The 72089-nt window shown below is 40.0% G+C and overlaps 2 protein-coding genes across 4 annotated transcripts; both read left to right on the top strand.

The window, feature by feature from the left end:
* Positions 1-41852: 41852 nt before the first annotated feature.
* Positions 41853-48311, top strand: LOC146646806 (beta-1,4-galactosyltransferase galt-1-like). Of its 3 annotated transcripts, none has more exons than XM_085391097.1 (5): positions 41853-41954; positions 44788-45423; positions 46412-46742; positions 46826-47001; positions 47098-48311. In XM_085391097.1, the coding sequence occupies exons 2-5, from the start codon at positions 44819-44821 to the stop codon at positions 47327-47329; spliced, it is 1344 nt and encodes a 447-aa protein (XP_085247223.1). In that variant the 5' UTR covers positions 41853-41954; positions 44788-44818; the 3' UTR covers positions 47330-48311. The 3 variants fall into 3 exon arrangements, with proteins under 3 accessions (XP_085247223.1, XP_085247224.1, XP_085247222.1); XM_085391098.1 differs by lacking the exon at positions 41853-41954 and adding an exon at positions 43016-44694; XM_085391096.1 differs by lacking the exon at positions 41853-41954 and having other exon boundaries at positions 43017-45423.
* A 2468-nt stretch (positions 48312-50779) lies between these two features.
* LOC146646805 (uncharacterized) lies at positions 50780-71477 on the top strand. Its single transcript, XM_085391100.1, has 5 exons — positions 50780-50798; positions 68809-69441; positions 70077-70407; positions 70518-70693; positions 71192-71477. Exons 2-5 carry the CDS (start codon positions 68840-68842, stop codon positions 71412-71414), a joined length of 1332 nt encoding a protein of 443 aa, XP_085247226.1. The 5' UTR covers positions 50780-50798; positions 68809-68839; the 3' UTR covers positions 71415-71477.
* Positions 71478-72089: the final 612 nt, after the last annotated feature.

The raw sequence follows: 72089 nt of genomic DNA, 5'->3' as shown, positions 1-72089 counted from the left end.
GAGCTGCCAAACTTGGACCTGAATTTTTAAAGACATTTTATACTACATACTGTAACTGAAGTGGATGTCTAAATGACACACCTTCAGATAAAACTGGATAACAGTTGAGGCTGGTAATTGCTTGAAGGTGAAATGAAGCCAGTTTGAAAAGAAAAATGAGAACTGAGCCGAGGGTCGGCTGCTTGTGTTTGCTGCTTAGCATCATCGCAGATCAAGATGACTGAATGTAAGTGAGCTAGTCAAGGCCAAGACAAAGAAGCAGAGAAGGAGAGACGCAGTGTAGTGAAAGGCAGATCGATGTGCAAACAAGCCAGCCTCGCAACAACCAAGAAAACACGACTGTTATCGCTGGCTAGATGACTTTTCACTATTTTATTGTGCACTCTCATTTTAAGTCAGGGCTGAAAATGCGTCTCTAATAAATAATAAAGTGAGAATTCCTCTAAGCATCTCTATGTTGGTTGGTATGCACTTTTCTTTCCTGGGAATGCTCAAAGAGATTAGTCTTTGTCCTTGTATTTCAGGGAAACTACCAAGTTCTCGCTGCCACTGTTACTGTTACTGATTTTCATTAATTATAACATAAAAGCGGGCATTTATTTGCGCTTAAAGTTTAAGGCTCATCCTGACTGACTGGATAGAAGGATTTCTTCTTTGAAATTGTAAAACTAATGTAAATTCTTAAAGCCGACTGCTTAAGTGCAAAAGGAGTGCAATTTAGTCTTTGTGTAATTTCACCTTTGCTTTCTATTTCTCTTCCTTCTACTCTACATTTCCTCTGCGAGTCTCCGAGGCTATTTTAACATCCATCTCTCTCCCCTTGGCCACAATAGAGAATGATGTGCTATACAGCAGGCAGGCAGACTGAAAGAGAGTTACTCAGACAGATTACCAGACAGATAGATCAGGAGGTGGTTGAATTACCTATGCAGAGAATCACAGCAGTTACAACTTGTGATCACAGAACGAACGAGAGGAAGGGAGACAGAAAGAGTGACAGACGTAGAGCGCGAGAAAGAGCAAAAGCAAAAAAACAGGTGAGGAAGAGCCGAGGAGGAGGAGGTGTAGTTGAAAGTAAGAAGAGAATAGAGCGGTGGAGGGAAATCGATGTTCCCCATGCGATCTATAGAACTCTCAATTATCCTACTGCAGCCTGTCGACAGCAGCTCTTGAGGAGATGAAGAGGGGAGGAAGAGGCGGCGGAGGAAGAGGCGGCGGAGGAAACGTCAGCGAGAGGGGGGAACGGTCGGGAAGGTGCTTCTTATTTCAGCTGCATCTACTCGCAGTGCAGACTGTAATGGCGAACTCTGTGTTGCAATGCAAATTTACCGTCCTGTTTGTCTAGTGGCACTGGCTGCAGAGGACGAATACACAAGACTCAGGAGAGGAGAAACAGATAGAGAGGCAGAGGCGAAATGGAAATGAGACACAGAAAGATGGAAAAAAGAGAGCAGAAAGAAGGGAGTGCAGAGCAGTCAAGGAAAAGACAGAAAGATATAGACAACCGAAGAAATGGAGATGGATTGTTTTTAAAAACAAATAAGAGATGTGGATATTGAAGAAGAAGACTAAAAGCAGGTCTTCAAAAATCCAGTAGGAACCTTCCACTTAGAGCAGCTGACTTCCTCCAAGAAAATCAATGCTGGCTGTAGCCACAGTCCCCCAGGCCGAGGAAAAAAGACCCACTCTGCATGAGCATTTTCACACTTGCCACACATGTTATTTAATCTACCTGTGAGGACACTGAAATGACTCACAGTTCATTTGCTGGAGGTTTACTAATACCCCTGAACCTCAAAGACTCGTGATTTAAACCTAACCCAACCTAAATCCACCTTTAAATCCTAATCATGCTGCCACTTTCGCACACTTGGACATGGTCTCTGTGGTCTGCTTTGAATGGGTTTGTGAAAAATGTGATTTAAAAAAAAATCTGTCACCATTAACTCCTGGGGGAAAAAAGATGCATCATCATACTTTTAGCACCTACACCAACAGGAACTAATGATTCTGACGTATTAAAAAATGACTCACCCAGGGAAAACAAAATGATTGTACTGATAATATGTCCTTTTGAACTCAACATACTCACTAACACCAGCTCACGCATTAAGATTCAGGACAATCGGGGGGGGGGGGGGGGCTCAGTGCAGCTCTTTAAAACAGGGTGATTGCAGTTGAGCTTCAGAGGGAAATTCAATAGACGGAGAGCACCTGGCTCACAAATGCCTGCCAGATTTGGCTGGCTTTTGGGTTGCAATCTTGGGCACAATTTAGATTAAGCATTACAACTCAAGCAAGCCCAGATATAATTTGGATAAATCTGATGTGTCATTTTTCACAAGGAAAGCGCTATGAGGCAGTAAAACAAAACATAAGATGGAGACATCTGGAAGGTTGTTTGTGAACGTACTTTAAAATAGGGCTAATTTCCAATTTAGGACTGAAAATTGGCCTCAGGTAGATAAATCAATGTTAAGGCGCATATTTTGGAAAATAACTCTTCTGTATTTGACCTTTGAGAGTGGTTGCAGCATTGTGTAGGAGCCTCCCCAGCTGAAGCAAGCCAGAGTAAACACTACACACTTCCTTGCCAATTTCATAAGGCCATGTAATGTTAGATATACACTCATCAGCCAGTTCATTGGGTAACTGGTTGTTCGCATATATATCTAATTAGCCAGTCACATACCCAGTGTATTTAGTCATGCAGACATGGACAGGACGGCATGTTTAAGTTCAAACTGAGCATCAGAATGGGCAAGAAAAGGCATTTAAGTGACTTTGAACATGCTGCTCTTGTTAGTGCTTGTTAGATCAGCGGTCCCCAACCCCCGGGCCGAGTCGTTTGGTACTGGGCTGTGAGAGTTGAGTCTCGGGTGTGAAATTTATGGTTTTTAAGGTTTTTATCGTTATTTTTTAAATCATTTTTATTGTTAACTCGGTTTCCCTGGGTCTTTTCCCATGTGTTGTGAATAAATCTTCCTTTTTTCGGTACCGTTACTGGTTTTATTTTGTTGTATTTATCCACGATACCTTAAAGGCCGGTCCGTGAAAATATTGTCGGACATAAACTGGTCCGTGGTGCAAGAAAGGTTGGGGACCGCTGCGCTAGATGGACTGGACTGAGTATTTTGGAAAATGCTGATTTGTTGGAATTTCTACACACAGGAATCTCTACAGTTCACAGAGATTTGTTCAAAATACAGAAAATATCAGTCAGCGACAATTCTCCAGGTGAAAATGTCTTGTTGTTGCAAGAGGTCAGAGCAACTCAATCATCCAGTCGAAACAAATAATGTTAGCAGAAGAGCACCTCTGAATATGCAACGCATTGGACCTTGATGCGTGTTTGCTAAGGCAGCAGAAGACCACACTGGGCGGAGGCACTCCTGTCAGCTAACAGAAAACCTGGGCTACAATTCACCAAAACTGGACAATAGAAGATTGGAAAAACGTTTCCTGGTCTGGTGAGTCTCTGGATCCATCTACAAACAAACAAAAAAGGTTATCTGTTTCTCAAAATGTACCGACCAAATTCCTCCTCACGCAAAACCACTTGTGAGGAGATTAAACGCACACAAACACATATCGTATCTCCTTGCCTAACAAATAATAAATATTCATTCAATTATTACAATAGTTAATAAAGGTTAATAAAGGTTTCCTTGTTTTCCAAATTGTCATCTAAAATCAATTATCTTACAATGATGGAATATTTGATATTCTTATAACGCCGTGAACTTCAGTGTAGTTTCCCCACATCAGGCTAGAGAGTTGGATTTGGAGTAGGACAGGAAAGACGCCTTTGTAAACAGCATATTCAATTTGTCAGGTTTTGTTGCTTAAAAGCATTGTAAAGTAAAATCTCAGATGCAGGCAAATATTACAGATTCCCATGTAGTGTAGTAGCTGAGACGTGTTTGTGAAAGAAAGAAAGAAAACACTGTTTGAAGAGACGGAAAGAGAAGAGATTTTTGACAATAAGAGTTTTTTCTGCTTCTACAACAAGCGTAAACTTCATCTTCATCTGCCAGTGTTTGCATGCACGTCTGTGTCATGCACTCGTACAGTTCAGCCTATGTGTGCATTTATATTGTTTCCAAACAATAGTGAGGCGCTAATTAGGGATATGCCATTTACTGTCTCTAAGCAGTATTGTCTCTAAAGGTGTCTTTGCTTATATGATTGATGTGGCTTTTATTTTGTGTTTGTGTGTTAGATTGAGATAAAGGGATATTGTACTCGGACTCAAGCTGTGGTGAATTGAAAGGGGGGTGTACTGAGTCATTATGGTCAGTAAGACATCCATTGATCAAACTGTCAAGTATCTATGTGTGTGCGTATGCGTGTCTGCGTTGTTTCAAGTGTGCATGCACTCGCCTGATAAGGAAATTGCCCCTTGGCCAATGGAAACACAGAGTCTAATGGCTCAGAAACATCAAGTCAATTAGTGCATATAACAACAGGCAAAGATACAGTCACTCACTTACACATTTCCACTCATCAAACACATTATTCAGCTCCCTTTGTTTGTTGTTGTGTTATTCCTCCTTTTTTCTGTTCTAGTGTATACACCTACATACAGTGTGATCTTAACATGCATTTACCGTGTCTCATCGCTTACAGACGGCAACTAAAAATGAGGTTAAACCTCATGTGAAGAGATCTGATAGGTGGCAATTCTGAAGGGAATACATTTACACATGTGAAGCTTTAGTTACATATGGCTACAGATGTTTGCCAACACATTCATTTATTCAGCCTAAAAATGGCGAGAGCTTCTGAATCCCTTCATCAACACTACGCCCTCAAATCTTAACAACACATGAACGCACCCAGCCAGCTCACGCATCCACATACATGCGTTTTACACCCACAGAGATCTCTCACACAGAGGTATCCGCAATAAAATGGGATTAACTTTGGCTGCAGCTAATCCTGTTTGTTAGTCTCATTTTTTCCCCCGCTGCACTATATTCACAACTAGCTGCGGAGTCTAAACCCAAATCTGTCAATTTCCACTTTCTCAGGGAAAGCAGGAGGGCACTTTACTGGTAATATCCAAGTGAGGCGCTATTCATTATTATATACTTCCATCATTCGAAAAGGAAATTGCGATCTTAGAAAAACTTATTATTATTCCACAAATATTTTTTTTTACTGTTCAGCTATCTTTAAGGTAAAAATTTGAGACAAAAAATTCTGGTTCAGCTCCCAAGGTCAGCTTACGAAAAAGTGCACTCTGGAAAAAAAAGAATGAGAGAGGCAGTTAGCACTCACATGCTCCAGTGGAGCTGCTCAGCAGTTGATGGTAGCAGACAAGGGTTCTACTCCCAGGTGTGAATGTTTGTAAAAGCAGTTACGAGACACCAAATTGAACTTGTGTAAATCCAACTGCCATTCATCACAGTACAGCCAGCACCATCTATTCTTCAAGATGCAAAAAGGCATTAGATAGATAGATAGATAGATAGATAGATAGATAGATAGATAGATAGATAGATAGATAGATAGATAGATAGATAGATAGATAGATAGAGAGACAGACAGACAGACAGACAGACAGACAGACAGACAGACAGACAGACAGACAGACAGACAGACTTTAGTTACATCTGCAAAAGTATTTGACAGGTAAAAAAATAGTATTTTTGCACCAGCAAGGTGATTCCCAAAGAGATATTAGATGAAAATGTGATATATTTCAGCATGGTGTACAGCGTGTCCTTAAAAATTTAAGGAAACCGGACAAGTGAAGGACAAAAGAAGAAGTGGCAGCATCTACAGCAGATGAACAGTATCTAAAAGTCATGTTCTTCAGAAATAAGAAAAAGCCCAGCAACAAACTGACATCGGACTAGAGAGATGCATCTGGTCCCTCAAATGATCCACTTATTACCAGCATCCAAAGAAGAGATTTGAATGTCCTTCAAGAAACTTGGAGAACTATTCCTGAAGTCTATTCAAAGAAATTACAAGGAAGCTTGCCTAAGAGAGTTCAGGCTGTGCTGAAGAATAAAGTTGGTTATATCAACTATTCACTTTCAAGGGCGTTAGAATTGTACAAACTCTGTTTTTGCCTAACCTTCTGTGTATTTCCATGTAGGTTAGCACACGTTTCAATAGATCACTGCATTTATTTTGCATTTTCCTTGCAAACTATAAAGAAATGAGGGGTAGCACTCAATTTTTGCACAATACTATATTTGTTGTAGTTTGCCTGTAGATATGTTATATGTTGAGTTGCACTGGATTCTGTAGAGACAAGATATCCTCCAACTATGTGTGTGAAATGAATAAATCTGTTTGAGAGAGCTGTATATGAGTAGCAACTGGCAGTCTGCGCTGCACTGGAATAACTACGATAGGTTGTTAATACCTACACAGCTGGTAACCAGCCAATCATTGTGAATCATGCTAGAAATCTGAACCGATCTAGAAATAACAAAGGAAACAAAGGTCATAAGCACAAAAGATTAGATCGACACAAAAGACAAAGATGAGACAACAAAGCTAACAGTGCAACACAGTCAGTGAATTTTAATGATTGTGTTTTTCTGCATTTTGCTTGTTGGCTCAGTGTGAACCATCACATTTTTAAAACCTGCATATTTAAAATAAAGGTTAGAATGAATGCATTTGAATTAGCCAGTGGCGTATGCATTTCTTTTGGAAGAATAGCCCTTTAGCATTGAATAAGAAATCTATATAAACGCAGCTTCTGTCCCCTGTTCTGTTTGACCTGATTTATCTAACTTCTGGCTGGCTAAGCCTTGCAGCTTTCTCTATGATCTTGTCTAAATTTACATCTCTCTACATGCCCCTCTAATCGTGACTGAGGAGAAGTTCTCATTGCTCCTGATGAAAGAGTAAGAGGTCGATCAAATGCAAAACAGGCTCTCTTAAGCTTCCTTTGCATCACACATTGCTCTCTCTTTGTGGCCTCCAGCTTAAAACAACACAAGGATGGTCTGAATGCAGCACTCTCATGAAAATCAATGATCAGATTCTGGCATTCCTCCAAAATAAAAAAAGTTTAGGCAATTAGTGCGTATGAGTGATTGTGTTCAGCTGTAATAATGATAGCAAGACAAATCTGTGGGTTGGTGCGTCTGGGATTGAGGGGCGTGTAAGGAAAAACAAATTCACTGGCTGATAGTATAGAAAGATGTTTATCCTTTAACGTCCCAGATACATTAAAGATGTGGTATAAAATATGTTTGTCAGCATAAATCACTGTCAAGTTTGATGCATGCTGCAATAAAATCCAAACACAGTGAGTCTTAACTGGAGTAAGAGATTATAGAGAAGTAGCAGCTATCAGATCCACCAAAACCACAGGTTTCACTTTAGCTTGGTAAGCACAAACTTTAAACCGGCTTCCAAGAAAACATGCCACACTCATTGATATTCTGCATTTAAAGGTACCATGCCGAGTTTTGGAACAGCAGTACTAAAACAGAGCAAGCAGCATGAAGAGCTCTTGTTTTGTTCACATGATACCCACATCATATGAATGAGTGAGCAGCACAATAGCCGCTGCTCTTCTGTGAAAGTCAGTGGCAATAACTTAAAAAAAGCAGTCCTCTACCCACAAATGCAGTAAAAAAAAAAAAAAAAAAATTGCAAGCTAAAATGTAGCTAGAACATAAACAAGGCTGAATTTCTCCAAATAATGTTACTTTAACTTTAGTTTATTGACAAGAAAACTACACACAGCAGCTTCAGTTTCATAATCTTGTTGAAAGTATAATACAACCTTTTTATAAGTCTAATGTTACCAAGTTAGAATCTAGCTCTATTTGAGTAAAGTGATAGTTTAAGTCAAGCTAGTACATCAGTTCCAGTGTCCTATGTAAACTTCTTTAACCTGCCTACAGATGCTGTTGCTCCTGCAAGCCACTTTGTAACCGACTTCTGTTTATTGTGAGGCCTTTCTGCTCATCTGCTTTAGACTTTCCACGCGTATACATAACACGGGGGAAACAACCCAGAACAAAACAGAGCCATATCGTCAAACACAAATAAGCATCCTTTGATTATGGTGATTCTAACTGAAATGAAATGGTTTCAGTATGCATACAGAGAGAAATTCATGCATCTTCATTCAGCCCTATGAAAGCTTATGAAAGCAAGCTGTCAAGCTCTTGTAATGTAAATTGAGTTGCATATAATGATAAACTCAGAAAATGAACATTCATTTTAGGGAATAGCTTTTAGACTGCGTTCCATCATTGTTTTAGTTTTTAGCCTGTAATTTTCTTATTTATTTTAATATTGTACTTAAGCATTTTTCTTTTTTAATGCCATATATTGCTGTTGATATCTTCATATTAACTTTACAACTTCGTATGTTTACACAGATCATCTAATGGTGACAAACTGAAACAGAAACAAAATTACAAACAAAATTTATGGTTGCAATATATATCTACAATATAGTTGTACAAATTTATGCAATGTGCAAAAACAAAAAATCTTTTGGCACCTAAAGTTATCCTAAAGAGAATGAAGCTCGTTTCCAGCAAGTGTCCATCCTTATTTTTCTCATTGATAGCAACAAAATCAGCATTGTGTTTACATTCTGTCTAGGCCCTTAGTCCCTCACAGATGCAGGCTACTGTATATTAAAACCATTACTTAACCTTTAATATTCAAAGAGGAACTGTATTACTTACTTCAACGAGCTCCTAATGACTTAAATGGTTGGATGCTTTGCATGACATGCTACTTTAGGGAGCTCTTGGAATTTGTTTGATTAATACATAATGTGCCATGATAGGCTCTTTGCATAGCATCACTAAAGTTTGCATGGCTGGGAGGGAAACAGTAGCTGTATCTGTATACAGGAATTGGAGAATACCAGTGAAGTCTTTTGTGGCTGGAAAGGGAGCTGTTCAAACTGATAAATTTCCTCAAGTGATCCTACATCGTCAATGGTGCTCAGGGAGTAAGAAAAAGCTCAATGGAAGCTGATAAACAGCCCTCATGAGGCTAGAAGCGTGAGCTCTAATAAGACACTATTAACATAAACAAAATCTCCAAAAGAACTTCTCTTCAAGTTACGTTGTTTATTATAAAGACAATGGGTTTGACAAGGAAAGTAACAGGATAAAGAAAGACCTCACATATGGTTTTGGAAATTTTCTCCATGTTCTCCTTCATTAGCACTTAGCTAATAGCAGCACTAGCTAGCTAGCCAGATTCTTCACTTCCATCCCTTTGCTCTTCATTTTATTGTGTGTCACACAATCTGATTTGCTAGTGGCATCTACAAATTAAAATCTGATTGAAGTGACATTTAATATCAACTTCAAATTTGGTTTGGATCCAGTATGCAAACATTGCTGGGTGCATAAAGAGACGTTAAGTAGATCCTCAGCTTATTAAGAAGTGACCTTCTGGAAAAAGAGGTATTGTGATCAGTGAAACAATCAGCTCTTTCCTGTAACTGCGATCAGGAATATAAAAGGTTATAAAAGGTTGGTTTGAAGGCTGTTAGGCTTAGCACTGAAAAGACTGCTTACTGCTGTAACTGGAGTAGCTGTAGCATTTGCTGTGCTTCATTTCTCTTGCATCAGATATGGTAGAGTTGCTGCTGAGAATGTTCAGAACAGGTTCATTAAAAACAGTGTTTACTTACTCATTGATATAAGGTTGTTATTTTACTCTCTAATTTCACTAGGTGGAATTAAAATTGTAAGTTGCGGTTGAGTTTTCTAATCTCCCTCTGGCCTTGTGATAAGGATAAGAAGACTTATTGTATTTCAGAACTCTCCCATGTGTCTGTTATCCATAAAGCCGAAGGTCCCTCATTTTGCCTCGTGGTTTTGCAGCTGACACTCACTAATTTTTTTTTCTGGTAAAAAAAAAATAGCCTTAGGTTTATGGAGGTAATGAGGATATGCATGTTCTCTCATTTTTTAGTAGGAAGCACCATGCAGAAATAGAAGGTACATGTAATAGCTGGGAAAAGCTTGCTTTAGTAGAAATGGCAGAAAAGTTTAGTGCAGGTTCTCATTATAGTTTTTCTGATTGCTCAGGCAATCTCTTTGAAAATATAAGCAATTTTTGCAAACCTTTATACACTAACCACTAAACTTTGCACATCAACAGTGAAATATTATCCAGCTCTTGGAAAATCAAGCAATTGCTGGAAAAAGTGCTCGAGCTCTTGGGGAAAAAAACAAAGCAAAAAAAGCATTGTTTTTGCATCAATATATCACACACAAACCACAACAAAACATGTGGCTTTTGCTTTTTCTGTGTGCTGCAGCTTTTAATAAAGTTTTGGGATACAAAAAGTAACACGCAGGTATCAAAATGTGTGACATGGACATGTGTGAATGTGTATTTCAAAATGACTCAGTATCACTGCAAACGGGGGACAAAGACATCAAATATTTGTAGAAAAAAAGTATGTCAAAATGTTGTAAAACTCCTTAAAAAGGCACCTAAGAAAACCAAATTATGAAACTATTATTATTACATTTTTATTATTCATTTTGCAACAGCGGCTTACTTTAGATAACCTTTAATAAGATTAATGAACTGCTCAGGAAATTTAAAAGAACACTCTGAAAACACATCAGATGTGAGAAAAAATATCATGCAGATATCTATACTGATATGAACCAGGTAATGTGTTAAGAACAAAAGAATGTCACATCACTGGATAGAAATGAAAATGATCAACCTACAGAGAGCTGAATGCTGACAACCAAAGTGAAAAAATTATGTGGCAGACTAGTCCATTTTGCAGCAACTCAAAGTGCCTGATAACATCAGTGTATGCTCCTAATGAGACGACAGATGGTATCCAGAGAAGGGCATCACTGAGTTTCTGGACAGTCCAATGTGTAACCTGATGGCGTTGGATTGACCAAAACATGACATCCCAGAGGTGTTCTATTGGATTTAGGCGAGACAAGCCTGGGAGGCAGTCAGTGCTATCAATTCCTTCATACTCCAGGAACTGCCTGCATACTCTCGCTACATGAGGACGGGACTTCACAAGGAGGAACCAAGGATTCACCGGACCAGGATAACTAGAAATGGGCCCAAAGATTTCATCTTGTTACCTAAAGGCAGTCAGGGCGCCGTTCACTAGCCTGCAGAGGTTTGTGTCTCAATCCACACAGCATCATTAACCCACCACCCAACCAGTCATGCTGAGCAATGTTACAGGCAACATAACATTCTCCACAGTTTCACGTGACCGTGTCTGTCACATGTGCTCAGAGTGAACCTGCTCTTATCTGTGGAAAGCACAAGACGACAGTGATCTACATACCAATTCTGGTATTCTATAGCAATTGGACTCAAAGGTGCCTGGCTGTGAGCCCAGGGCCCAGTAGAAGGTGTTGGGTGCTGTTTCTAATTCTGTTTCTGATTGTTTGATCAGAGGCATTCATACCTGTGGCCTGCAGGAGGTCATTTTATAGAGCTCTGGTAGGGCTCAGCCTGTTCCTCCTTGCATCCTTGTCCCATCCTGCTGATGAGTTAAGGACCTTCTACAGCCATGTCCAGCTCTCCTAGAGTAACTGCCTGTCTTCCACATATTGACGTGCTATCCTGGAGGAGTAGGACTACCTGTGCAACCTAGGTAGGGTCCAGGTCATCTCATGCTACAAGTAGAAACACTTGCAAAACAAGTGAAAAAAAACAGTCATAAGCATGAGGAGGAAAACATTTCAGTGGCCTCCATCTGTAAAACCATTTATCTTTTGGGGGTTGTCAAATCAAATCAAATCAAATCAAATCACTTTTATTGTCACATCACATGTGCAGGTACATTGGTACAGTACATGTGAGTGAAATTCTTGTGTGTGAGCTTCACAAGCAACAGAGTTGTGCAAAATACAATAACATAAACACGCAAAATATACGAATGGCTAAATCTGAAACTAATAAATATATGTACAATATATAATAGTATATGTGCACCTGTTGTTTATTTTTATGAACACCAAAGCAGCTGAAACTGATTAACAACCCCTCTGTTACTTAACTCACAGGATCCAAATGCCAGAAGTTCAACTGACTTGATGCTATACTCTGATTAAAAAGTGTTTGTTTAATTATTCTGAGCAGTGTATATTTAAATGGCTGGTTGGCTGTGGTTTCTGTGCTGGTTTGAAATCAGTTTTAGATTGAAACTGAAAATCACTCAAGCAAAACTCAACGACTTCTTTTCAGACTCTTCAGGAAGTGAACTTTGTGTACCTACATTTAATATTGATAAAGCTTTCCGCCCATGCTCAGAGTATTCTGACTGAGGTGAAGCACACTATATAATAGGTTCAGACCATGCAGAAATGCTGCTCACACCATGCACTGTATTAGACTGGACTGTTTCAGCCAGTAAGAGCAGAGAGAGGAGATTACAAAAGAAGTACAGAACTTCCTCAAATGTCTTTACTTCAAGGATTCTGCTCCCTAAAGTTTCTCTATAATTTTTTTTTTTAAATCAAAACAATGTGTCACGTTAAAGTAGTTAATAGTGACAAGCCCACAAAGGGCCTTCTGTCTCCCTCCCCACCACCTCAGTTTTTTAGAGTGTCTGAAGTTTGCTTCTTTTATTAGCATTGTTTCCAGCTACAGACAGATGTTTTCAGGATTTAAAAAAAGCTTTTGAAAACCCAAAAGTTACTATACTGGTTCATGTAGCAGCCCACAAGTCAAATATTTTCAGCAGGACTATAGAAGATAAAAAAGCAGAAAGAAGTCTAATTAAATAAAAGCCTTTTGGCTCACTTGATCTATGACCTCATGAAACATTTACTGATGTTGCTAATTTTAAGTTCAGTTAAATACAACAAGATATTCATTTTGTTAAATAATGATGCCACTACAGTTAGTGGCATCATTATTTAACAGGCTTTGGAACATGTGCGGACACGGGAAGCAACATGCAAACACCACACAAAAAGGTCCCAGGTAAGATTTGAACCCAGGAGCTGCAACACTGCGCTGCCCATAGTGGATATATTGTTCTTTTATATACTGGACATGATTAGGACTCAGAGCTTAAAAGAGAACTATTACCACTTATTGTCACCAGTGAAATGTATGTTAAATCCTCACACAAGCCTAGAAATGAGTGTGTATTCCATGACCAGTTGGCAGATAGTTGTTGTCACAATAGGTACAATAGATTGAACACCTCCTTGCGATTGCTCCAGTCACTAGTAGTTAGCCCTAGTTTGCATGGCAGGCATCAACTTGGCTATCAAAGTTAAAGTTGTGCTGGTTAACTCGGTCATGGGGGCCTAGAGATGAGTTAGCAACCATGTGGCAACAATCATTGGCTGGTGAAAAATGTTGATTCCCTTGAAAAAGTGCAATGTAATATGTAAAAGCTGCACCTTTTGAAATGTCCTCCAGCACAAGGACCAGCTTTTACTTGAAGAGCAGTAGTTCTCCAGTTTGGTTTGCATCACACTTTTTCAAGTTTCACTACATCTTGGAGAGTAAAATAACAGACAAGTCATTTATGCGAACTACAGTTAGTTGTGGGAATCTGTTTGCAACCAAAGCAATCACAAGGCACAGCACCCTCTTTCCAATCAATTTCGCCCAGCATCAACCAGCAACCGCTTGCAAAAACCCATACTTGCCAGATGGTTGCTAACTGGTATCTAGGCTACTGTAAATGAGGCCTTAGACAGATATGAATAGGAAATCAAATGTTTCCTAATGTTGTATCTGCTGTTTTGCTGGTACGTTAACGTGTTAACATAAAATAAATAGAGGAAATAGCTCTTGAAAACCAGCTCCTTAACACTGTGAGAGTGACCATGTTTTACATGTTATTATATAATTGCTTTTGAATTTTTTTGCTTGTTATTTTACAGTGCTACGGGCTAAATAATAGCTCTAGGCTAAGGAGTTAGTAGAGTTAGTATATAGTGTTCATGTGAAATCACAAACATAAAGCAAAAAATGCATGGTGATACTTTATAAAAATGAAGTTTTGATGTTATTTATAATGTGTTTTGGGATTCAAGAAATGGAGCACAAAGAGTGGCTACTGACAGCATTACATATATTTAAATATGTCAGACAGGAAGACAGGAGCACGGCACAAAGCAAACATATAGTGCACGAGAGACATACCTGAGCTGGAAATGAATCTGTGTGCACACATCCTACACATTTGTAGACATTACATATATGACTACTTGGCTCCATGTGAGAAAATAATTGTCCTCTAAATCTGAAACCTGTATTATAAGTGTGACAAATATACAAAAAAGGAAATCAGGAAGGAGGCAAAAACTTTTTCACACCGCTGTATACACAGCCTCAAATTAGGTGCATTCATGATATGATGACGTGGCCCCTTAGTGTTGAGCGTCACCATTTCAAAATCTGGTTTTAAGACCTTAATATTTTTAAATCATATTATGCTGATGGTAAACACATTCACAAATAATGTTCTGTGTACTTAAATTCCCACAAGCTAACACACACAAAAAATTGCTAGGTTTTCTAGCATAAGAGTGCTGGTTATAGTCTCTAGGCAAATAATGAAGCTGCCATTTATAGGTTGCTGTGTGCTCTGTACTAGATGGGCAAATACAAGAATGGGGAACAACAGAAGATTTTCATTCTGGTCCTCCCTAATATGGATAATCCAGTCATGAATGTTTCCTTTATAGTCTTGCAATAAAATTCAGCAGGGAAATAATGAGTGACTTCAAAGAATAGAGGGAATGGAGGAATCTAAGACTGGTGTGGATTCCCAGTTTCATGTGCATTTACAGTATACAATGTATTCACTCACAATCCATCACACAGCTCACATCTTACAGTGGAAATCCACTTTTATGGAATAAGAAATATTTTTATATTTCACAACAAAGATGGCTTTTTAAAGTGCCATCTGCCATCCTGAGAGAGCAACTAACTACAATGCAGCCAGGCCCAGACAGACACAGGAACAGACACGTTATTATTGCTACTGGTTAATTGTTGCTTTTTGGTGACATCTGCTGGTAGAAACAATAAATAAAGAATGAAGAAAACTACAGGGTGGGCCATTTATATGGATACACTGTAATAAAATGGGAATGGTTGGTGATATTAAAGTCCTGTTTGTGGCACATTAGTATATGTGAGGGGCAAACTCCTCAAGATGGGTGGTGACCATGGTGGCCATTTAGAAGTCGGCCATCTTGGATACAACTTTTGTTTTTTCAATAGGAAGAGGGCCATGTGACACATCAAACATATTGGTAAAGTCACAAGAAAAACAATGGTGTGCTTGGTTTCAACGTAACTTTATTCTTTCATGAGTTATTTACAAGTTTCTCTTTGTTCACAGCCATTGAGATGTCGAAGAGGTTAACACGTGAGGAGCGGATCAAAATTGTGTTGATATCTGGTGAAGGCAGTAACCGGGTCATTGCAGCAGATTTCAATGCAAGACACCCATCTCCCATGCTACAGTCAGCAAACTGCTTGCTAAGTTTCGTGAAACTGGTTCAGTGTTGGATTTGCCAAAATGTGGATGCAAGAAAACTGTCACTAATGAAGAAACATCAGTGGCTGTCCTAGCTTCATTCAGCAAGAGCCCACAGTGTAGCACTCGCCGCATGTCACTGGAGAGTGGCATTAGTCGAACATCCCTTCGGCGGATATTAGCTACTCACAAATGGCACCCTTACAAACTACAGCTGCTGCAGCATCTCAACGAGGATGACCCAGATCGGCGCACAGAATTAGCAGAATGGGCAAAACAAAAATTGGAACAGGACCCTCAGTTCACGCAGAAGATTTTGTTCAGTGATGAGGCAAACTTTTATGTGATTTTAATCAGCTGTGTTGGATCAAGTACACATCTAAAACCTGCAGGACACCTGAGGCCTGGAGTTCGACACATGTGGTCTATGGTGTGAAGATACGAGATGTGCAGCACTTGAAACTACGGATACTGGATGCCTGTGCTGGCATTTCTCCTGAGATGTTGCTATCAGTGTGTGAAGAGTGGGAGAAGAGGGTTGCATTGACAATCAAACACAATGGGCAGCACATTGAACACATTTTATAAGTGGTCAGAAACTTGTAAATAACTCATGAAAGAATAAAGTTACGTTGAAACCAAGCACACCATTGTTTTTCTTGTGACATTACCAATACGTTTGATGGGTCACATGGCCCTCTTCCTATTGAAAAAACAAAAGTTGTATCCAAGATGGCCGACTTCCAAATGGCCACCATGGTCACCACCCATCTTGAGGAGTTTGCCCCCTCACATATACTAATGTGCCACAAACAGGACTTTAATATCACCAACCATTCCCATTTTATTAAAGTGTATCCATATAAATGGCCCACCCTGTAGAATTACTGCCTTAGTTTAGAATTCAACCAATCAGCTTCAACATTAAAACCAAAGCTGTTAAAGTGTGTATTGATCGTGTTAAATGTGTGAGAAGTCTGAAATTAATCAACCATAAAATGCTTTTTTTATTATAAAGAAATAAGAACAACTTTATTGATCCCAAAGGGAAATTCATGCTGGTTTTATTATTATTATTATTATTAGTAGTAGTAGTAGTAGTAGTAGTAGTAGTATTAGAAACTGTATACATACTTCTGATTGCACTACCTATGTTTAACACCTGCAGATACAAGCTATCCTTGCAGTTTCCTTCTTCTAATATAAATGATATATCCAGTAAAGAACTGCTAAATAGGGCATTTCTGCCTTGTTGGCTTGTGACCTTTTAAGGCAAAAGTTGTTTCTTGGTGGTTTTATAGTTCTGCCAAAGACACGGATCCCCTCCAAACTTCTGATGCTTTTATTTGAATCATTTCTTTGGGCTACAAGGCTAAATTCCTGGTCGGAGAATAAGAATAAGAGGTTATAGAAAAATCTAAAACTTAAAATCGTGTTTAAGCGGGCACGTTATGCAGCAGAGTTTTGTTTTTGTTTTTTTCTTTCTTCTTCCATACCCCATTAATCATCTCATTACCCCACAAATTTGTCATACGACCCTTGGGGAAGACCAGATCTCAGAGCTGTATTTATCTAACTGCACCTGAAACAGTTCCAGCAGCAAAAGGTTACTCTGACACATCTGTGTCAACAGTGTCTAATTGGCAGATGTTTTGACATGTCAAGAACAAGCATGTTAACCTCCTAGGACCTGGCATCCACATATCTGGACATCATATTCTGGGTTGTCTAGACCACAATACTAAATTTTGCTCTACAAGGGCCTGATATATACTTATGAGGACATTATACTGCCACTGTTCTATCGAAATTTAAAACCAATATCCTCATATGTGGATATCAGGCCCTTGTAGAGCAAAACCAGGTAAAAAGATAATTCTTTGTTTTCCCATTCATGAGCCCAAATAGCAAAGGGAAAATAAAATGAATGCCATGAAAGAATTCAGGTCTCGGGAGGTTAATGATCTTTCCATGTAGATCACAAAAGTGGAATGTTTTGAATTTCAGTTACCTGTCTACGTGGACGTGTGTAATAAACATTAATCAGGGAATCTTTTTTACACAATCTGATGTTAATCAAATTGGTTCTCTTTGACTGTCTTGTACTTTAACAAAGCCTCCCGCTAAAGTCTGTTGATCTGTTCACCTTCCCTTGGTTTTCGATACTTGCCTGCCATCTGTTCACAGGTTTAATGCAAACCGAGTTAAGCGCCTGTGTAGTCAAAGCGCATGGAGTTTACTTATGAAAACTAGTTACTTACAGTGGCTTGACGGCTCTCCCACATTTTCATCACAGTCGCTGTGTCAAATATTTCTGTATGTATTAAACGCAGACACATTTTTTTCTCTAAGTCATCGTTATAAAGTAAATGCTCATAGCACAATGAGATTATTTTTCTCAAGACTTTAATTATGAACTCTCTGGAGAAAGTTACGGTTCGATTGCACTGCCAAAACAGGGAATAGCTGAAAAAGTGGACGGTGGATGATTAACTGGAACTCTGCACAAGATGGCAAATGACCAAGCAGCAATGAGACTCGGTCAAATCATAATATTGGCCACATGATAATGCAAACATGTTAGGTAGGGCCTATTTTAAGCCTACTGCTTCTGCAGCTTCAGTTCCAAATGGGAAATTGTGATGATACTGCTAAAGAAACATAAATAGGTACACAGATTGCAATTAATATTTTGACCCCAGTGGTTTATGTCACAGATGTACAATGGAAAAATTTGATTTACGTCTTACTGATCTAGAGGAGATGGGATGTGAAATATTATGTTGGCTGTAAACTGTGAGGGACACTGGAAGGTAAAATCAGTTTTCTACTCAGTCCCATGATAGCTCAAATGTCTTGCTATGAAGGGTGCTTTGATTTAAAACAATAATACTAAAACAAAAAGCTTGTGAATGCCTCTTGAAATAAACATTTGCTGTCAAATATCAACTCGGCTTTCTTTTGTAACAGCAGTTCTAACTACACCAGCTCCTCTGATTCACAAAGGAGCACAACCTTTTTCTAATGAAATGACAGACATGGATTGTTAAACCTGATGTACATACACTAGTAAGAAAAGTTAATGACTTGTGTTAAGTTAAATTTTACACACATTATGACCTTTACATAAGTTATGACTTTCATTTCCAGGCAGACAAGCAGCAGTGGCAGGTTTTCACTTGTTACAAATGCACTGTTTTGTTGTCCAAAGCTTAATGAAAACAGGCAAATAACCATTCCTAGAATTAGATCGGAATGTGCTTTCAGTTACTCTTATATAGTTTCTGTCATTGGAACAAGCTCCCAAATGACCTGAGGTCTATTAGAACTGGGCCTGGATTAAAAAACAAACCTTCTTGATTTTATAAGTTTACATTTAATTATTGTGTGTATTTGTCTGCATGAGTGGCTTATTTCTTTGTAAAGTTTGTTTTGTTTTTATAGCATTAAGACATAAAACACTTACATCGGCTTTTATGTTTTTGTTCTTTAAGGGTAATCAAATGTGCTACATTAATAAAACTGACATTGTTTAGTGATGCAAGAGTGACTGGAAGTGTCATGTATTGTGGAATTGCAGGATGCAGAAACATGAAAGAGTTTAGTAAAACACAAGTTGAGTAAAAAGTTCAATTAGCTTCTTTGACAGCCAGGGGGCACACATGGAGAAGATACTGCTATTTATTTACATGACAGCAGGAGCAGTGGACACGGTGAGATGGCAGGTGAGGTAAACTAAAGTAAAGTAAAACTAAATGCAAAACACAGGCAAATAAGAAACAAAAAAGGACTATACTATAACAAGAGCTAACAGCTCCAAGTGTACCTACTCTATTTAACAACAGCACCAGGCTAAACTGAGCAGGAACTATACAATCAAAGCAAAAAGAAAGGACTCTGTGTAAATAATCTTTACAGCTTTTATAGGAATTAGGAAGATAACTAACAGCCAGGTGCTGATAATCAAATGATCATCACATTGATTCTCAGCAAGTGCGGATACAACTATAAAGGCAGCAGTCTTTTCCAGTTTGCTGGTCTGGAACATTCAGGTGTGTGTTAACAGAAAGCCATAATCTTCCCAGTAGTTAATATTTTATAAAGTCTATCTGTGGGGGACCATTTGTTAACAGTTAAAACTTGGTCAAAGTCAAGGTGTTGCAATTGTCCAGACATCAACCTAATTGAAATACTTTAATGAGTCCTTTAGAGAGATGTGCATAAACAAATGCCTGCAAACAGCAATAAAATTATGCATTGTTCAAACAAAGAGTGGGAGATAAAATCTGCCAACATTAAAAATCAATTCAGTAATGAGCATCAATCTACACTCTAACTAATATAAACAGGTTTTAATATTTTTAATATTAGTAATTACTGCTAATAACAAAAAATGGTAGAAAATTATCCAGCTCTTCTGTTTTGGACTTCAATTTGCAGTCAGGTGGATTTTGTTTATTTAATTTAATTTAAGTTATTTATTTATTATTGTTTTATTCTTCAGCACACTAGCAAAAAATATTTGAAGCTTAAGAATATATACTTGGAAAAATTGCATAAACTATCCAGATCCAAGTGTGTAAGTCTTGTAGAGGTTTACTCAAAAGACTCAGAATTGTTGTTTCTTTTGTGGTTTTCATGCTGGTGAAGTCTTTGGTTCAAATATAGCACAGAGCAAGCGTAGGTTTTAGGCATGTGTTTCTCCTCAGAAATAGCAGAGCGATCTGTTCTGAAGCTGAACACTCTTAGAAATTGATCGGGATTTTGTTTGGGGCCTCGGAGGTTTAGGCAGCCAAACGAATTTTACATCTCAGGTGGAGCTCCATATTTATCCAGCTGCTCTCATGCTAACAAGTCATGTCATGCTGCGTGCAGCTGTTTACCAAAGTCAGAGGAAAGAATCGGATTAGCAGCTGGCCACTGTGCTTTCACAAAAATTTAATATGTTACTTAACAGATATAATGTTCATTTGAATTTTAAAAACTAAGCAAAATATAAACTAAATGTCCATCTGTGATGTTGGAGAGCTCTGTCTGCGGAGCCAAGAGGTGCAGAGGCTCCTGTGTTCTCTGCAGTTTTGCTCTCTCTGTTTTCTTTTTACCCACGTCTTGTATTTGCATCACTTTTGCATCACTGGCTATTTTAATTCCTGTCTTTTTGTCAACTTTGCTTGCCATACTCAGATGTGTTTTCTGGTTGTTACCTTGTGCATTTATACTCCAGTCCTCTCATTTGGTCTTATGGATCCACAGTTTTTCCCACAATAGTCTGATAGAATCCAAACCTAATGGCTTCATATCTAAGTGAGCACTACTTTTCAATAAAGTTGTGAAGGCAACCTAATAACATTTATTTTTGTAAATGCATATATCTTTTTCTGAGCTAATTATTAAGCCCTGCAGCGACATTCGTGTTTGAGCAGAGGCAGTGATTAGTGCAAATCATGGATTAATTATAAGGTCCGGACAAAGTCTGAGTAATCGAAAATTAATTCTATATTAGTGTAGCAGTCACTTTTCAAATACATGCAACACCGATCAGTGAACACTCATTTGTGATGCTGTAAGCTTTTGCACTGATGGAGTCATATTTGGCATCATGTTGGAAATGATGTGAAGATTTGTGATCAAAGAGGATTGTAGTAAACTTACTTTAAGATTATAAAATGTAGTTTACACTGAATACTTAAAACCAGGCTGCACACAGTCCAAATCAGTTTAATTTATGTTCACACAATAAAATACAGTCATTAAATGAAGTCAAGTTGTCTAAATATTTAGCTTGAAGTTTGAACTCAACTCATTTCCACCACAAATCACCAGTCAGCCATACCGGATGTGATCAGTCTTATACGTCTATAACTAAGCTGTCTTTCCATATTTCTTATCTTAATTTGCCGTCAGATTTTGTTCCAGTTTTTTTTCCAGTTGAAGACTTAGAAATAAAAAATGTAGTTAAAGATGAAATATGAAATTTGCTGGATTTCCAGCTCTATTAACTGTTATGGGAAATTCAGTCTGGATAAATGATGACTGAGTGTGTGACTCTTAATAAGATGACTCCTTTTTTATTTGAAAGCATTTCATTGAAATGCTTTCAAATATCAAATACTACAAAATTAAAACAAGGCTTGGCGTTTTATTCGCTGTTTGCCATGGTGAGTTCGTGATCCATGTATTTAACATAATATGAGTTGTTGAACTATTTCTGATCTGTTCTGTAACCAGGTGGGCATTCTTATAATCGCAGGCTCTGTTTGCTGATAACCTGTACCTGGTAATTAAACATCTTCCCTGCATGTTTAATCATGTTTCTTTTTTTGTTCTGCTTTCTGGATGGCCATATTGACCAACTGTTAAAACAATTATTGTTTAGTCTTCCTCTACTCACTTTTTATTTAGCCTCAACATGTTTATTAAAGCTCTTTTTGCTTTACCTGAATGACTCCTGCATTACAGAATGTAAGTTCTTTAAAATATTCATTTAAATGTATACATGTAATGTTTGGGGCATTTTTAACAAATGAACAAGTTTGAGTGCGAATGCTTTGGAGAAGATGGGGAAGTCAACAAAAGATTAAATAGAGTGTGCAATTAGAACTATAATAACTATTTAGCAAAAAGAGGAAAAGGCACACCCATAAAATTCACAGTATTTAAAAACAAACTTTTTTTTTCTTCTTTGGACCTTTGCTGCAGATGTGATTGATTGAGGCAATTTTGGTTGTGAGTTTACTCCTGGGCTCCTGGGCTAGTTCCAGGAGGTGCTGCAGTAAGAAGGCTCGTATTTGCAAAGCTATATGATGATGTATGGACAATCTTGATTCAGTTGTCACAGTTATTTTGGAGGGTGCAGGCACAGCAACAAATCATAGACATTAACTGTTGCTGTATTTATGTTTTTCAGAGCGGTAGGAGGCTCTCTCTCTCTCTTTTTTTCATATTCTATTTGTGTGCATGGCATTTTTTTCATTCGTTAGTAGCTGTATGTTTGACCATGGATGGTCATTACTGCAATGTCATAATTTATTTTATTTTATTTAATGTACAATTACAGGTAAATGCACATATTGCTCACTGAGCAGTTGACCTCGAGATAAGAAATCTATCATTTACCTTTATAGACCTTTTGTACATTTTTGCACAGTAGTGCAATGGTTAGCAATTGCTTCACTTGCAAGCTGCTGGGAGGCTTGGCCATGTTTGATGTGGACGTTTGCATGCTTTCCCTTGTTGTTATATGTTTTTCTGCTGCAGTCCAAAGATATGCATGTTAGGTCATCAGTCTGCACGCCTACAGAATCACCCAACTTGGGTGTGTCCCCTCCCACATCTCAGATAAAAGGTTCATAATAGACACCGCATGGAGCAGAGCAAATACACTTCAATGTCCACATTGGATTGAATGATTGCTGCTTTGTTACTAAGCTCTTTGCCTCCTTTTCCATTTGTCCTACTGCTTCCTTTAATCTGCCTCCAACTGCCGAGTGTCATTACTGATATGTTTAAACAGTGCCATGTTAAATTTCCTTTATTGTTCAGAGCAGCCTGTCCTGCTCTTACTGCCAGCATACTAGATTTCGCTGCCAGGCCACAACTCAAGCATGATTTTTGCTTCTTCTGCCCAGAAAATACAATTAATTTGTAAATGTATACTGTTAGCTAAAAACTGCTAAACATGAATATTGAATAAACAATGAGAGGAGACTACTTTTCACTAAAATGTCATCCTTTATTTAACACCGAACCATTACTCATTTGCATTAGTTATTTTTAAGTTAACATAGCTACAAATGTCAGTGAGATTTTAAGCAGTTGTCTGCAAACTTTAACAAAGTCAATATGTTTTTATCTTGTCTTTCTTTCCCTTTTCTTTTCTTGGCTTGTCTCTGTTCTCTTGTTCACTATAGGAACTGATGGGTCCCTCTAACCTAGAGGTTTTTATAACCTCAGTTCTGTTTAGCTGTTTCTTGAGATTATCCAGGGTATGAAGGTCCTACATTAAGATTGACTCTAGAATAAAAAAGTCGGCACTCTCAGAAGAACCACGTTGTTGATCTATTGATAACTGAGATGAAACGGCAATATAAGTAACAGATAACACTTGTGAGACAAAAACAAACTGCCTCTGCTTTTCCTTACAAGAAGTTGAGAAAGTCCAGCCTTCCAGTCATCTCAGCCAGATCTCAGAGCCTACAGTGTCCCTCTGCTTTGATGTTTCTTTGTATTAACAAAGAGAAACTTGACTTGAGATGTTCTGAGTGTTTGTGTTCTTAATCCAATAAGATAAGATAACTCTTTATTGTCATTGCACAACCATACATAGTACAATAGTACAATGAAATTGGAATACTGAGTTATGATTATGATTACCTTCTAGTTCCTCATTGTTTAGTATTTGCAGTGTTTCCTAATTTAGTTATTTGTGTTTCTAGTTCTTAGTCTCTTGTCTTAGTTCCCTCTCATGTCTTTTTCATTTTAGTCTTGTCTCTGTATGTGCTTCTTAGCATCTCCTATGTAGTCTGTCATGTCTCTGTTTGTTTACCTTTTTTCCATGTCCATCTATGTTAATGCTTCCTGTTTTATTTTGGTAAGCTTGTGTTTCTGGTCCGCTATTGTGACTTTTGCTTCCTATGTTGTGATTCTGTCCTGTTTTATTCTGCCCTGCTGTCTTCACTTCCCCTAATCGCCCTGCATGTATATATTGTCTTAGTTTACCCACGTCCTTTGTCAGAGTATATGCCATGTTCCTTTTCTTGTTCTCCATTCTTAGTGATCCTTAGTCCTATTGTGTTTCCTCGTTTTTAAGTTCTAGTCTAGTATTCAGTTCTCCTTTTTAAACGTTACCTGTTTATTTATTTAATAAACAGACCACTTTTTGTTAAATGTATTTCGCCTCTAAACATCTGCATTTGCATCCAGCTTACAACTGATAATCTGCAACCCCACACACACATAAGGGGATGTTGATGAGAAGCAGGTCAGAATTCAGTAATCTACAAACAAGAAAATGATTTATTATGAGCAGTAGAATTTTCCCCGGGGATGTGCATTGTCGTGTTTGTTGTTTGCATATATCTCCTTTTAAATGCGACCTTTTAGCTTCAACCCTGATATCAATCATTGGTTTTTGCTTTGATAACTGTTCTCCTTCCAGATGCAAATGCCGATGCATCTTGTAATTCATTCAAGAGAGCGGCATATTTTAAATTCTTGAAAGCAGCTGTAATAATAAAAATGTGTCAGAGCTCACTGTTTAGCTCTGCAGCCCACAGCCCACTTTAATGTTTTTTTTAGTTTTCACCTCGTAAAAGCCGAAGTGGGAAGCAAGCACAGTTGTTCAATAACTTGTTAATACCACAGCTGTTATGTAAAATGTTACTGATTTTAAGAAAGCTTGAAAAAGTTGCCTTAAATGGAGCTCAGTTCAGTACAAGCAACAATTTCTATGAGAGTTTTCTTGTAAATGGACAAAACCAATAGCTCTGCCTAATATTCAGTCTCAATTATCACGTGACTTTGTTAATCATGACACTTATGGGCGAGCTTATGAATTACTTATGAATTACACTACACTACAGTACTACCCAGTACTGCTAGTACTGCAGTACTAGCGATGTGTACCTTATAAAGATATACTGCACTTTATAAGGCATACATACTTGTACTGAGCTGGATTTCCTCTTTGCCTTCAGAACCGTCTTAATTCGTCATGTCGTAGATTCAACAAAGTGCTGGAACCATTCCTCAGAGATTTTGGTCCATACAGACATGACAGCATCACACAGGATCACATATCCATGAAGCAAATCTCCCATTCATTTACACGCAGCAGGGAAGGGAATGGGAGATTTTGCTCTATTGGATTGAAATCTAGTGACTGTGGAGGCCATTTAAGTACAATAAACCCACTGTCATGTTAAAGAAAACACTTTGAGATGATTGGAGATTTGTGACATGGGGCATTATTGAGCTGGAAGTAACCATCATAACATGGATGAACTGGTAATAAAGGAATGGACATGGACAGGAATAATACTCAGGCAGACTGATAGAACATAGGATGGATCCATGCCGTTACGTTGATTACATTCCCTTCTGATCGCATCATCTGAGCGTCACAATATAAACAGACACTCATCAGACCAGACCAGGAATGATTATTCCAATCTTCTCTTGTCCAGTTTTGCTGAGCCTGTATGACAGGAGCTGCACTCAGTGTGATTATACTGCTGTACTGAAGCCCATCTGTTTCAAGGTTTGAAGTGTTGTGTTGTGAATTCAGAGATTTTCTTTTGCCTATCTTAGTTGTAGAAGGTAATTATTTGAGTAACTGTTGCCTTCCTATCAGCACAAAACAGTCTGGCTATTCTTCTCCTCCCTCTACCATCAACAGGACATTTTCACCTATCCACCTTCCACTCACTGGATAAATTAGTTTCTTCAGAAAGTTCTCTATAAACCCTAGCTGTGTGGGGAAATCCCAGTAGATCAGAATTTTATGAAGTGCTGAGAGCTCCCGGTCACAACCATGTCACATTCAAAGGCACTTAATTCACCTTTTTTCCTCATTCTGAATCTTGATTTAAGTGTCAGCATGTCTTCTTGAATTTCTAAATGCATCAAATTGCTGCCAAGTAAGTAAAGATCTTTTTTTATAGTACTTTTGACAGACATAAAAGTCACAAAGCTCTGGGAAATACTATATCAAAAGAGAAACATATTAAAACAGAACAAAAATAACTGATTAAACAGAAAAGTTTGTAACTATTTTTTCAAAGGAGTCCACAGGGTCAGCTAAATCAAGCTGGATTAAATATCTGCAATATCAAGCAGTCGAACAGTTGTACCTAACAAACTGGCCAGTGAGGCTTACATGTGATTCCTAGAGTTATAAAAGTAGAATGGCAGAAGGCCTGATAGCAGGGCATTGTGCTATCAGGCATCTCTGAACCATACCTTAGTTATGTTGCAACAGGCTTCTTTTTCACTCTCATACTCACTACAGAGGAGTTTAGATGAACTCCAACCTGCTGCTGACCTTCTACCGCTCATCCATTGAGAGCCTGCTAACCTACTGCATCACGGTATGGTACAGCAGATGCACCAAGGCGGATAGAGTGAGGCTTCAGAGTGTGGTCAAGACAGCACAAAAGATCATCGGCTGCCCTCTCCCCTCCCTGATGGACATTTATTCCTCCCGCTGCCTCAGCAGAGCAGCAAACATTATCGAGGACAGCTCCCACCCTGGTTTCAACATGTTCAGCTACAGGTTCATCAACACAAAAACCCACAGACTCAAAAACAGTTTCTTCCCCAAAGCCATAACCACCCTGAACTCACACATGCACCGATAACACAGCCCCCCCCCCCCCCTTCTTTTTTTTCTTTTCCTTTTCTTCCCACTTCCTCTATGGACCACCACTGTGCAATACCAATTCTATGTGCAATAACCCAACTGTATATATACAACACTATTTATTACATATTACTTTTTTTTAAACCGGCTTGTATATTTGTACATTTTATATATATATATATATATATATATATATATATATATATATATATATATATATATATATCTTTTCCCTCCGTTAATACTATCCATATGTATATAGCGCTGCAGAACTGTGCCCCCCCCCCCAGCATGTTTGCACTGAGTAGGAGATGCTCTGTATCTCATTGTACAACTGTATAGTGACAATAAAGGCATTCTATTCTATTCTATTCTATTCTATTTATTGCAGAGTCCACCCACTTCGTGTCGCCAGGATTTTTTTCATCTGTAGTCACTTGAATCTTCCTTTTATGGTCTCTTGTCACCACTCTGTTGTGAAACACTAACTCATTGTAGCATGTTAAACGAATGCGTTTACTCATTACTAATGAGTAAACTCTGTCCTGCCCTGCTACTCATTAGTAATGAGTAAACTCTGGCTCACTTTCCATAGTTTGCCTTTTGTCTGTCTGCTCTTTCTTCTCTTGCCCCTCACCCCCAGCTGGTCACAGCGGATGGCTGCCCTCCACTGAGCCTGTGTCGGCCTGAGCATTTCCTTATCATTGTTGCCAAGTTCTTGCTCATAGGGGGGCGTGTGAATGTTGGGATTTCTTTAAAATGCCACAAGGCAGCTATTATTGTGAATTGGTGATATATCCTTCTGAAACCCAGCCTGTTAATTTATATCATCTTTAACATCTTTAAATATTAGCTACCCTAATACCCTCTTTTAGCTCCAAAGAGGCAGGACATCACAAAAACATTTAACCTGAAAGATGCTTGTTTCCTCAGTTCTTAAGAGGATGATTTGAATTGCCTGCATGGTACACAGATCTGTCATCCACTGTACAATGAAGCGATGTGTTTTTCATTTTTCATACAATACTGCTGAGTATGTTGTAAAACATACAGCATGCATCTGATTTTGTAGGACAGATGTACCTGTGTAATAATTAACCTCAGCCTGACGTCTGTGAAGGTTCTCAGTCATCCAGGTCATCGTAGTCAAAGGAGCTTGCAAAGAAAAGCATCTGGACTTCTTTAAGTTGCTTGAAGACGTTTCACCTCTCATCCGAGAAGCTTCTTCAGTTCTAAGGTCAAATGGTGGAGAGTCCCAGATTTAAACCTAGTGGGAGTAACCCCCCACAGAGGGACAAAAGGACCCCCTGATGATCCTCTAATCGCCTGAGCCAAGGTGTGAAACTGGGTGTGGGTCCCAATCAGCCAGAGTTTCGGGTGAGTTCATTGTGAAACCTGGCCCCACCTTATCATGCGAATTCCTGAGGTCAGATGGCCCAGGATGTGAGTGGGCGTTAAGGCGTCTGGGAAGGGATCTCAAAACTGGATTATAGATGGCAGAGAGTTGGTGTCGTAAACCACCAGCTCTGTTCAAAGATGGTCGCTCACAGTGGACATAGATGGCTTCTTTCACTCCTCTTTCAAACCATCTGTCCTCTCTGTCCAAAATGTGAACATTGGCATCCTCGAAAAAGTGTCCTTTATCCTTAAGATGCAGATGGACTGCTGAGTCTTGTCCTGTGGAGGTGGCTCTTCTGTGTTGTGCCATGCGCTTGTGAAGTGGCTGTTTGGTCTCTCCAATGTACAGGTCTGAGCATTCCTCGCTGCACTCCATTTCAGACCCAGCAACACGCTCAGACAAAAACTGGTTCACCCGAAAGACAAAACGCCAAAACACAAACTTAACAATGTGGTGTATGCTGTACAGTGCAGCGAGGAATGCTCAGACCTCTACATTGGAGAGACCAAACAGCCACTTCACAAGCGCATGGCACAACACAGAAGAGCCACCTCCACAGGACAAGACTCAGCAGTCCATCTGCATCTTAAGGATAAAGGACACTCTTTCGAGGATGCCAAAGTTCACATTTGGGACAGAGAGGACAGATGGTTTGAAAGAGGAGTGAAAGAAGCCATCTATGTCCACTGTGAGCGACCATCTTTGAACAGAGGCGGGGGTTTACGACACCAACTCTCTGCCATCTATAATCCAGTTTTGAGATCCCTTCCCAGACGCCTTAACGCCCACTCACATCCTGGGCCATCTGATCTCAGGAATTCGCATGATAAGGTGGGGCCAGGATTCATAATGAACTCACCCGAAACTCTGGCTGATTGGGACCCACACCCAGTTTCACACCTTGGCTCAGGCGATTAGAGGATCATCAGGGGGTCCTTTTGTCCCCCTGTGGGGGGTTACTCCCACTAGGTTTAAATCTGGGACTCTCCACCATTTGACCTTAGAACTGAAGAAGCTTCTCGGATGAGAGGTGAAACGTCTTCAAGCAACTTAAAGAAGTCCAGACGCTTTTCTTTGCAAGCTCCTTTGACAACCTCAGCCTGACTGTTACTAAAGTGGAGCTTCTGGTGTTAAAGGCCTTTCTTTATTATTCACGGATTCAAAGGTTAAAGTCTAACTTCTTGTATTATCTGCTTCATTTAAGGGTTGGAGGAGACACCCCTTTAGTTTGCTACCCAAGCAGTTTTCAGGGTCAAATCTTTTTCAGGGGCACCTGGCAGACACTCATGACAGCTGTCCATGAACTCATTGCAACTTAAATGAGTAAATGTAACTAATCGTTTAAATTGTTGACATACATAAACAAAATTGAAAAGAGTATCACTGTTTTTATGCTATGTACATCTTCTACAGCCCTACATTTATGATAACAGATGAGAACACAAGTCCATTAACTTCAAGACATGAGCTCTGAACTATGAAAAATAAAGACAGCCAGTCTTGCAATGTATGAACTATACCACTCAAGAATACCAAGGTAGAAAATTATCTCTGCCTCTGTCAGCAGGTAAATGTAGCCCAGCACCACGTTGATTACTAAAACAAGCAGCATTTCACTCTCTGGCTGTATCCCAATTCAGGGTCTGCAGCCTTAAAGTACACATTTCAAGGCCGATTACGTCACAGCGGCGCGCCGAAGGCTGTCCCAATTCAAAGGCTGCTCCTTCATTTCTGTCAAACAAAGCTATGACACGTTTCCAGTGGTTAGTATCATGGTTGCTAGGCAACCTGGGCAGCGCAACGGAGGCTTTTTTTTTTTAAACTTTATTGACAAACAACAGTATCAGCGCAACGGAGGCTAGACCGTCCCATTACACAAGCCTCGCACTTCCGGCCTTAGCGGTCTTTGAGTACGCGGCCCTTGAGGATCGTTGGGGCTGCGTACTTTAAGGCTGCAGACCCTGAATTGGGAGACAGCCTCTGTCTCTCTCAGCTCGCCTGTCTCCATTAGCGATGGTAAATGCGATTCTTTTTACTGAATCGAGCTTTAATGAGTCACTCACCAAAGTGAATCGGGTTTCTTCAGTCATTTGAGTCACTGAGTCAGGTGACCAGAGAGTGCAAAAATGTACATTTTCACTCAAACTTAATTTGTTTCTCTTTTAATGTAAATCCTACTGCTGAGATGAATGATTGTAAAAGAAAACAACTATTTTATAGAGCAAAAAAGATCCCAAAAGTTCTAAAGGGAACATTTATTTATTTTTATTTTATTAGTATTTTCCTTAAATGTGTCAAATATATTTTCTCATCTAAATGTCCACTGAGCTGTGAGCCAGGGGGCGGTAATGCACCTTAACATTGGTTGCCAACCAAGAAGAAGAAGAAGCTGTGAGCCAGGAGGGAGTGAGTGATTCGTACTTGCTATGATTCAGCAAAAACCCAAATCCTGAATACAAAAAACAAAATCAAAAACTAGACACTAGAAACAAGGAACAGAAACTGAGAAACTAGGAAAAGCCACAGCAGTGCACACGGGGGATACACAGCAACAGGGGAGTTGTACGACACGACAACAAACAGGGGAAGACTGAGGACTAAAGTACACAGGAAGGTTAACAAGAGGATGGGGAACAGGTGGAAACACAGCTGGGACTAATCAGACATAATGAGACAAAGCAAAACTCAAACCACTGAACACAGGACACGAGACTATCAAAGTAAGACAGGAAACACAAGAGACATCCACAAAGACACAGACCTGACACTGAAACATGACTGACTGGGGAGGCACAGGGAACAAGGAACACAATTACAATAGTTAATACATATTGACCTTCACTAATAATCTACCAAGGCAAATTAGTGCCAGACCTCACCATAGTTAACCCTCCTGCCATCCTTTAAAAAACTCACACCCATCACCCTAGGGACCATTCTCAGCCACGCCATAAAAAGACCATATATCCATATTTTATTCCACTTTAAATTAGCCAACCTTGTAAAACTACTTCTCCCTGAAATATTCATGTAAAGTTTTAATTATATTTTCGTTGTTTTAACCCTTCAAATCCCAGTGTTATTACATGAGCGCCCTGTGTTATAAGCCCCAAAAACCAAAAAACGAAACTAAATATTTCCACAAAAAACCAGTTGAAGTAATATGTGATTGTCATTATAAGTAGGCCTTTAGATGGACCAAAGATTGGCACCAACATACATTTTGACCTGCCATTATTTTTTTTGCATTTTTTTTGCAATTTAAAAATTAAAACTTCAAGGCCCTGAGTCTTCATTGACATCCAAGAAAAGAAGAAAAAATAAAATCATATGATGATAATTTGGGGTTGAAAAATAGCGTTTATAATGGAAGTCAATGGGCAGAAAATGGTCCCCAGGGTGATGGGTGTGGGGATTTCTGCTGCTCAGCCATTTTAGGCTGATTTAAGGAATTCACACTGGAATATTAACATTGACAGGTAAAAACTATCCTGTGGCAAGTTTGGTTATATTCCACTGAACACAGTGGAAATGGCAGCCATTTAACACATAGCAGTGGCACAAAAAGGTCCCAAGAAGGCAGGAGGGTTAAGCTATTATCCATGTGACTGGCTGAAATTATGTCAAGAATGTGGAGATCCTTTGAACCTTCATGTGGGGTCTCACTGGAGAAATAAAGTCCCCCAACTTAACTCTTAATAGTTTGAAAAAGGATATATTTTGAGCTGGATAATTTATGAATGGGTGGGCTTTTAATTTGGTCTGATCTTTGTTTAAAAAAAAAAAAAGAAGAGGAACATTTTTACTGGTGTTTCTTGTTTACAAAAGTGGAAACCTGAAACTACACAGCAAAAACACGTTTTTGGTAACGTATCATGCACATTTTGTAGTTTATTTGAAATGAATGAATATACCTCATCATTGACAAGGAAAGGTGATTAGACAAAGAGAATTTTTGAGAAGACAAAACCCCCACTCGGCAGTACCAAGTGTCTTATGACAGCTTACACAGAGCAACGAATGAGGCATTTGGATATGCATGTTTCTGGCATATTTAGAAGGCTCCATCGAGTCCCTCCGCCACCTTTACTGCTGTGCAGGTTATTTAAATAAAACAATTCCAGGTACAATTTTACACTACAGATAACTCTGGCTTTCCCTTTGTTACGATGGATGTCAGACAAACAAAGAGTGCATTTGACCATGCATAACTTCCAATGAAAAACAAAAAGGAACAATGGACAAATAGTCAGTTGTTCTCCTTATAGTGTTAGTAAATATGCTTGTAAATAGTAATATACCTAGTCACTAGTCAATGTTCCTTTAATGCAACTACCCTTATAACTATCTACTAGTGTAGGGCCTTGGAGAGAGTGAGACTACCCTTTTGTGCTCATGCAAATCTAAGAGTGCCAGGACTCGTGGATGACTGGCTGCTGGGAGTCCTGTGCCAGTCTTCTTTTATGCAGATCACAGTGTGCCAGACCTCGCGGACGATTGGCTGCCTGGAGATCCCATGACCACTCCATGACCAATTGACTGGCTGATTGTCTGCACCTGGGAGTATAAAAAGGCTGAAGATCCTTCACACTATGGGGAATTGCTGCTCTGAAGTGAACATGCAGTGTCCTCCTCGTCTGCTTTGCATGTGAAGCTTGTTTGTTAAAGCTGTTTGCTGTGTTGCTCTTTGTTTAAACCTGGTATACAGCTGAACTTAGTTTCATTAGAGTTTTGTGATGCTGGCTGGCTGTTACTCTTGCCTGTTCTTTTCATTGTGTATTAATTGTTTTCCCGGTGGTCTGTTGAACAGCCCTGTCGGTTTTCAGTTTAATGTTTGTAATAAAACCCCTTAGTTACTCAGATTTCGTGAGAGGGCTTGTGTATGTTTCTCCCCTCCTGTCGCCTAGCAGAGGGGGTCGTAACACTAGTCACACAAACATACTGCAACAGTAAGACTCAGTGATTAGACACAGGGGTTACAGGTGGGTCCCCAACAGTCAGCAAAACAAGTCATAAAAAACAATAAAGGTTGTTTTCTTAACAAGAGCATCCGAGGACACACACCCTAACGTCCACATAGAAAGGTGCACACCCCTAACTGTACCCCTATAGTTTCCACCTTTTTCTTTATCTCTGCATGTCAGAGGTCAACTGAAACAAAGTCCACTTATATAAAATCACCCCATCAGACACACGGTATTTTCCTCGTCATTTCACAACTGCCGCAAGGTATATCGTTTTAACTTTTTTTGTCGGACCCCAGACACAGTGGTGTGAGGTAGTTAGCACAAAATTTGGCCATGTAGAAAGCATCGTTTGTTTGGAACGCATCATCACTGTTCATAAGAGTTGAACCCTGGCTCTGGACATTTTCATGACAAGTGACAGCGCAGACATTTGCTAACACTGTGATGTGAAGCATCGTTAAAGTGTCACTTCAGTAATGTTGACTCATGTTTTTTAATAGATGACTTTAAAACACTAAACTCTAATTTCAGTGGTTTATTTTAAGTTTACATAATATAACATGTGATAAGACGATGAGTTTTACTTCTCACGGGCCGTGTTATGTGTATCTATTTATCATGTATGCTACTTTGCTCTGTGGACTGTAAAATGTTTCATTGTGTTCATGAAATAAACCAGACTTTCACTGTCTGCATCTTTTACTGTTTTTCTGTTTGTGTTCACTCCAAATTGACAAAACCTACAGATATCCAGAGTTGACTCACTAACAATGTGGAGCAGTCTCAATGTATTTAGCTGCTTTTTCCCTGAACACAACCAACTGAGAGAAATGTCTACAGTCCTCACTTTGGTCGTTGCGAATGTTGAAGGAGATTTGTTCCATAGACACATTATACTAGTGTTTCCTACACTTAATCCAACACCACTATGTTCTATTTAAATCCAGGTTCCTTTTATAGTTTGCAGTGAAATTTGTTAAACCATTGCTTAATGGGACAGAAGTACAAGTCACTCTTTACTAACACATTTGTAGATACGTTTATTGCTGAACAACACAGCTAGCAGTCTCACACACTCTTTAGATTTTTTAAGTTTTGTGCGTAATGGTTTAGTCTCTTAAACCTTACCCTTTTCTCCTCAGTATCACAACAGTATGACTCCCAAAGTACGGCTCAGTAAAAAACCAATGATTCTAAAGCCGTAACACAAAATACAGTTGGAAGATGAATGATTGCGATTTTATGATGCATAGTAAAACTACCCCCTCTTCTTCTTCTCTGAGTTGCTGTTGCTCTTGTGTGTGTGTGTATGCCTTAGAAGTCATATAATACATTAGCAATACCTGAAGGGCAAGCTTTACTTACACAGCCTCACACACAGTAGGTTTTTAAAGTTTTTGGGTACAATGGTTTAGCCACAGATGTAACTTCCACTTTTGATAAAGATCACTCCATCTGCATATTTCTTAAGAAATGAAGCATCTTTATTAAGCTCTTATAAATGTTTACACAATAATAGACACCGTGTGCTCTGTGACATTATAGTCTTCTACTTCTGCTTCCATTGGTTTGCATTTTAAACTCCCAACCTTTCAGGTTGTTATGAACGACTTATATTTCTACCATTTTGTGATATAAAAGTGAACCATGTGGCTTTTTTATTTTCTGTGTGATGGAATGACTTAAGACACGAGTTATTTAAACAATTCTAAATGACAGTGTGATGGCCATGGTACTTTATGTAGGCCAAATATGTTAAGGATAATGTTTATCAATGTAAAATTGCAAAGAACCTTTGAATAGATTTAAAACATCTTGTAAACAGTTACCTCAGAACCTGTACTGTCAGACCTATGTATGTAAGGTAAAACTTTCCACAGTACTTCCCCTTAAGTAAGTAACTAAACACATAAAGTCACCCTTACCAATATTCAACTGCTCCTTGAAAAAAGTAGCACAAACAGACAACTGACTCAGCAATGATAAGAAGAAAATTAAAAGTTTTGGTTTTTGTGGCTCGAAAAATTAAAGAAAGTGTGTTTAATAATTCAACAAGACCCGCACCTTCAACACATGTACATTCAGATTTTGGATCAGACTTACATTGCTGTTGTTCAATAGTTTTTAGCCTCTCTCAAAATTTATTTTATGACCTTTACGTTTCCAGCCGATAAGGACAATTACTGCATTTCAAATGCACATCCAAAGGCTTTAAACATCCGCTTTGTCTGTAGCGACAGCATCAAACTACAGAGCGTTGTTTTTACTAAAATTCAACATTTTCAGATTAAAATTTGGTTGCTTTTTTTTTTTCCACTGTAACACCCCCCTCAATTTTTGTGATATTCTTAGAGATTTCATTTTTTATATTTATGCTTTTGGTGTGAGGGTATCTAATATACAACGTTGTCACTGTGTTTTTGTACTACCAGCTGTGAGGGCTCTGCTTTTGCTTTGAGCAGTCTGTATGTATGTGCTCTGCTATAGAAGTCAGCAGTCTAACCAGGTTATGGGCAGAAATCTGTGCCATCAGAAACTGAATTTGATATGCTTAAATTTGAATTTGAATTGCTCAGATTGAATCTGAATTGCAACTTGAATAAATGCTTTTAAAAACTGCATATGAATTAGCCTAATTTGAAATTCAATTTATTGGTTTGAAAATGATCATGAGTAAATTGAAATTGAATTTTATATTTTGAAAATGAATTCATTTGCTTTGAAACTGTATTCAGTTTTTTGGGACTTACATCCGGTTACGGTTCAAGAGTAATGAGCGCAGATTAATAGAACTACGTTTTACTAGCGGACCGAAAGTGTTACTGATGGGAATCTACAGCATCTTGAGTTGAATTAAGACTTCAGAAGTCATTCGTCATGTCGAATGACCAGCGGATAAAATTTTCATTTTTTTCCACATCTGTTTTTTGGAAAGTTCAGCTTTTTCACCTCTTTTCAGCACAAATTTGAGCTTCTTCATCTCTTTTTAGCAGAATTTTCAGTTTCTTCACCTCTTTTCAGCAGCTATTTCTACTTCTTCGGCTGTTTTCAGCAGATTCCACTACACAGCATTCATACTGCATTTTCACGGCCTAAAGCTTTATATTGTGGTCTGTGACAAATTGGTTATGCTTGAACTCATTTAATACTTGTCCCCTGATAATTTATTCCTTGTTATTTTACAGTTGACCATAATGCTTTAATTTAGACATTGCTGGTGTAACCTTGCTTAACATACTATCCCAGGTTTCTTTGTGGTACCATTAGTTACATCCATGCATATGTTTTAAAGCAAAAATACTACTAATAGTCAGGTCATTTGAATTTTCTTCTGTTCACAGGTAAATTTCTAATAAATTATGTTTCTTTGTACTTACTTCCTGTTTATACAGGGTCATGAGGTCATGGATTGCATCATTGGGTACAACCAAATGAAGGGTTTTTCATTTTGTACAGTATTGTTTATTTTCTTTAAAGTAACCTTTTGAGTTGTATTGTATGCAGTGTTTTACTTTTCAAACCATTTATCTGAGTATGAGTTTGTCATTTGGATCCATAATCTTAATCCTGTTTTTTGTTTAAAATCGTATTGTTTGGTCTAACCTATTTTTCAATGGTAGACACCAAAGAGGTGTGTGAAGTCCTGTATAAAGCAAGTGAGATTTTGCCTACCAGGTTTGTTTGGGTTTTTTTGGGGGTTTTTTTATAACTTTTTATTTTGTACTTTTTCCAATTTTATAGTACATGCAAACAAAAACACGAAAAAAAGAACACAAAAGAAACAAACCAAAAAAAAGAAGAAAGGACACCCAATCTGTGGAAGAGGGGAAAAGGGAAGAAAAAAAAAAGAAAAAAAACAACAACAAGGAGAGGTCCCTGCCCTATGGGGCTGAGTGAGTCTTATAGGCTATCCATTTTGTCCACTGTTTTCGGTGTTTATCAGATTTCAGTCTCAAAGTGTAGGTCATTTTCTCCATTATATATACAGTGGGGCAAAAAAGTATTTAGTCAGCCACCGATTGTGCAAGTTCCCCCACTTAAAATGATGACAGAGGTCAGTAATTTGCACCAGAGGTACACTTCAACTGTGAGAGACAGAATGTGAAAAAAAAATCCATGAATCCACATGGTAGGATTTGTAAAGAATTTATTCGTAAATCAGGGTGGAAAATAAGTATTTGGTCACCTCAAACAAGGAAAATCTCTGGCTCTCACAGACCTGTAACATCTTCTGTAAGACGCTTTTCTGTCCCCCACTCGTTACCTGTATGAATGGCACCTGTTTGAACTCATCATCTGTATAAAAGACACCTGTCCACAGCCTCAAACAGTCAGACTCCAAACTCCGCCATGGCCAAGACCAAAGAGCTTTCGAAGGACACCAGGAAAAGTATTGTAGACCTGCACCAGACTGGGAAGAGTGAATCTACAATAGGCAAGCAGCTTGGTGTGAAAAAATCAACTGTGGGAGCAATCATCAGAAAATGGAAGACATACAAGACCACTGATAATCTCCCTCGATCTGGGGCTCCACGCAAGATCTCATCCCGTGGGGTCAAAATGATCATGAGAACGGTGAGCAAAGATCCCAGAACCACACGGGGGGACCTGGTGAATGACCTGCAGAGAGCTGGGACCAAAGTAACAAAGGTCACCATCAGTAACACACTACAACGGCAGGGAATCAAATCCCGCAGTGCCAGACGTGTTCCCCTGCTGAAGCCAGTGCATGTCCAGGCCCGTCTGAAGTTTGCCAGAGAGCACATGGATGATACAGCAGAGGATTGGGAGAATGTCATGTGGTCAGATGAAACCAAAGTAGAACTTTTTGGTATAAACTCAACTCGTCGTGTTTGGAGGTAGAAGAATACTGAGTTGCATCCCAAGAACACCATACCTACTGTGAAGCATGGGGGTGGAAACATCATGCTATGGGGCTGTTTTTCTGCCAAGGGGACAGGACGACTGACCCGTGTTAAGGACAGAATGAATGAGGCCATGTATCGTGAGATTTTGAGCCAAAACCTCCTTCCATCAGTGAGAACTTTGAAGATGAAACGAGGCTGGGTCTTCCAACATGACAATGATCCAAAACACACCACCCGGGCAACAAAGGAGTGGCTCCGTAAGAAGCATTTGAAAGTCCTGGAGTGGCCTAGCCAGTCTCCAGACCTCAACCCCATAGAAAATCTGTGGCGGGAGTTGAAAGTCCGTGTTGCTCGGCGACAGCCCCAAAACATCACTGCTCTCGAGAAGATCTGCATGGAGGAATGGGCCAAAATACCAGCTACTGTGTGTGCAAACCTGGTAAAGACCTATAGTAAACGTTTGACCTCTGTTATTGCCAACAAAGGTTATGTTACAAAGTATTGAGTTGTATTTTTGTTATTGACCAAATACTTATTTTCCACCCTGATTTACGAATAAATTCTTTACAAATCCTACCATGTGGATTCATGGATTTTTTTTTTCACATTCTGTCTCTCACAGTTGAAGTGTACCTCTGGTGCAAATTACTGACCTCTGTCATCATTTTAGGTGGGGGAACTTGCACAATCGGTGGCTGACTAAATACTTTTTTGCCCCACTGTATGTCCTCGATTACATCAGTCCATTCTTCCAATTTTAAAGGGTCACTTTTCAGCCAGTTTTTTGTTATTACCTTTTTGCTTGACAACAACATAATTTTAAACAATTAATGGTCCTCCTTTCTTACATTTTCCCATATTCCAAAATACATTACTTGTGCCTCACACAGCACGTCATACCCCAGCACTTTCGTCATTGTTACCGCAATGCTTTCCCAGTAAGGTTTGATATTTTTACACTTCCAAAACACATGAGAATGACTGGCGTCCCAGTCTCCACATAATCTCCAGCATTGTTGGGGTGTTTTCAGCTGCTTGCTTTTGATATAAGGAGTAATAAAGAACCTAATCACATTTTTCCAGCCATATTCTCTCCATTGTCTAGAGCTAGTGGAATTATGCTGTGTGAGACATACGGATCGCCAGTCATCCTCTGACAACTCAAGATGTAATTCCGATTCCCACTTTTGTTTGATATATAATGTTTCATTCCTATTCAAATTTTGCAGGCCATTATATAATTTCGATAAAATTCTTGATGGAGGATTTTTATATGCACCTGTTATTATTTCTATTATATGGCTTCCTTCTCTCAAGAACGTCTTCCTAATTTCTGTATTGTAAAAATGTCTTAATTGAAAATACCTAAATAAATCTGATTTATCCAGTCCAAATTGTCTCTGTAGATTCTCGAAGGATTTGAATGTTGTCCCATCTATTAATGTACACATTGCTGTAATTCCTTTATTGACCCATCTTAAAAATGTACTATCCCATTGTCCACTTTGGAATTTTCGAGAATATGCAGGCCAAATCAGCAATTTACAGGCTTCTATAATTCTATATTTCTTCACTATAATCCACCAGAGTTTAATAGTGAATTCAGTAATGAGATTTGTGTTCGTAGACTGGATAGTTTCTTCTCCCAATCTTGCTTGTGGATGACATGATAAGCAATAATTTATCTCCATATGCTTCCATTTTGAGGTGTAATCCGGTGAACACCAGTAAACAATATATCTCAGCTGAGCTGCATAGAAATATTCCTTGAAATTCGGGAGGGCAAGTCCTCCTTTTTCTTTTCTTAATTGGAGTATTTTAAATCTTATTCTTGGCTTTGTCCCTTTCCAAATAAATCTACTAACTAATTTATCCCATCTACCAAATTGTTCATCTGGTATATGGATTGGCAATGAAGTGAATAGATACAGTAGTCGAGGAAGCACATTCATTTTTATTACCTCTATTCTTGAGCTAAGCGGAGCCCATTTAATCAAATCTTTTTGGATTGTATTACTAATCTTTACATAATTTGCCTCGTATAGTGTACTTATTTCACTAGTTAGATAGGTTTGTTTTTAAAATGCCATAATGGAGATGCCAGAAATAAAGGACAGTTAAAAAAAACTTGACTATGCTGTTGCTGTCTATTTATCACCTTCTTTGCCACTTGGTCTACAGCACCTCACATGGTCCAAACTCCAACATGATACTACTTCATGATCTCTTGCAGTTGCAGTGCCAAGAAGAAAAGAAAAGAACTTGAATTACATATAAATTGAATATGTGATTCCAGATTTCCCTGGCACACATTAACACCTGAATGTAACACAGCTGTGTTATCCCATGTTAATAGTTTATTTCAGCCCTGCCGTGTCATTAAATTATGTAAATTTATTTATGATGATAAAAAGCAATAACAACAGTCACCAAAAACCACAATTCCACAGTAGTGATCAATCCTGATCCCAGGTGCCAGTGATTCTTCTTCCAGAGACTGCTGTCCACTTTAGCTCACCTGCTATTCACAGTTGCTCACCACACTCCCCACACCTCTTATTCACAGACTCCTACACACGAGAAAGAGCAAGTAAGTTCATCGCAGGCAAACAAGATATATGACAATCACCAAAGTCTGAGTCATTCAACAACCAAATGCCAGCAGGTGTATGGAACTGAAAAAGTTTTGTGGGAAATTCCACTGTACTGCAGATACACACGCACACATGTAAAACACACAAACAAGGAAAAACAGGACTGAGGCAGAGAGGATGAAGTGGAGAGAAAGGCAGAAACAGGGAGGTCAGCAAGGTGAGGATGGGGATCATGACATGTCTTTAGTCTCTTCTATGAGTTTTGATTTATTTTCCTTTTGTTCCTTATACTTTTTTTTAAGCTATAAGAAGACAGCATGTATGCGACACAGACTACATGAAACACAGAGACTAAATACACATGAGGGATGATCAGGGGAAGTGGCCACACATGGGAGCACAGCTGACACACATGAACCTAACGACAGGACAGGAGAGGTGAAACTAAATACACTGACATTGAATGCAGACTTTCAAAGTAAAACAGGAAACATGGAGATTAGACATGACATGAACTAAACATAACCACGCAGACATGACGCATGAACCAGGGAGACTTAGTACAGGGGGAGATGACATAAACAACTAAGGAACAAGACTAAAGAGCAATCTAGAAATTAACTAGGTGAGCTAAACTAGGGCACAAATGAATACAAAAGATACATATAAGAACTCAAACACTGGGTCACAGACCTAGCCCATGACAGCGTCGGTCAATCTGAATAAGCATCCAATTAAGTTATTGTACCTCCTGTTACAAAACCACAGTTACAGTTGAAAAATAGGAATATTATGCACATGATTATGTGATTTGAGTGGATTTTTGTTTTTTTAAACATTCAGTTATATAAGACGATCTTTGCCTGACTTCTGCTGATCTGTTCAAAACAGTTCAAAATCTTACCACAGATATGTAAAATGTCATTTTTGTAATGCACTGCACTATGAGAACACAGTTACAATGGACTGACACAATTTAAATGCACTAGAATCCACTCAAATATATTATAAACGTCATCAAAATCTACCCAGAAGTGTGGAGTAAAATATAAAATATTCGTGTAAAATGAAAGTAGTTACTGCCTGAAAAGATATCGCGAAGGAAACGAGTGCGACGTGATACACAGAACACCACAAGCCATTATTTCTGTTTTTTTTTTTTCCGTCTACGCGTTGCGGGCGAGGTAGTAAAATCAGTTACTAGGCGCAGTAGGAAATAAACGGAGATGCATCTGTCGTCTCTCGAACAACAGCAGGAGGAACGCCCTGACTACACCGCTTCCTCAAGTTAATTAACGGTAAATATAATATTTCAATGGAGTATTAAAACTAATACAAACGTTCTTATAATGCGTGTCCGATTTCTGTTAGAGCTAAGTTTCTACTCATTGCCTTAATTCGATGCTTTAAACTGGATCTATTTCCGAGTCGATACCACTTAAATCTCTATTCGACTCTTCTTTACTGTTTAACACTTTATTTTTCACTGCACAGTCTTTGCCCTTACTCCCAGCAAATGGGCGATAAACCAATCGGTGCCTATGCCATTCCCAATATGCGCTGGCTGACGTCGGGGCAGCATGAGTACGAGCATTTTTTTTTTTTGTCGATGCCCGTGATGCCGCCCCCCACCACGATGCCGCCCCGGGCAACCGCAGGTGTCGCTCGTATCTAAAACCGCTACTGGTCCTGAGGGTCGCTGTTGATCATCTTAGTCATAATGTGGGGAAAAGAAGAAAAGGCATTGCTCTTGTGGCATCATAACCTGGGCCTGGGGATAAGGATGCAACTGTTTTTGGTTCTTTGTCAGACTGGTTTGAATGTTTTGCCCTCAGGATTAATCATTTTTTGTCTGAGGATAAACTGTAAGGACAAAACTCAGTGACCATTGCTGTTTCGCTAGCTGGGCCCACGTCCTCATTTTATATTTGACAGTGTTTTTATCGATAAAGGCAAAAGGCTTAAACATGAATTGAGCTGCGGTTTGGGGAAGGCCTCAGAGTGGACTGGTGGCAACTCTTGGGCCATGTACTAATAAGAAGTGAAAGAATTAAACAAGGGAAGGGAGTGTGGTCCACAAAAAGTTCAGTTATGTTTATTTGAACTGAGTTAACTATGGAGTTGAGTTTCTTATTTATTTTTGTCAATATTGTTTGGTCACAAAAATGGTAAATAAATCGCTCACTACACTGGACAGGATCTGTCTCCTGCCCTTCTTTAGCCACTTAGGTCAAGTTCTACCACAGGGTCCCTTGATTTTGTAAAGGAGCGTCTAGTATGGGTTGTCTACAGAAAACTGAAGGGGGATTCAAAATGGAAGTTAAAGTGAATCTTATTGATATTTGGTGCTGCAAAAGAACTCAATAAGTCAAACAATATCAGGTCATATTCCATTTTCTTAAACTAACTTGTTTAATAGGATTTACGTTTTTTCTTTCTTTCTTCAAGGACACTCTTTAGCTCTATAATGTTGTGGTTTACATGTTTTGTAAAAAAGTTAACTTTTGTGTAAAAATCTGCCAAATCAATTATATGGTGAACTTGCAAATAAAGAAATGGGTATCTTGATGCATGCTCAATCATCCAGGTAAGTATATCCCAAAAGGTTGATTCTGTTGATCTGGACGTAGTGCTTTCAGTGGGAGAATCGTCACTCATCCAAGTGACTTCTTTAGTCTCAGCTGACTGCAGGTTTCCCCAACCTTATAAACAGTACATTTGCACAATGACTGAAACTAGTCCACTGAATGAACAATAAGCTGTGAGGTCAGTTCCTTGATCATTAATATGCAAATTGTCATGACCATTGATCAACTAGCACTAATCAAAGCCCATTGATTAATGACCATTCAGTGGGCTGTGCTGGTCAAATGAGTGCCAGTGATACATTGGGCAATAATTTTTACCATCTGGTTTAGTGTTATTTAACCATCTGTGGTAAAATTGTTGTACTACACTGGTATGCCGTTGGTGAGAATGCTCTCAATAGTACAGTGGTTGACATTGACTAGTATCCTGGGACACAGGTGAGCTTTCTAAAGGCCTTTTTTAATGGGAGAACAATCAGGCAGAATTCAGTTATTACATAAAATGAGCCTGGAGTTTGGGTCTTACATCTATCAAGAATATTTCAGTAAAGACACCTGTAGAGGTTAAGCCTACGCTTGAAGCCACTGAGGTGTTTGTTATCACTTCCTGTTCCTGCTCAAACACAGTGGTGTTTCTGAGTAGCTTATTTGCTTAGCAAATTAAAAACTTTTAAATACATTCTTTTTTCATAGTACAATCTTCTCGTGCTTCATCCGAAGCACACTTTCTGTTATGCTGCAATAGGCTTCCGGGGATTCCCATAATGCATTGAGTTTTTCCTTTCCAGTCACCTTTCTCACTCACTATGTGTTAATAGACCTCTCTGCATTGAATCATATCTGTTATTAATCTCTGTCTCTCTTCCACAGCATGTCTTTATCCTGTTTTCCTTCTCTCACCCCAACCCGTCGCAGCAGATGGCCCCGCCCCTCCCTGAGCCTGGTTCTGCCAGAGGTTTCTTCCTGTTAAAAGGGAGTTTTTCCTTCCCACTGTCGCCAAAGTGCTTGATCATAGGGGGTCATATGATTGTTGGGCTTTTCTCTGCATCTACTGTACAATATAAAGCGCCTTGAGGCGACTTTTGTTGTGATTTGGCGCTATATAAATAAAATAGAATTGAATTGAATTAACGGGGGTGACGCGATTTCACTGGTATGCATGAATTAATTAAACAGTCCAATAACTCCAGCAATACTTATCTAGTCCTTTTGGTCTTTATTCCAACATCATTTTAACATAACAGCGCAGTGGTCATAAACTGTGTGCCTTCTTACGATTAACAACACACCTGATGCTGATTATGTGCGTCTACCTTAAATACCTTTACATGAACCAACCATACGAAAACAAAAAAATGTGACCTTTAGCGGCAACATAAGGTATTAACCCAAAAATGGCTCCTACAACATCAAAGTGGCTACTTAAATGAAATATAAAGTTTGAAAACAGGTTTGTTGATGTTCCACAAACATCGCAGCAAGAAAATTTCTAAGGAATTTTTACATTTCTCTTTGTAATTGTGATTCTACACCTTCTCCTCAGGTTGGAAATTAGCTTCATCTGCGCTGGCTGGATGGATGCAGCAAAATCTCTCAAAAAGAAGCTGGCTCTCCCCTTGATTGTTGCATTAATCTTCATTCTTCTATTCAATGTGAATATGCCAAACAACAACAACAAATCCATCCCAAAACCATCTGGGCCTGCGGGTGTTTGCTCCTTGGGAGTATCTGAGCAGACCATCACCCCGCTCAAAAATACCAAGCACTTACTGGTGTCAGCATACGTGGACCAGAGAGTGAAGGATTTGGATATACGCATCATTGGCATATTTAAGAGAGACTCCATACAGCCCCTTCACTGCGTTTTTTGCTGCACAAATGTTTTAAGTAAAACCACTCCAGCAACAATTTTACAACATTCTGATCACTTTGGTTTTCCCTTCGCCACTACGGACGTCATGTGTCAGATTCCTCAGAACTGCAAAGCTACACGTGTCACTCTCTTGACTACACCAGACAAAGAAAGTGCATCTGACTCTACCTGGCTTCCTATAAGAAACCAAAAGAGCGACAGGCAAAAGGAAGAAAACATGAAGTTTGACTTCACAGTCTGCATCTCTAATCTGTTTGGCGACTACAACAATGTGCTTCAGTTTGCAGAGACTCTGGAAATGTACAGGTGAGTACAGTAACAGCACTACAAGCTACAGAGTGAAACTTATGCAGCAAAACCTCTGTGTAACGGTTGCTGTTAATTGTAAAGCTCCTGGATTTCTTCAGTGGTGTTTCTACTTCTGTATTCAAGAGCGGAGGATAACGTTGGCTTGACTTCAGAGTCTTTGACATTCTCACCAAAGTGAATATTTCCAGTATTAGAAGTTTTGAAATGTAGCAGGTGCTGATAGATATTTAAATGTGCATCTGCACATGTAAGTGTGGAGCATAGACTGTATAAAAACGATGGAGTTTTCCCCACCCATGTTTTTTTTTTCTTTTTCTTTTTGTGCTGCCAGCATTAATCTCGTTAAAATGACGTTAACGCCATACCCACATTAATGGGGCAAATCTCCATTAGCCAGTTAACGTGGCTCACCCCGTGCGTGGGGCTGCATGGTGTCAACGTGTTAGCGTGGTTAGCTTGTTAACACGTTAGCGCTGTCCAGGCTCTCCTGACTAATGGAGATTTGCCCCATTAATGTGGGTATGGCGTTAACGTCATTTTAACGAGATTAACGCTGACAGCACAACTTTCTTTATTTTTGTTTTCGGGTTTTTTTGTTTGTCTTTTTTATCCAAATGTGGCCACATTTGACTGAGGCCACACAAAACATCCTAACCCCTAAATCTACCAGTATCTAAACCATCCATAAAGGAGGGTTTAGATACTGTATCATGTATCAGGATATAGACTTCCTTATAATGTTGTGTAAATGTTTTCCTTTCGAAGCTGGCCCCTAAACCTAACTGGCTTTTCTGTGGCTTTAAAGTCAAATGTTGTCTCAAACAAAAAATCTCTGCATTTCCAGTTATTTGTTATATGTATACTTCTTAACTCCTCTGTGTAATATGAATGCATTTTTGTAAGCTAAATGCAATAAATAACAAAGGCATGAGCAAACTAATGAAATATATAAATGTAAGCCTTTAAACCTGTTACTTTGCCCCAGGTTGCTGGGTGTGAACAGAGTGGTGATCTATAACACCAGCTGTGGTCCAGAGCTCGACCGCCTGTTGCAGAATTATAGCCAGGAGGGCTTTGTGGAAATGGTTCCTTGGCCCATTGACAAGCATCTGAATCCATCTCGTGGCTGGCTTCACTCAGAGCACGGAGGAGACGTGCACTACTTTGGCCAGCTGACCACACTTAATGAGTGCATTTACAGATCAATGGAGCGTTCCCGCTACGTCCTGTTGAATGACATTGATGAGATTATAATGCCATACCAGCACAAAGATCTGATGTCTTTGATGAACACGCTCCAAAATCAGAATCCAAATGTAACATTTTTTTCTAAGCATTTCTAAAAAAAAATTTCAAATGTCCTTCCTGCACCTGTCAAACCTAAACTGTTCTTCTACAGACAGGAGTATTTCTCATTGAGAACCATACCTATCCCAAGAAGACTTTTAATCAAAGTAAATGGGGACCCCTGCCTCAATGGAATGGGGTGCCAGGCTTTGATATTATGGTGCATATCTACAGAGAGGAGCCTAACAGAAATATTTACCATCCACACAAGTTAATAGTTCAGCCAAGGTGGGTTATAATGGGAAAAATGGTTGAGTGTTCGGCACTAGCATTCATTTAACCCTGAGGCATTGTGTGATTGTCCATGTATTTATGCACCTACAGAGCAGTGCAGCAGACCTCAGTGCATGATGTGCTTATGATGTCTGCAACAAAGTTCAAGGTTCCACCAGACGTCTGTCGGATCATTCACTCGCCAATCAGGACTCCGACCGATCCACCACTTGATCGGCTTCATGTGGACACTCGACTGTGGGACTTTAAAGACAAACTGCTCCCCAATGTGATCAAGGTGCTGCGGAGAGCAGAACTGCTGAGATCAGAGACGCAAAACTGATAGATGATGGACAGAAACGCAAATACTGAAGTTTTAGGAGAAAAAAGCTGGTCAACAAAACACAGGCTGACCTACAGGGGTGGCATGTGCCAGCCTGAAATAATGTCTTTCCATCCCAAGTCCACTCTATTTTTGCTTATCACAATGCTGCATATTAAAATTAGCCATCATTAACACTCTGAGTCTGGCTACAAGTAACATTAAATATCAATATAATTATAAAGCAAACGGTTTTATTTCTTGTTGTCAGTAGCAATCAATGCTTATGATTGTGCCAGAGCACACAATCATAAGCATTTTCAACACATTGGCTATTTTCCGATTTCAACACAGGTGGTTGATTGCTCCACTCTAGAACTGGAATGAAGGCGAGTGTTATTAACCCTCTGGGTTGACAGACAGCCACACCTTCAAATCACATGACCAATTTAAGCTGACATAGCTACAAGCTGCAGTCACGCATCTTCTAGCATCAGGGTCTCTATTTCGGCTTGTGTTGAAAGTCCAGACTTTAAACTATATGCCAGTTTTTACATTTTATTGATAAGCCACTAACACCGGAGTTATGATAAGTGAAAAGAAACGGTAACAACGGCATTTGGACAGCGCAAATAAGGGAAAAAAATGCCACCCTTTCCTATTGGTGGAATAGTGTACCATGTCCACCGATAAAAATGATATGACAACACGTGGGATTTGGTGATTTAGGAACAGGGAAAATTTGGGGAAGTGGCGGTGGCTAAAGAGAGAGCGATTTCGACTAGTTTTAGTTTTTAGTTTTAGTTTTTAGTATTCGTGGTGGTTGCAATTTTAGGTAAATGGTTGTATTAACTTAATTGTTTCCAAAGTTTGTACACAGGTTTTTAAAATTTACAATTTATATTTGCATTTCAGGTTATGAAAATAATTCACTAAACGTGTTTGTGGTTTTTACAGTAAACTTTTTCCGTACTCGGTTTTTATCAGGGTTTTGTGTGTGTGTGTGATTTCAGATTTCAGATATTTTATAGATATATGTTTTATATCTATTTTAACCACATATAATGCATATTACAGGATGTAAGAACTGGATATGTGTAGGGTGGCCACCCTAAGAAAATTTCTCTTGTCCACCCCACAACAAAATAGTCATTATGATGTGAGAGCAGTGAGAAACATGAAACATGAGACAGGCCAGGTGCACCACCTTTGAACATGTACACTTTCAATAATTTACATAAGTTGTGATAGAAGAGGCCCTGGGGTGCCATAAGAAGCTAACTTCCTGAAAGACAGGTTACAAACATGCTTGGATTGTTTAATTAAGAACTTCTGTTGTCAAACTCATGGTAAACTTCCTCGTTATACTAGTCGCAGATTGGTTTCTTACGACATTCTTTTCATTCTTATATCACTGTTCTTTGCTTCATGCACTGTACTGAATTATCAGGATAAATAAGATTTTGTCGCCTCAATGCAAAAAGTTGAATAACATTTTGTAATCATTTCCTTGTTAGTCGGCAGAGAGTGATAGTGGGAAACTCAAAAATAGAGCAAACGCATCTAGTGAATTTTGTGGCCACAGTAGTGTGTGTGAGATTGCTGAGAGATAGAGATGCCTTCCAGAGAAAAACAAGCTTGCTTGTCAAGCATCAGAAACTACAAAGACATGATGAAAATAAATGCATGCAGAGGATAAGCACACACCAGGGAGCACAAGAAAAAAAATGGGAACAAGAACATCACGACAGGCACAAGCTTGACTAATGCAGTAAAGTAATGCATGCGATAAAAAGGACGTTGAATGCCACTTTCTGACTGGTTTCACAGCCGCAGACTTTCAAATTGCATTCTTCTTGTACAAACTGGGTTAAATGCTAACATCATGACATCTTGTAGTCAGTTAAAAAACAGTTGTTGGGGTTTTTTTGTTTTTTAAAGGTTGCCTTAGATTGTGACATACAGATATAAATCTTACACACACACACACACACACACACACACACACACACACACACACACACACACACACACACACAACTTGCTTAGTCCTGATTAGCTGCTGCTGATTTTAGCATTTAGCTCCAAGCACTGCTGGGTTTGTAAGTACAGCCCCACAGAGGAGCTGGCATGGTTATTGTCTGTTGAGCTGTGGCTAAGTGTGGTTTAAAATAATGCAAGTAGAACTAACCATGAACTTAGTGACTTCAGATTTTTTTGTGGTCATGCTCATTCGCTGAAATGACCCGTTTTTATCTTAAAATGTGGCTGTAATAAAGAGTTATCCCTTATGATGAAAGAACAGCCAATGATGGGGGGAATTGCTGTTTTTTTGATTGGTTGTCACAGATTTTGAGATATGGATACAAAACTTAGATAAAAGAAACCACTTGATGCAAAAGAAAATTATGAACCCAACACTGACATGTTACCTCTTACACTCATGTGACAACTGTAGCAGTTTACAAAAAGAGATGACTGGTGCTTTTCAGTGTAGCTGGAAGAAGTACAAAAAAACGAAGTCCAGGAAATCTTGCTAAATATTCTGAGTAAGTACAAACGCAGAAAACACCTGAGACACCGTGGGCTCTCTCCGGTTTCTAGAGCTTCCTGCCACAGTCCAAAGACATTAGCCTACCACAGCGATGCAGGCCTCGCCCTACGACAGCGGGTATAGGCTCCAGCACACCTGCAACCCTGATAAGGATAAGCGGAAGAAAATGGATGGATGGTACTGTTTACATTTCCTCTGCTATGTGTTAGTCACTTTGATAACAAATTAACCCAAGGGGGGGGGTTTAGCCTTATGAAGGAGTATCAAAGCAACATTAAGAAAAAAAATGATCGACGATCTAGAGATTAAAGTCGTAATTCTATTCTGAGAAAAACGGTCGAAATGAGCATTCTGAGTTTGTGGAATCGTACCTCAGAGTCAGTTTTAGCAAAAAGGACAGGAAAGTCTTTCTCTTTCAGCCCATAAACACAGTGTGGTAATGGTGCAGAATGCTCTATCTGGCCAGAGAAAAACACACAAATGTGGAAGAGTGGATTTGCACAAAAGGAAATAGCCTGTAACTGACAGATTTCGACTTTATTCTCAAAATGATCAGCAATATGTTTTCTTAATGTGCCCCTAATACTACGTCGCAGTTAGCTGTGTGTAGTTGGCATTGCGCGATAAAGCTTAGACCACGATCAGAAGCGAGTGCGTCTATAGTGCACAACGCAAAACAAACAAACAAATAAAACAAAACAAAAAAAGCCCAGTTCTCCAAAACGTTTTGTGCGATTTTACAAATTCGTTTTTTCCTATTGACTCGTTTCTTCCCCCCGGATAATTCTGACGTATGACAATGACTTGGTCACGCCCGGATAGAGCAGGAGAGAAGAAGACTCCGAGTGCACTTGCAGACCTACGAATTCAAAGTTTAACTCTTTCTCGACTGGTGGGCACAACCGGGGGAACATACTGACCACAGTTCAGCCTCGAGTGAGTTACCTGCTGAATGGTGAATAGTGGCTTTAAGTTGATGTTTAAGTTAATACAAATATTCTAATTCGACCACTCCGAGTATTTATCTTCTACTCCGATTTCGATGTAACTTAAATAGCGTTTTCTTGTGCTTAAGGAATAAAGTATGTCAGTAAGAATTAAGCCATTTTTATGCTCAATGCCTGCCCCTGTCAGGTGGTGGTGCATGCTAAAAATGAGGGTGCAATTTGTGGTGTGTGCTGTCATTTTGAAAGCGATTTTTGCAACCTGGAGCATTGCGCAATGGCTGCCCCAGTTGGGTTGATGACATGAGTATGATTGCATCACTTATCACCATTTTAATCATATTCTAGTACAGAAGCCCTGAGCTATATAGCTATACAGAAGGAGATTTTGCAGCAATCTTTTTTAAAAAGTGACTTTCTGGAATAACTTTGCAAAAAAAAAAACTTGCCAAAGTCTTATCTTCTGGTTTTGACTTCTTCTCTTCCTATATCAGTGCTGCCATGATACTTTCTTGGGATAAAGGCGGATTTACGTTGACAAAGTGGTAAATTGCACCCTGTTGCAAAATATCCCAGATGAGCAAAGGGCTAAAGACTTGAAGGATCTAAATCTTGACAGAGAGAAACTGTGAATAGAGCTTTGGATTTAAAGTGGTGTTTTGAAACTGTTTCATTTAACCTAAAAAATAGATGTGCCAAAAAAAACCTGTACTAGACATGGAATGTGATCAATATTTATTCTTTTTTTTGGGGGGGGGGGGGGTTGCACCAGTTCTGCTGCCTGACAAAATTAAAGAAAGAGCTTTGCAAAACAAAATTTGGATGGGATGAAGTAATACTAGAAAGCATGTTTAAAGTAAAGTAAAATTTTATTTATATATCACCTTTCAAGATAAAATCACAAAGTGCTTTACAAAGGCAGAAAACGGACATTAAAATCTAAAACAAAACAAAATCAACCAAAATCAAGTTTAAACAGATACATTTTTAACTGCTTTTTAAAAGACATGACTGAGTCCACAGATCTCAAACTCAAAGGGAGCGAGTTCCATAGTCTGGGAGCCACTGATACAAACGCTCTGTCACCTTTTGTTTTTAACCTTGTATGCTGGACAGCCAGCAACCCCTGGTCACAGGACCTCAGGGACCTGCTGGGGTGATAAGGAAGAAGAAGATCACATATGTAAGTTGGAGCTACACCGTGCAGGGCCCTATAAGTCATGGTTATGATCTTAAAATGGACACTGAACTTGACAGGGAGCCAATGCAGATGAATCAGCAGGGCAGTGGCATGGGAGTATTTGTGGTGCTTTATCAGAAGCCTAGCAGCAGCATTTTGAACACCCTGCAGTCGTTCCAGGGAGGCATTACTTAAGCAATTAACAAGGAATTACAATAGTCTAAGCGAGAGGAAACAAAAACATGAATAATCATTTCCAATTCGGAACGTGACACAAAGGGACTCAGCTTAGCGATATTTCTTAAATGGCAAAAACAAGAGCGAACCAAGGATTTAACGTGTGTGTCCAGCGTCAGAGCTGGATCAAATGTAACACCAAGGTTCCTAATAGAGGATTTAATATAAGAAGCAAGAGGGCCTAGATTTTTAACCATGAGGGGAACAAATTTCTCAGTAGCAAAGACAATGACTTCCGTTTTATCAGCATTTAGTTGAAGGTAATTACCAGCCATCCAATCTCTAACGGAAAGCAGGACTGCAAGATTTGGAGCTTAGAAACATCAGGTGGCTTAAAAGAGATATATAGCTGAATATCATCTGCATAACAATGATATGAAATATCAGAGAAAGAGCTAAGAAGTTGCAGAAGAGGGAGTAAATACAACAAAAACAATAACGGTCCCAAGACAGAGCCCTGAGGCACCCCATAGGCAAGAGAGCTGATGGAGGATCTGAACTTAGAGGTAGCCACAGAGAAAGATCGATTTATCCAGGGCGAGGGTTTTGTAACAGGGGCTAGTCTAGTTTTAAAAGGGCAAATATTATCGATAATAGAAAGACAATAATTATTAAAAAGATTTGTTAATAAATCAACATCATTTGAAGCAGGTAGAACCTAATTAAAAACGTCAGAAAAAGTAGCAGCAGTAGAAGAATCTAAGACGCGTGAGCTAAAAGCACGACTCTCAGGAGGAGGAGGCAAATAAAAAGACAAATTAAATATAATACAATGATGGTCCGAAATAAAAATATCCTCAGAACTAATACAGTCAATGGTTAAGCCAATAGTAAAAACAAGGTCCGGGGTGTGCGCTTTGGTGTGGATGGGGCCAGATACATGCTGTGTGAAGTGAAAAGAGTCCATGATGCTAAGAAAACCTCTGGCAAAGAGGTCAGAGTCATCATCAATGTGCATATTAAAATCGCCAATTATTAGCAATCTGGACAACTTCAAGATGGAAGATAAAAAGTTACTGAATTCCTTTAAAAATTGACCGTTAGGTCCATGTGGATGATAGACTACACCACAGTAACACGGATCTTTATTTCCAATTTTAACCAGCTGTAGTTCAAACGTTGACATTTTTTCAACCATCAATGAGCGACAGTGAAACCAGTTTCGATACACCACAGCCAGTCCTCCGCCACGACCAGAGGTCCGCGGCCGACTGACAAAGGAGTAGGGGAGACCAGGGACAGTTGTAACGTGGGTCAGTTGTAACACTTCCAATTTCTCCAATCAGGGCTAAGTTTCAAATGATGTGATTCATCCTGTGCATGCCCAATTCAGTTCTGCTATCACATGTAAAAAATCAGCACATTTTGTCAAACACAGACAATTTACACGAAAAAAAAAAGTAATTTGTATGCCAAAAAGTAAGCTTTTCTACTTTATTTCAATTTCTAATAGCATTATCTGCTTTGCAGTTAAACTCATCAAACTTAAATTATGTTATTTGTATGCCTATGGGGATATATTCTGTGTAGGTCTTTAGTGCTAATGTTTTAGCCGTTGGCTGTAATGTTAGCTAGTTCATGGCTATAGGAGTCTGGGTCAGTTGTAACAGCAACAGTCTGGGTTAGTTGTAACAATAATGCAGATGTTACAACTTACCACACTATTACTTTAACTTATATTAAACAACTTGGGGCAACAACATCAGCAGAGAGAGGTTCACTGGTCGCTTTTGTATATGAGGTTAATGACATTGGCAACACAATTCCTCCACTGTTTGTGTTCCCACACATACATTATGCAGACCACTGTGTCAGAGATGGACCAGTAGGAAGTATTGGTAGTGGAAATCAGGATGGGTGCAAGAAACAGATTTCCTCATCTTTCTGAAGCACTTTGCAAACCACACCAAGGTAAGCCATGAAAAAAAGTAATGGAATTGCGATGCTGGTGCACAACTAAATTTTTTCAGCTTCATTGTTATGTTCAAAAGTTGGTGCAAGAGTTGTAGGTAGGTTATAATGCCCACTGAGCCAATGAGGCCAAACTCAAGGAAGACCAACCAAAATTAATGAAATATTCAGTTGCAGAAAATTCCATAATTTGTCTTTTTTGGGGGGTTGGAATATGTTCAAAAGCTAAATTTCTGCATTCTGTTACACACACACGTAGCTAAATAAATGGCTCTAAGTACATTCATGTGTTGAATAAAAAAGATTACATGTTAATGTTTTGTCAGTACCCTTATTTCATTGTGTTCCATTTCACCCCAGACTATGGGGTTAATTGTAACATTTCACTCTTTGTGTTTGAGACCATACCATCCAATGGGTAATTGTGCTGCAGAGACAATAGCTGCACTATTTAATAGCAGAGACATGTAAATACTTTGCATTACATTTTGAATCCACTGTGGAGGTAAACACAGACGACACGAGAGCTCTCGATAAACACTGCTCGTTTATTACTCATCACCACAGAACTGAACACTTTCCCTCCAAAACACAGCAACAACACTTCCTGAGAACTGGGTGTGAGTGGAGCCCTCCAGTGGTCCACCACACATGCCCCCCCTGAACACCCAGTAGGGTCATCCCCTAGTCCAGAACCCTTGCTTTAATTAAACGTCCAGAACGGCTGAACCGGGGAGGTGGAGAGCTGGCGGAGGGGAAACGAGCCTGAGGGCCAGGCTGGCACGGGCGGTCAGGAAAAACTGAAGATAACCCAGGCCCTGCCAGGTGGGGGGCACTCCCAGAGGAAGAAGCAGGGTTGTCCAGTCCAGTGGAAGGCGGGCGGCCATGGCGGGGGGCCTGAGCCGGCACCACCTGGTCATCCAGAAGCACATGTGCTGGTTTAAGTCTGTCAATAGAAACAGCCTCCTGCCGACCCCCAAAATCCAAAAGGAAATGCTTCCGGCCCGGTTGAATAACCCGAAAGGGGCCGTCATACAGTGGACGCAGCGGAGGCCTATGAGCGTCATGCCTGACAAAAACAAACTGTGAAGAGTCCAACGACCTCGGAACAAAGGTGTCAGGCACACAATGCACTGGGCCAGGAAGAGAAAACAAGTCTCTTGGGGGACGGAGAGACAGCACAGAGGGAGCGAAGCACGGGGGTGGGCTCTCAGGCAAGAATTCCCCGGGGACCCGGAGGGGCTGACCAAGGACAAGTTCAGCCGGGGAAACCCCAAGGTCTTCTTTAACCGCGCAGCACAACCCCAGTAAAACCCATGGAAGGCGGTCAACCCAGTTGCCATCTGTGAGAGAAGCACGGAACGCGGCCTTAAGCGACCGGTGAAAACGTTCGCACATCCCGTTGGCCTGCGGGTGGTACGCAGTGGTGCGGTGGACCTTGACCCCCAGGCCGTCAGCCATGGCAGACCAAAGCTCGGAAACGAACTGGGGGCCCCTGTCTGAGGTAATGTCGGCGGGGGGACCGAAACGCGAAACCCACATTGACAAAAATGCCCTGGCCACTGCTGCTGCTGTAGTGGACGCCAGAGGCACTGCCTCAGGCCAGCGGGTTGTGCGGTCCACTACAGTCAAAAGGTGCGTGAAACCTTGTGACTGCGGCAGAGGACCGACCAGATCCACATGCACATGATCAAAACGCCTCCCTGGAACGCGGAAGGATTCGAGGGGCGCCTGTGTGTGCCTATGGATCTTAGCGTGTTGGCATGGGATGCACGCGGCTGCCCAGTCTTTCACCGATTTACCAAGGCCCAGCCAAACGAACCTAGAGCTGACCAGCTTGACCGAGGCCCAGACGCCTGGAGAGAGGGCGTGTACGGAGTCGAAAACGCGACGACGCCACGAAAGGGGAACTACAGGGCGTGGACGGCTGGTGGAAACATCGCAAAGCCGGCTAGGCCCGGTGTTCCACACGGGACTGTCCTCCAGTACAAGGCCCGTTTGCGCAGACCGAAGGGCAAGGACGTCCGGGTCGGCCTGTTGGTCATAGCCTCAAAGTCTATGCCAACATAAACAGGAGAAACCAGCACGCGGGATAGACAGTCAGCCACGCAGTTGGACTTACCAGCCACGTGCTGAATGTCCATTGTGAACTCGGAAATGGCTGCCAACTGGCGCTGCTGGCGCCCGCTCCACAGATCAGAGACCTTGGACATCGCGAATGTCAAAGGTTTATGATCGACGTACGCGGTGAAGCTCCGACCCTCGAGAAAAAAACGAAAATGCCATGTGGTGAGGTGTAGGGCCAGCAACTCCCTGTCAAAAACGCCATATTTGCGCTCACGGTCTCTAAGCGTGCGACTAAAAAAAGCGAGCGGTTGCCAGACACCGGAGACCCGCTGTTCTAACACTGCGCCCACTGCCACATCCGACGCGTCGGAGGTCAACGCAATCTCCGCCGACGGAAACGGGTGGGCCAGCAGGGCGGCGTTTGCCAGCGCGGTCTTGGCCCCAGAAAATGCCTGGATGCGTTCAGGGAGCCAATCAATCGGGTCCTTAGCTGTTTTACCCTTCAAGGCAGCATAGAGAGGCTGCAGCAGGTGCGCAGCTCTGGGGAGAAAGCGGTTGTAGAAATTGACCATCCCCAAGAACTCCTGCAGCGCTTTAACGGACGCAGGATACGGAAAAGCCGAAACGGCCCGGACCTTGTCTGGCAACGGAACCACACCGTCAGCAGAAATGCGGTGGCCCAAGAAATCCAGAACCGGCAAGCCGAACTGGCACTTGGAGGGGTTGATGATCAGGCCGTGTGCCGCCAAGCGCTGGAAAACCTGATGCAGATGGGACGCATGCTGACTCTCAGAGCAGCTGGCCACCAATATATCGTCAAGGTACACGAAGACGAAAGACAGCCCGCGCAAAACAGAGTCCATCAACCGCTGAAAAGTCTGGACGGCGCCTTTCAGGCCGAACGGCATGCGCAAAAATTCAAACAGGCCGAAAGGGGTAATAACGGCAGTTTTGGGGACGTCTTCGGCGCGCACGGGAACCTGGTGATACCCCCGCACCAAGTCAATTTTAGAAAAAATCGAGGTCCCGGCGAGGTGGGCGGCAAAATCCCGGATGTGGGGAATGGGGTAACGGTCATTCTCCGTGACATTATTCAAACGGCGAAAATCCCCACACGGCCGCCACCGACCGTCTGACTTGGGCACCATGTGTAGCGGAGAAGCCCAGGCACTATTCGAGCGCTGCACTATGCCGAGGCGCTCCATTGCGGCAAACTCTTCCCGAGCGACGGAGTTTCGCGGGGTCGAGGCGGCGCGCGCGTGCAAACACCGGGGGACCGACCGTCGAAATATAATGTTCAACCCCGTGCTTCGTTGCCTTGTTCGAGAAATTAGGAACAGTCAGTGAAGGGAACTCCAAGAGCAAACGCTGAAAAACATTCCCTGAAGTCACTAAATTAGCCCGATTCAGGGGCTCGATGGCGCGAGTGAAACAGGGCATTGAAGAAAAAGACAGTGGATCGATTAAGCGTCTGTTAGCGACATCGACCAGCAGTCCGTGGACACAAAGAAAATCAGCGCCAATTTACAGACAAAAAAAAACTATCCCCGGTCTCCCCTACCTGCCCGGGCAAGGTTTGATAAGGGAAGAATAGTCACCATCACGCTGCCAGGTTTCAGTTAAAAATAATAAGTCCAGTTTTTTGGAAAGAATAAGATCGTTCAATAAGAACGTTTTATTTGTCATAGATCGGGCATTGAGAAGCGCCATGCTCAAAGAGGAATAAGTCAAACCATTACATAACAGTCAGTGCTGGCAAGTGAGTAATTTTATCTCTGTAGGGACATCTGCTGGTCGAAAACCGGGTCGTCGACCAATGAAATCAATTCTAATGACAGCGGTTACGTAACTTTCATTATCACTACAGCTGTCAGTTCCAATGGCGTGTCCAGCGGGGGGTGCAGGCCACCCCCCCAACCAGACTGGCCACCCCAGGTGCCACCCCGAAGCTAAAACAATAAAATTTAATGAAATATCAAATGTACGATTATGGTTTCACAGTGAAGCTCAGATATCCGAGGGTAAGTGAATGCAGCACCGGCTTCTGCACTATGCGCATCATGTTAGCAAAGGTAGGAGAGCCAAGCACGAAAGACGGCACCGCAGAAAACATTTTTTCGGCGAAAGATTAACAAGTTAACATAGCTGGACTAGCCGTTGGACATTTGCACGGTGGGCTGATGACTTATTTATGAGAGGTGGTGGATTGGCCAGATGCTGGCCGATGTGTAAAAATAACTCAGTTGTTTGGTGGTGGCTATGGCGGAGCTTCCACAGAGGCAACAGGTGGATGAGGGAAGGTGAGGCAGGAGGAGAGACCCGAGGCGGCCGCCGGTCCGAGTGTCAGGTGAACTGAACTTCAGGTAAGAAGTTATGACCTGCAGTCTATCTGGGTCAGATATAAACCAAGTTTAGGTGCAGTTTATTTTCGTTGTGCTGACTTTTTACAGTCAGTTACAATACCTCATACTGCGTGAGCTAGTATGACGAGTTTCTATACAGCTGTTCGGTTGATATGATGTTACTGATAGTGAACTTTATTTTATTCATAAGGTTAGTTAGTAGAGTTGCCAACAGCTCCTTAAAAAATGGAATGGTCCCTCATTCAGAGAAAATATTATGCATTTTGTATTGAGCTGAGAAGAGACGCAGTTTGTCCCGTACTTCAGCTAGGATGGAAAAAGACACAAAGCTGGAGTTATTCTGTCTTTACAGCTGCCTCTTCTATTGCTACTTCAATCATGAAACTAATCAATGATCAGCTGATCGTCTCTCTTGTTTGTTTATCGCCCACTTTGCGCCAGAAACAGGAAACCAGCGGATGTCGCGCTAAACAACAGCAGCACGTTTAAGCTTGATCAGCTGTTGTTAGAATTTATTTAATATTAATTTCTACTATCAGCTGATGTTTGCTGGAGCCACAGCTGTAAAGCTGCTGGTCATGATGTCGGTTTGGATATGTGGTGAGAGGGAAACATGAAGATGAAACCAGGAGATGTCCTTACTGAATCATCAGAGCTGTGATGGAGAAACAGGTTTACCTTTTAGGTGACATGAATGAGTTGAAGGGAAGTTATGGACTGTTTCTGAGAGACAAATAACACCAGGATCCTTTTCTAAAGCACTTAGAGTCCCCCGAGAGCAGCTTCTACCTTTCTACCTTTAAAACTCGCCTTCCAGCCAAATGGCTGGTAGGCTTTTAGCTAGGCTTTAGCTTCAGCCAAGTGGAAGCTAAATTGTCTAGTCATTCATATGTAAATTAGGTTGTTATCTGGGAATTCTGGAGGGGAGTGGGGGTGTGTGAATGAGGGGGTGGGGGAGCTGCTAAAAGCTGTGAACTTCCTTTTGTGTTCGTCTTGATGCATTCTCAATCATCCAGGGAAATAAATCTCCAAAAGTCACCAACTTGGAGTGTTTCAGTTTGCCATCTTAGGGAGAAATCAACACACATGGGTGTATTTCCTTTGTTGCTGAGATTTATTGATAAAAACAGTACAAAATACCAACCATTTGTACACATATTTACAAATAATAATAAAAAGTGAGTGAGTACATTTCAACATTTTCAGCAATCACTCACAATCCTGGCACTGCCATGGTATCTGTATCTGGAAATGGGGAAAATCACACTGCCAAGGAGGAAATACAAGGAGAACAAACAAGGTAAGGAATGGTTTTGAGAACAGGCAACGACGAAAGTCGAGTAAAAAAAACAAAAAACATGCGGATAGTATTTGAGGAGCAAGATTTAGGAAGCTCATAAACATTTACAGTATTACTACTATTTCATTTAGATTGCTACTTTCTTTAGATATTTATGTTCACTTTTTTCTTTTTAATTGGGTTCTTTTTCTTTCTAATAAAGGCGTATAGGGCCACGTGAGGAAAAACATTGTAACGTTGAAATTTGAAGTCGTAATTCTATTTCCAGAAAAACGGTTTTAGTACCAAGTAAGGAAATAATTTCTCTTTCAGCACACAAACGAACCACCTCTCCGATCTGATTTATTTTTGCGCGTTTTTCTGTTTGCAAACCGTTTTATTCGATTTTTTTTCCCCGAATGATTTCCGCTAGTATTCTGACGTATGACAATGACTTGGTCACTTCCAGACAGCAAAATCAAGTAGAAAAAGAGCAGCAGAGGAGAAGGCTCCGAGTGCACTTGCAGACGCACGGATTCAAACTCTATTTCTCGACTGGTGGGCATGAACGGGGAACATACTATGGCCACACTTCAGCCTCGAGTGAGTTACCTGCGGAATGGTAGTGGCTTTAAGCTGATGTTTGAATTAATACAAATATTCTAATTCGAACATCAGCTCAATGTTTATCTTCTATTCGGGGAGATTTATATAGCGTTTTCTTGTGTCCTAGCGTTTATACCATACACACATTTGTAACTTCATTGTATTTGCATTATAATTTCGCCGAGCTATTTTGCACCACAGAATACCGTTCTTATTTTATTGTATTTATTTTTTCTCGGGACATTATGTAGTTCACCTATGAATTGCAAGAAACATATTATGGCAGTAACATGAAGTCTGCATTCACTGCTGAAGTTCAGCAGTTTGTGAGACAATATGCTGACGGTACTTAGTTCAGTTTAAAAACTTTACCAGCCCTGGCCTCATAGTTTTTGCTTTTATTACACCATAATGGCCCCTCTGTCAATTCTTACTTATGTTTTTTATTGCTCCACCCTTCAACTTTCCTGCTCCTTTGGTGTCGCACCCGACTGCTGTACTTTTCCTCTCCTCTTGTTTCATCTCTCCTGGTTATAAGAAGAATGCCGTCATGTCTCGATCAAGCTTCATCGAAATGTATAATGTGTAATTTGATGTGATTATTAGGTATTTAAGACATGCACCAACTTAATTAATGTATAAAATTAGCATCTATTATTTAACTTCTTTATGGAATGCTCTGAGTACACAGACATGCATGTCTTTGAATAGTGCAACAAATATGAACAGGGAAGGTACACAAAGTACACTCAGTGAAAGGGAAAATTTATTCAGTTTTGAAAAACAAAATGACATCAGTGGCACAGTGCACACATCATTTTCTATTGAATCATGGCCTTGTAAAAAATACGTCAGTGTTTTAAAGGTTGCTATAGTAATGCACACTATTTACACATGGTGCAAATCCACAAAAATGTGGCAAAGATCATGTTCACTAAGAAAACCTACTGAAGCTCACATCAGAAATTACTATGAGGTGTGATTTATTTCTTTTTATCCCCCTATGCTGAGCCATGTACTATTGTATACTGAAAAAATAAAATAGTAAATTAGTTTATGATATTGTAAGTTTAAAACTCTACAGTAATACACCAAAGGTTCAGTATAACTGGCCTTTTTTGGAAACTCACCAGGTTGGAAAAGAAAATGAAGAGACTCTATGCCATGTTTTCTTTCTCTTTTTTTTAATAACTTTCCAACTTTCCAAAACTATTGTTTATATTTCCCACAATATTTGTGTGACCAGCAGGATGTAGTCAAAGGATTGCTCATATGCAGGTTTTCACTATGATGCTTGCTCTGCAAAACTATGTAAACTGTTCAGGTTTCAGGCTCATAAAAGGGGGTAAAAACACAGCAACACTTTAAAAGGTATAAAATGGTCATAGAGCAATGCAGGCTGGAAGGAAAAGATAAAGAAATGAGGAGTGGCTCACAGTACAGTATATCTTTAATGGGAACTCTGCTCTTGTTAGGTTTATGTATTACATCTGTGGATGTCCTGCTATGACAGTTCAAAATTTCTGCCATGATAAAGGTTTATACCATTATATATAACTTTATACCTGTGCTGAGCATGGAAAGGTATCCCATTCACCTCTACTCTGGTCATCTTGGTCTCCAGAAGGCTGAAAACTTCTTGATCCTCTAGGGATCTAGTTACCTGGTTCTCACGGCGGTAAGTTGCCATAACTTTTCCACATTTCTCTTAAGATCTAACGCCACAGGGCTAATGAAGAGGAAACATTGTTGAAATGCATGATGAGTTTGCATAAGCTGAGTTGGCCCTTGTGACACCTGAGTGTCCTAATATGGTTGTCATTGTGCAGAAAGAGCTAGATCAGCTTTAGTTCCATTGCTTGTATGTGTGCTGATTAAAATACTAATGTACCTTGTGCAGACAGAATTCAGCCACGACGTTAAAATTTTCCATTATAGCTTTAGAAACCATTAAATGTTCCATTAAAGTGCAAGATTTCACACCTTTTAAATGATCATTTGAGATATGACCTATTGCAAGTTCCTGTTTTTATAGTTTAGCAAAACGCTCACTTCTGCTGTTTCAGCATGATACACATTAGTTTATGAAAAGTCACACTCTGTATGAGGGCGACTGGAGAGATCGATATCATGCTTAAAATTGTCACGTGGTTAACTAAATTATGTGTAACTTCTGTTGTCAATAAAACAGTTGCTTGGACAGGCGAGTGCAAGCACTGCCCTCCTTGAAACCCTTGCGAGTGAAACGTGCACTGGTGTCTGTGTGGTTGCTTACAGTAACAGTTTCTGCTTACCAGCAGGATTGACTTGAACCCAACAACACCCATCCTAGGCGAGTCTTAGTGGCAGCTAGACCCCCGGGGTTCCAGGACAAACTGGTGCTGTAGATAAGGTCAGTGTGATCAGCAACAATGAGCACTAATGGATGTGCTTGTTCAAATGATTACAATGGAAGATCTTTGAGGTACTTATGTTTTGTCAGAATGAATGCAGGAAAGGTCAGTCAGGTCAAGGCATTTAGCAGTGAGTGCTGCACTAATATCAAAGGTCATTTGAGGAGGCTGCAGGTGACCAATAATGATATAGGAGAGCCACTGATGGTTTGTAGACCTTGGTGGTTTTCGTCAAGTTCTTATCTGTGCCTTAGATACTAAGTGGCATGGCAGGGTTAGATAGGAGAATGGTATGCTACAACTCATCATCAAGTGCTGCATAAATTTTGAGTCTGACTTGTCTGTAATCTGTATAGGATTTCTGTTGCTGAGCTCAGCAGGCTGGAATAATCCCAAAAGTGGTGCATTGACTGAAGTAGTGATCATCTTTGTTTTAATAGGGACGAAGGACCTTAAATGATTCTGTATTGGGATAAGGAAGGATTTGCGCTGACAAAGTGGTAAATCCCACCCTGCCGCAAAATATCCCACATCATAACAGTCCCTATATTGAAGGACCAAAGGTTTTGCAGAAGCCGGAAAGTGATTCCCCTCCAGTCTAATGGAAAGCTCCATAGAACCAGTTGACCCTGAAGTCAAAAGTGAGTCCACAGTAAATTTTACTAAAGTAAAAGACTTGCCAGATGCTACATGTTGATTGATGACATACTTTTCAGGCTCCCGTTGAGTCTGAGAGGAGGCTGTTGCTTAGTTCCTTAAACTGAAAACAATCCTTCGTGAAGTAGGATGTAAGAGAAGAAGGCTGGAACCCTACTTAAATAATCAACTCTGTATAAATCCTACAAAAGAAAAGGAGGTAAAGAAAACTTGTATGTGTGACCTTTCTTGGCTCTTGACAGAGGCGGTTGCTTATTTTCCTTTCCCCTCTCCCTCCCTTGTCTTTCCTGCTTGGCTTCTCATGTCTTTTGGATTGTTTTTTTGTTTGTTTGTTTGGTTTTTTTATGATTTTATGGCTTGCCGACGTGATAGATGATGGCAGGGCTGTGAGTACTCAGACTGGTGGCATTTCATATGGTCAGAAAGATTTTGAGATCAGTTCTTCAGCAACAACAGTTCAACAACAATGGATTAAATACAGTTCTGTGTGAAGTTGAAGCAATTGTAATTGATCAACCCATAACAAAGCTGCCTGATGATCCAAAAGACCTAGAGTCATTTACTCCAAATCACATCCTCCTGATACGTGAATACCTGCCTTTGTTACACAAGAGACAAAAAGACAACCAAAAGAGGAAAAATCTAAAACCAGGGTATATAGTTATTTTAATGGGTTCTTCTGTCCCCCGAGATTCTTGGCCCCTTAGACGTGTTCGTGAAACCATTCATGATAAAAATGGACTTTAAAGACAAAGACCAACATTCTTGAAATCCCTGTAACTAAACTTTGTCTTTTACATTAGACTGTAGTTTAAAAGTGTATTTAAGTGCTTTTATTTTATTTTATTTTTTGTGTGTGTGTCTAAAATGGAAGTACTTTATTTTTAATTTGGCTCCTTATTTGCTTTATAATTAGAATTGTCATGTCTGACAGCCATTGCACTTAGGGCCTGGTGTGTAGGAGCCATTTTTGTGTTTTGCTTATTACCTTATGTGTGCCTCTAGGTGTCACTTTTTGTATTTGTAAATGATTGTATGGAAGGTAGAACATTTAATTAGGGTCAGGTGTTGCTGGTTGGAAGGACCAAACAGTTTGTGACTGCGGTGATTTATGTTGGATCTTACGATCAATTGTGAAATATCAAATGCAATCAATGGTGATTGCTTAGACTGCTTAAACTGACAAGGTAAATACAGCTGGAGTTATTGACTGGACTTTCTTGTCAAGTTCACCAGTCATACACCTCAGTGGCTTCAAGCGTAGGCTTAGCTTGTACACCTGTTATATGGTTGACTGTATATATATTTGACTATCACATTAAGGGGTTTTGGGGTGAAAAAGTTAATGTTCATCCTCAATCTTCGTTCTGCAAATTTGTTTGTATTATCTTAACCATAGCTCTGTAGCTAGCCATTCTATGCCAGCTAGCCCAACTTCATAAACCATACAAACACTGGTGCTGTTTAATTTAGTGTTTTTAGAAATCCGTCAGTCAGAAGGATGATCTGATATCGTAGTGTTGGTGTTGTTCCCAGATCATCATGAAAATGTTGTTCCAGGTTATTCTTTTGCGCGCCAAGCCATTCATGTATTTATGAAATTCCAATGTTGCAAGGACAATATCAGTTCTGCTTACCATTTATTAAAGGGTCAGGGTCAGGGTCCGTTGATCGGTGGACAGAGGCGGTTTCTTGCAGCTTAAGTATAGTTTTTTGTTTTACGGCGGTTTTTCTCGAAGTCGCAAAAGTATGACGTCACAACATTGATTGGTCACTTGCAATGTTGATCCTGGAACAACATTTAGTGATGATGATCTGGGAACAACACCAACACGACGATATCAGATCGTGCCAGTCGGATCATGGAATTTCATCTTTAGATGGAAACTGGCAAACTAACTTCCTGCTAACTTCAAACTCTCTTTCATGCATGCCTGGATGTTAATGTTACTGTAACAGCTGGGAGGCAGCCTCACTGATCATTTTATTGAAGATGAAATCATTTGGGCCACTTTTAACTCAGTGATACCACAGTGTTTGTTTTGGCTATGGAAATCAAAGAAGAGTGGACCCAGGAATGGATAATGATGTTGTTTTTATGCTTGCTGTGCAACCTGTGTCATGGGTGTCGCTCGCTGATTTTGATATCACATCATGAGGCATTCGTCACAATATTTGCGGCCGATTGTGTGGCTCTCGATTTCTCGTAACGTGGCGGGTTGTGTCACAGCTGGGTTGAAGACACAAATGTTTGAGTGTGTTCGTTTTTAATGATATTCCAGTACAGAAACTCGGATACAGTTATACAGAGGACAATGTTGCAGCTGTTTAAAAATTGGAGACTTTGTTAAAAACACTTTGGAAAAACTATTTGCTTCTGGTTTTGATTTCTTCTCTTCCTACATCGGTACATTTGTGCCCAGCACCTATCATTCAGGAGAATACGTCAGCAGGTTACCACACCTTAATAGTGGCATTAATATAAGTGACTGCATGATGATGTTGTGGCAGTAAGCAGAGTGATCAATGCGGAGGGTATGCTGGTGCCCGTAAGAGGCAAATTAAAAAAAAAAAAAAGGTTAAAATATAATACATCACAAGCCCACGTGGGGGTTTTGAAAGAAATTTAACACTGCCAGCTTTGCACAGATCCACAGATGTAAGCTACATTCATGTCTGTGTTTTTCCTCCATATTCCCGTGGGCATTTTTTTTCTAAATAAATTTAACAGCTCGTTACCTCTCTACTAGAAAATGTACACTACCAGTCAAAAGTTTGGACAAACCTTCTCATTAATGTTTTTACTTTATTTTTACTATTTTCGACATGAAAAGTATAAAGCAAGATTTATGGAATTATGCAGCATAGGAAAAATTGATAACTTTAAATATCTCTTATACAGTCCCGTTCAAAAGATTAAAACATCTTGAAAAATGGCAAAAAACAATCGTATTTTGCATGATTGGATCTTAACAAGGTTCCAAGTAGAGCTTCAACATGCAATGAGAAGAAATGGGAGTGAGACAAAACATTTTTTGATGCAATTAAAACAATTAAACTGAAACAGGCGGTTTTACAGCTGATCAAAAGTTTAGGATCACACCTCCAAAAAAGCCCCCCCTCCTAAACTGAAGTCAAAGTTCCAAACATGAAGTCAGTAATGAGTAGTTCCACGATTATTTTTGATCACTTCAAAAATTTGTTGCTGCATGCTTGATTGCAAGCCTTTCCTTGAGGCGACTGAAAACATTTCTCCAAGTGGTGAAGATGCCTTGAACTTTTGTCCATTTTTGTAAACTTCCCTTGTCATCCATCCCCAAGGTTCTCAATTGGATTTAGATCAGGGGAACACGCGGGATAGTTCAGAAGAGTGATGTTATTCTCCTGGAAGTAGTCCCTTGTTCTGCGGGCATTGTGTACTGTAGCGTTGTCCTGTTGAAAAACCCAGTTGTTACCACAAAGACGAGGGCCCTCAGTAATAACGGATCCTCTCGTCAACATCTGGACATAGCCAGCGGCCGTTTGACGTCTCTGCAACTCCCGAAGCTCCATTAGGAAGTTGCCTTGCAACTCTGCATTTCTGTCCATTTGATTTCCAACTACACACAAGAACAGTTAATGTGATTAAATGAACAGATGAGACAGTTGTTGATGACAAACAATAGTATAAAATGATTAGGAGAGGCTAAATCAGTGCACTAATATACTCAGTTTAGGTGTGCTTGATCCCCCGTCTGAGCTCATCTCATATGTTCTCCAAAGGTTGTTGGTTTTCCATTATTCCCATCAGCAATTCATCCAACTGCTCCGTGTCCTTATTTGCAGGTCTTCCGCCAGTCTTAAACCACTCTTTTCTGGCTTCTGCAACAGTCTTTTTAACTTTTTTTAAATATATATTTTTAAGATAAGATAATGCTTTATTGTCAGAGTCATACCTAGTACAATAGTACAAACGAAATTGGAAATTGTCCCACATCAGCACTATGCACACCTGAACACAACACAGTAACTTAAAGTGGGTTTTTTTTTTAAAGTGCAAAAAAGGTATGAGCAAAAGAAAAATGAATGACTTAATAAATATATAAATGAATGGGTGAATGTTCATTGCACGTGATGGCCAATCAGGTCAGCTGTTAGCATTGCTTAGGGCTATTGCCCTGTTGTAAAAGCTGTCCTTGAGTCTGTTTATCCACATACCAGTACCCTGAATCTCCTGCCAGACAGCAGCAGCTTAAACACCCGGTGCCCTGGGTGTGTGCAATCCTGTAGGATGCTGCCTGCCCTCGTGAGACAGTGAGTGCTGGACAGGTCCTTCAAGGAGGGAAGAGGATGTCCAATGACTTTTTTTTTTTTTTTTTGGCCCATATTAATCACCCTCTGTCGTGCCATGGTGCAGCTGGACAACCATACACACCACTAGTCGTAGGTGTATTAACTGTTATTAAGCATTTCTTAATTGCATGGATCAAACAAAGGAAAAAAGCATGGACATACTTTTTCTTTTTAATGTACTGCTCACAGCATGTATTAGTTGTAATGTTGTGGTTCTTTCTTTTTGTTTCTATTTGCACATTTTTAAGCAAATACCATCACAAGAGCTCATTCATTTCAGTTTAAAAAAATTTTTTCTAATGCCAAATCACAACTAAAGTCACCTCAAGGCACTCGAGTTTTGGACAAAATTTGACTTTTCTGCCAAACATTTCTAGACAGCCACCTTTGCATTGAGACGATTTTTGTTGAGGCTTCACTGAACAGTAGATCGATCAACTGGAGGATTAGATGCATCTCAGCTCCTGTGCCAGGTCTTTGCTGGATTCTTTTGTTTGTTTGTTTGTTTGTTTGTTTGTTTTTCAATAGATACTGTTCATCTGCTGTAGATAGTTTTTTTTTTTTTAGGCCTGCCACTTCTTCTTTTGCCCTCCATTTGTCCAGTTTCCTCATATTGTTAAGGATACACTGCACAGCATGCTGAGATATGACAAGGTTTTGGTTAATATTTCTTCAGGAATGACCTTGTTGGTGTAGATTCAGCTGAATCAGGCTGCATGTAACAAGGTGCTTAAACATAAAATTTATGATTGGTTGTTTGCTAAGTTGTCTGTGTAGACACAACACTGGCTCATTCTTGATTTAAGTGCCTTTTCATGTTTGAATGATTGACAGGTCAGTGTTAAGGGATTTAATAAACAACCCAAGAAAATATCCCACTGAAAATGTTTAGGGTTTCCTTTTTGAAAGCCTGGTGAATTATTGCTCATGAACAAAACTAGTTTTGAAACTAACCACAATTCTGTGTTCTGGTACAGGTTGGGAACTGGTTTCATCTCCACTGGCTGGATGGAGCTGTTAAAGCATTTTAAAAAGAAGTTGGTTCTCGTCTTCATCACTGCACTCTTCCTCTTTTTGGTCTTCACTGTGAAAACGCCCAGCACATACAACTCAATCCCAAAACCATCTGGGCCGCCAAGTGCTTGCTCCATGAGGATATCCGAGCAGACCATCACGCCGCTTAACAATACCAAGCACTTACTGGTGTCAGCCTACATGGACCAAAGAGTGAAGGATTTTGATATACGCATCATTGGCATATTTAGGAGAGACTCCATCCAACCCCTTCACTGCTTTTTCTGCTGTACTGGTTATTTGAGTAAAACCACTCCAGCAACAATTTTACAGCATCCAGATAACTTTGGTTTTCCCTTTGTCACTACGGATGTCATGTGTCAGATTCCTCAGAACTGCAATGCGACACATGTCACTCTCTTGACTACACCAGACAAAGAGAGTCCATCTACTGATCAATGGCTCCCAATAAGAAACAAAGACACAGTTGGACAGAAGGAAGAAAACATGCAGTTTGACTTCACAGTCTGCATCTCTAACCTCTTTGGTGACTACAACAATGTGCTTCAGTTTGCACAGACTCTGGAGATGTACAAGTGAGTACTGCAACACCACCACAAGCTACAAAGTCAAAAATGTGCAACAGCAGCTGGTCCTGACACAGAATGAAACCTAACAAGCTCTGCAAAGGCTCCTCTTCAATGCAGTGTCTGGATTGTATCACATTGCACAGTTGTGTCTGTTACTCCTGTTGCTGCCAGAGTTTTTTTTTGTTTTTTTTTGTTTTTTTAAAGTGTAGTTGGACAGTGTCTTACCACTCAGACGTCTATCACTTGGTGTTAAACATTTACAGTAGCACTGTTTAAATTTCTGCAGGAGCTGTACGTCTTTTCAGACACTGTAGGAAAATGGATTTTTAGCCCTGTAAACTGTGGATTTCCAGCTGTTCAGAACCAGTTAGGAATAGACAGTGTCCCTCCTACTTGAGAAACACCACAGTCTACTCTTAATGATTATAATATTATTTTTTGTCTGTGTATTTTATCAGTCACATAGCTGCAAGCTATTGTGACAGGTACAGGCTAATACAGTATAAATAGTATAACACAGTATAAATATTATACTAAGGATAGAAAAATGACCAACTGTTTGCTATATAAACCACAATTGTTTTAAGTAATCTGTTTTGTTTGCTGACAACGATGAACTAATTTGCCTTATTTTGTCCCAGGTTGCTGGGTGTGAACAGAGTGGTGATCTATAACACCAGCTGTGGTCCAGAGCTCAATCGCCTGTTGCAGAGTTACAGCGACGAGGGCTTTGTGGAAATGGTTCCTTGGCCCATTGACAAGCACCTGAATCCATCTCGTGGCTGGCTTCACTCAGAGCATGGAGGGGATTTGCATTACTTTGGCCAGCTGACCACACTTAATGAGTGCATTTACAGATCAATGGAGCGTTCTCGCTACGTCCTGTTGAATGACATTGATGAGATTATAATGCCATACCAGCACGATGACCTGATGTCTTTGATGAACACGCTCCGAAATCAGCATCCAAATGTAGGCTGTTCTTGTAATAAGTTTGAAAAAAATAACACAATTACATTTCATCAAAAATTCAGTATCCCATACAATAAGTTGTATTTGACTTGTTTTTATCTGATTTGAAGGCAGGAGTGTTCCTTATTGAGAATCATATTTTCCCAAAGAAACACTTTGAGCCAAGCGGACGGTTTCACCTGCCTCAGTGGAACGGGGTGCCAGGAATTAATATTCTGGAGCACATCTACAGGGAGGACCCCGCCAGAAACGTATACCATCCATACAAGATGATAGTTCGGCCAAGGTAAGCTGAATTTGTCAGATGGAAGATTTACTCTATTTAGGATACAGTTCTTCGGTTTACTCAATAATACATATACTGTATGACTGCTATTAAAAAAAATAACTACAACTAAATAAAACAGTACCTTAGTTATTGAACTTCTCCAAAACCATGATAAACATACAAGAAACATCAAATGACCGTTTGCTACAATAAGTCTCAAGTACAAAACATATTTAAGAACGTCTGAATAACTTGAGGGTTATTTTTCTCCAATCTTTCCTTAACAATCTCTTAAGTTGAAGTTATTCTGTGAAACTTTCCATATGGAATGTTCTCTGAAAGTTATTGCCAAAAAACCCAGAACAACCTTGAGGGAGCATTCACTATCCCCCAAGGCTGATTTGTGAAACCTTCAGAGAACCTTAAGGGCTCTTCTAAAGAACAGGATCTTCAGTAATCAATGCATTTTAAAACCTTAACTCCAAGCAGTTAACTGTCTTGTGTTTTGTGTCACAGAATGGTGGAGTGGACTTCAGTCCATGAAGTGATCAAGAATTTTGGAGAACGCTACAAGGTTCCACTCGATGTTTGTCGGATCATTCATGTCCGTGTGGCTCTACAGGGATCATTAACCCTGGAGCAGCTTAATGTGGATAAACGACTGTGGGACTTTCAGGAAAAACTCATTCCCAACGTGGACAAAGTGTTGAAGAGGGTGGGGATGCTGAACTTGACATAGAACTAATGGATAAGATGTACAGGCACTACGATGGACACTTTTTAAACACAGTGAATCAGATCGTGAATGTGCATCTTTGAATCAGGGGCATTTGTGAATTCATTGTGTCATCGTTTTCTGAAAACATATTTTGCACCTGGTGCCAGTAAAATCCCTACATTTCAGTGAATACTTCTTAATTGCCATCATTGAATAATTACAAGCTTTTTGAAGGACACATTGGTTCTAATACTGTGTGATATGAGTGTGACCATTTAAATAGTCCTTAATATAAAACTGTTGACTTGAAGAACTGCAAATATTTTAACTGCCCTGCCTGAAGAGAGAAAAAACATTTACTAAATCCACAATATAACATACCATAGAATTTCTCCAGTGGTCAGCTTGGGGGGGGGGGGGTTTCACCTGGGGTGGCTGTAGCTCAAGAGGTAGAGCAGGTCACCTACTAATGGTAAGGTTAGTGGTTTGATCCCGATCGAATCACCGTAATATGTGATATATTATATGGCATGGCACTAACCCCAAGTGTGTCTGTGACGCATACACTGGATTATGAATGTTAGATAGAAAGAGCTTTGGGGAAAAAGGTACTTTTGTTTATGAGGGAAGCTGTGTAAAGAGCTTTGAGTGCTCAGAGTAGTAGCAGCTGCATAAGAACCACTGAATCTACCTTGT

This window comes from Rhamphochromis longiceps, linkage group LG19 (assembly GCF_057381845.1).
Source record: "Rhamphochromis longiceps isolate RC_006_pf linkage group LG19, R_longiceps_female_GT1.1, whole genome shotgun sequence".
In the NCBI taxonomy this organism is placed as follows: Eukaryota; Metazoa; Chordata; class Actinopteri; order Cichliformes; family Cichlidae; genus Rhamphochromis; species Rhamphochromis longiceps.
Note: the sequence above shows the minus strand (reverse complement) of the source record. Positions and strands in the feature narration are given on the sequence as shown.

Coding starts and splice junctions, on each gene's coding strand:
- LOC146646806 (XM_085391097.1), top strand. CDS start 44,819: ATGGATGCAGCAAAATCTCTCAAAAAGAAGCTGGCTCTCCCCTTGATT. Junction 46,743..46,825: donor TCCAAAATCAGAATCCAAAT/GTAACATTTTTT, acceptor GTTCTTCTACAG/ACAGGAGTATTTCTCATTGA. Junction 47,002..47,097: donor AAGTTAATAGTTCAGCCAAG/GTGGGTTATAAT, acceptor ATGCACCTACAG/AGCAGTGCAGCAGACCTCAG.
- LOC146646805 (XM_085391100.1), top strand. CDS start 68,840: ATGGAGCTGTTAAAGCATTTTAAAAAGAAGTTGGTTCTCGTCTTCATC. Junction 69,442..70,076: donor CAGACTCTGGAGATGTACAA/GTGAGTACTGCA, acceptor ATTTTGTCCCAG/GTTGCTGGGTGTGAACAGAG. Junction 70,408..70,517: donor TCCGAAATCAGCATCCAAAT/GTAGGCTGTTCT, acceptor TCTGATTTGAAG/GCAGGAGTGTTCCTTATTGA.